General features: G+C 42.6%; 5 protein-coding genes and 2 pseudogenes across 5 annotated transcripts; 6 read left to right on the forward strand and 1 right to left on the reverse strand.

Moving 5' to 3' along the window:
• The first annotated feature begins 4692 nt into the window (after positions 1–4692).
• Positions 4693–8191, forward strand: LOC148039616 (uncharacterized). The gene is made up of 5 exons (XM_087692183.1): positions 4693–5815; positions 5894–5961; positions 6045–6539; positions 6638–7028; positions 7113–8191. Exons 1-5 carry the CDS (start codon positions 4747–4749, stop codon positions 8165–8167), a joined length of 3078 nt encoding a protein of 1025 aa, XP_087548309.1. The 5' UTR covers positions 4693–4746; the 3' UTR covers positions 8168–8191.
• Positions 8192–9296: 1105 nt separating this feature from the next.
• On the reverse strand, positions 9297–12128 carry LOC148039617 (uncharacterized). Its single transcript, XM_087661802.1, has 7 exons — positions 11772–12128; positions 11479–11646; positions 10385–10572; positions 10157–10288; positions 9748–9924; positions 9522–9659; positions 9297–9438 (listed from the first exon to the last, which is right to left on the reverse strand). Exons 1-7 carry the CDS (start codon positions 12126–12128, stop codon positions 9297–9299), a joined length of 1302 nt encoding a protein of 433 aa, XP_087517928.1.
• Positions 12129–14936: 2808 nt separating this feature from the next.
• On the forward strand, positions 14937–15759 carry LOC148039618 (cysteine-rich repeat secretory protein 55-like). Its single transcript, XM_087661815.1, has one exon. The coding sequence runs from the start codon at positions 14937–14939 to the stop codon at positions 15564–15566; it is 630 nt and encodes a 209-aa protein (XP_087517941.1). The 3' UTR covers positions 15567–15759.
• A 14476-nt stretch (positions 15760–30235) lies between these two features.
• Positions 30236–30721, forward strand: LOC148039619 (pentatricopeptide repeat-containing protein At2g34400-like). The gene has a single exon (XM_087661826.1). The coding sequence runs from the start codon at positions 30236–30238 to the stop codon at positions 30719–30721; it is 486 nt and encodes a 161-aa protein (XP_087517952.1).
• Positions 30722–31396: 675 nt separating this feature from the next.
• LOC148039620 (large ribosomal subunit protein eL32z pseudogene) lies at positions 31397–31813 on the forward strand (annotated as a pseudogene).
• A 13278-nt stretch (positions 31814–45091) lies between these two features.
• On the forward strand, positions 45092–45936 carry LOC148039621 (pentatricopeptide repeat-containing protein At2g33680-like). The gene is made up of 2 exons (XM_087661848.1): positions 45092–45469; positions 45571–45936. Exons 1-2 carry the CDS (start codon positions 45092–45094, stop codon positions 45934–45936), a joined length of 744 nt encoding a protein of 247 aa, XP_087517974.1.
• Positions 45937–46799: 863 nt separating this feature from the next.
• LOC148039622 (large ribosomal subunit protein eL32z pseudogene) lies at positions 46800–47213 on the forward strand (annotated as a pseudogene).
• Positions 47214–71361: the final 24148 nt, after the last annotated feature.

Raw genomic sequence — 71361 nt, forward strand, 5'->3', positions numbered from 1 at the left:
TTGATCCAAAATTTGGTCAATAAATGGTAACGGATAGTAATCCTTAACCGTCTACTTATTTAGATCTCTAAAATCTACACATAATCGAATCTGGTTGTTTTTCTTCTTCCTGCTGATAACAGCTGGTGAACACCATTCCGTGTGTTGTACAGGGAAGATTAACCCAGCTTTCCTTAACTTCTGTAATTCCTCAAACAGCCCGGCCCTCAATTCAAAAGGCATACATCTTACCTTCTGACACACAGGACGACTGCCTTCTTTTACAGGAATAGTATGAACAACCGGGTTGGGAGGAATGCCTCTCAGCTCATCATAACTCGAAGAAAAAATGTCGCGGAATTCTTGAATCAAGGACACATAGTCCTTCCTTTCTATTGAACTGAGCATGGAACCTAATTTAATTGACTGCAAATCATTCCGCGTGCCAAGGTCTAACTCAATCACATCCGCGTCTCTTATCCTATCTTGCGGCTCTATCGGCTCATTTAGAGTTATCTGATAAATATCCTCTCTAGTGGACCCCTCTTTGGATTCGTCATTGTATGATGTCTCACTAGTAGATGGATCATCTGCTGTCTCTGATTCAGTAGAGGATAAATGAGCTCTCTCACTCTGAGGAGACTCAGGGTAAGCATCGACTATTACTCGATTAGCACCTCTACCTAGAACCACTCGACTGGCAGGTATATCGACTTGGCAGTCTATTTGTAAGATCCAAGGCCTACCTAGCAAGACTCGATAGTTAGGACGTCCTGCAAATCTTATCACCCTAAAGTCCAAGAAGCATTCTAGACTTGCAACGGTAACATGGACTCTAGTAACGCAACCTTCTGGTTGTCTTAGACTATCATCAGCCATTCTAAGAAGGGTGGAGCTATCTTTTTGGATGCCTAGACCCAACCTCTCCATCAACTCTGAACTCATGATATTGACGGAGGATCCAATGTCTACGATAGCATGCTCCACTAATATTCCATCCACATAAGTTGGAACCCTAGGGCAATTTTTTTAGCATGCTCAAACCAATCTTCCCCTACTCGTGCTATGCCCAAAGGTTCTACAATATACCCAATACACAGGATCTTCTTGAAGTCCTTGCGTACTCCTAGAGATAATTTAATCAACTGTAAAAGGTTTACATCTGGTTTGACTTCGCAAAGAGAACTTGCTAAATCAAAATCATGATAGGTAGTCAAAGCTCTCTTTTCTCGCCAAACCATCCTTTCTTTTGGTCTCAGGACCGGTTTTGGTGTTTCTTTTTAGCTCTTGCATTCTTTCTTGGCACTTTCTCATCCTTCTTAGGATCGACTTTTTTGTCAACAGGCCTTAGAGGTCCACCTTCCATACAAAGATTCATAACTTCCGTCCCCTTATCCCCTTGCTTAGGGTTTCCCTCAACTGGCTTTACATTATCTTTGTCAACCTCTTTAGCCTTTTGGCCTCTTGTCACGGCTCTTAGGCTAGAGGTTTCAGCGTCATTGACTCGTATAGCCTCAATAAGGCTGACTCCATTGCCTTGTGGCAACTCTTCTATAGTGGTCTTTCCCCTTTGCAGTATTTATCTTGGTCCATCATTTTGCTGGAGGTTATTACCTTGCGCTCTATGATTAACTGGACCTGGCTGTTTACTCCCTTGTTGAAGGGAACTAATCTTACTCCAACAGGTAGCGGCTAAATAGCCCGACTTCCCACAAATATCACATTTAACATTTGGAGAGTTTCTAGGGAAATGTTGTCCGCCACACCACTTACAGCTAAATCTTGAGGGCCCAACTTCTTCAGGGCATTGACTCCCTATCAAATTCTGCTGCTTCTTCAGGAAATTGACGTCAATAGCTATTTGCCGATATTACTCAGAAATCATGTCGGTATAATGCTTCATCATATCCTTAACTTTTCCAAGGACATTAGATGCACTCGACTCATAGCCTCGATCGTGTATCCGTCGTTTCATCGGCCTAAAAATTTGATTGGGCATTGGTTGTTGACTCACAGGAACAACATTAGAATTTGAAACTTGGCCTCCAACATTTGGTGGAGCCAACTAACTAGCGATAGGCATAGTCACACTGGGAGGAGTTGGCAACAAAGGTACATTATGAACCATGCTTTTTCTCCCATTAGGGTTATTCATAAGCATTTGGCTAACCACTGGTGTTGCGACTTGCACCGTGGATAGTTTCTAGAAGGAATTTATCATAGTAGATAAGCTTGAGATTTAGCATGCACAAATTCAGTGGCATATTAAAAGATTGAGTAAGAAAGCAAACAAAATGATAGAGACCTTACATAAAGCCAATTACATGGTTATACTTTTAAGTGAGAAAGTCATTAAGAAACCCATTTTTTTAGTAATGTTAGTACTACTTGTGTAATTGAGTAACAAGAGTGGCTCTAAAAGTCCGCAATGTGGTTTTGATCATAGTAGAGTTTAGTTTATTAAATACTTGTTATTCTCAAAAGCCCCAAATGTGGCATAAATTTCTATCGAGATGCATTGCTTGAAGGGAGGAAATAGATGTTAGTCTTTTGATTAATGATGTCACATTTGTATGGATAAGCTTTGCCAAGAAGGTTTTTAAGAATGCCATGGTAAGAAAACTTAAGTAGGGTAGCTTTTTTTCGTGGATTCATTCTTAATTGTGACTCTTGAAATTTGACATTCCTAGTAGTTTTTGCTTATATATATTTCTTTTCCAAATAGAAAACTCCTTTAAAAGCCATGCAAGGGGCCTTATTTCTAAAAAACTTATCATGTGTATCCATGTGCTTGTATGTGTGTGTGTGTGTGTGTGTGTGTGTGTGCACATGCCACCATGGTAGTGTGAGTTTATATGGAGTGAGCCCATTATGTTAATGTTATACAATTAGGATGCATTACTTTCTATAGTTATTCTCTTAAAGAAGCCAAATCAATGTACTAGATGATAATAGTTGCACCACAAACACCTAATAACTTTTTGGTCTTTTAAGAAGTGATTGTACTTGCACTGTAGTTAGTCGTTCGAAAGCATATGGATTGCTATAGTTAGGGTGGATTAAGATGCACAAACGTTTTTTATATGCCCACCACAAAATGTATTAGAAGTGGTGCCACAAACAGGGTGAAAGCTAGGCCCATGTGGAAAGATTTGCCATGGGGCAACAATTCACATAAGCAATATGTTGCAATATTTCCAATGAATAGACATTATTGGACTCGCAACACTTCCATTCTTACATACATGTCTCATTTTCTCAAAATTGAAGGACATATCACATTGTAGACTTTGGAAGCTTAAACTTTTGGCAAATTGTGAAGACAACCGCTTAAGGCTTAATTTGTGAAAGCCAGCAGTGGTTAGGCGAAACCGAGGTGCTATGTGAGGAACATTTCAAATGGTAGACCTTACGCTGAAAATTAGGCAAATTTCAAATTTCAAATTTAAAATCGTTAAAATTACAGAAATAGGTTTTTTAATAAAGTGTCTTTTGTCATAACATCGGAGAAAGTCGCAAGTTTCGTCTGCCAACGCAAGTTTCAACGAACCATTGACAGAGTCGGGCTTGCTGAGATGGATTCAGCGGCCAGCCTGAGATGGATTGTATGAATCGCTCGTCGCCGGGTCCTTATATAAATTGTGGTGCAGGTCCGCAGTAACGTATGACCTCCTTTTGAACCACAGACACGGAGAGAGAGAGAGAGAGAGAGAGAGCGGGCCTTCCAATAGAATCTAGGTAGTAAACAGTCTGCATCATGGATATGCGCATGACCACGATTCCAGCCATCGTTGTAATTGGCCTCTTTACACTCGTCCAGCTGCTCGGAATAGGCTGTGCGACATTCGACCCCTCCACGGAGGTCTACATCCTGTGCAACACTCAGAAGTATCCCGACGGCAGCGCCTTCGGCAAAGGCTTGAGCGCACTGCTGACGGCGTTAAAGCGCGAGTCGGCCTCCTCTGCGAGCTGGCACCGTAGCAGCAGTGCCTCAGCACTATCTCCCACGGGGTCTTTATGACCTCGGGGAGTTGGGATCAACGGCTCCTCTTCACCCCGAAAAAAGGCTCGCATCAGAGCCGCTACTTTATGCAGAAGTAAACCCATCCAGATTAACAAAACCCAACCCGCAAATAGAAACCCAACCAGCCGGAAACTGGGATCTGACGGAGCAACGGCGTCTCGAAATTCGGGGATGTTCGCAGCCACATGCAAAAGTAAACCCATCCAGGACTATAAATGCACCGCCAGTCGTTAAAATTGATGGCATGGGCTGGCAGTAAGAGATAGTAGATTCAGCGGGGCCCACTATCTCTGATACGTATTTTTGAATCGTGGACTACAAGTAAACCCAGCCATTAAAGTAAACCCAGCCATTAAAGTAAACTGTGTTGACCTGGTACCGAAAGCCGAAAAGCTCTCGGTATTACCCACAGGAAAATCCTGCACGCAGGGCGCATTCGTGTGCTGTTGTGAACCGAGGTTGGATGCCCATATTCCAAGCGCATACAAGCTCACGCGATCATTGGAACAAAGGTTTGAGGTTCATATTACGATTTCTTGGTCATGACTTCCACTACAAGGTGCATATCTCTCTCTCTTTCTTCCTCTCATATTTGCATTGGATGCATTGTGGCATTGGAATGATGTTTTGGTGATATATACGTATGTAGTCAACACGCATGGATTATGGAAAGCGACATTGAGATCGATGATCTCGACACGGATGAAGAGACATTAGATGGATCATCAAGCGACGAGGTTGAGATGCTTGATTTCTTAAGTGGAGACAATGATTCGGCACCACAAGAAATCACTAACAATGCACCAAGCCCAACTACCTATACCTCATCGAAGTACTTCTCTTTTAATAGAGATACTTACAGCTTGATGGTCAGTGATTTGAGCGGGCAGAAGGCCATCACATTGGAGGTGCTCAAGCAACTCCACAGGAGGGAGTTGCTCGACTTGAAGAAGTGGAGAAGAATCAGAGAAGGTCTTTGCATTGGTAGAAATGGCGATGGATACATTACATTGGCCTTGAAATCGGAGCCATCATTGCGCATTGCATGTATAGAGGAGTGGGAGAGCATATTCCTTGAAAATCACATAAACAAGGTTACAGGTGCTCACGAGGGTATCAATGTCACAATTGATTCCATCAAATCCACGTGGTGTACTGACTTGAGAAGGCATGGCATTCCTCTTGCGTATGTGAGAGATCTCATCAGTGGGTGTACTTGCAAGGTGTTCACAAGGCCCCATGGTTATAAAGGCCCATTGTTCGTTCATGGGAAGGTTCAAGAAAGAAGAGCGCCCATCTTGGAGTTTACTGTAGATAGATCTCTTGTTGAGCGGAGGCTTCAAGAAATCATGCTTGAACACAGTGTTAGGTTGGGCAAGGTTCGCTCAACCAAAAAGCATGGTTTAGGGAAGACAATAGTGGAATATGCATGTCATCGCAGTGGTAGAGCAACTCGAAAGGGATCCCAAATCCGCAGGTTGCGAACGTCGAAGAAATGTGGTTGCCCTTTCAAGGTGCAAATAGAGTACAAAGACGATCTCTATGATGTCACTATACGAGTCCATGGACCACACGAGGGTCATGTACCTGGATCTCGTGCCGACTTGTATCACTTGCCCGTGCATCCAACTGTGATTGATTGTTGCAAGGATGACCTGTTTGACGTTGGGACATGTCGGCACGTTGCGAAGATGAGCCTTAGCAAGGAGCGGTTTCATTTGAAAAATGCCTCTCCATTGGATCGTGTCATTTACAGGTTCTTCATGATACCAAGGGAGGTACAGACACTATCATATCAAATTCGAACTGAAGGTATGCTACCTTCTAAGCCTTTGTCTATGGTTCTAGGTTGCTTTGAGCGTCAATGTTCTATGTGTCATCCTGTTGCAGGCAAACTTTCGAAGGATGATTGGATGGCAATGTATTTGGAGGCTCTCCGTCTACGAGATCAAAACAAGGTATTTGACATATTCTCATAAACGTTTATAAGCTGTGAAAATTAGTATATCTATTTGATACTATCATCTACATGGTCTTTTAGGTACTCTATTGCCAACCATACAATCCTCATGCCATAGAGGACAAGGACAAACCATTCGTACTGATAGTCCAGGACGAATGGATGTTGCAAATGAGTAAGAGGTTCTCAAATAACAATGCTTGGGCAATCGACAGCACATTCAAGACCAATGTGTTTGGTCTTCCGCTTTATGCGGCGGTTTTACCAAACCAACATGGGGTGGGTATCCCTATTTGGTTTATGCTATGCACTAGCGACAATGGGTCAAACCAAGAGATTATGGCTTTGCAAATCACCATGAGACTAGTCCTCTCTAGGATGGGAGATATTCGCCCTGCTGCCCTGGTGATTGATAAGTCCCAGCCAGAGCTGGAGGCGCTCTCGAAGGTTGTTCTGGAAGACCCTCATTGTTGGACCACCGACTACCTTGGTGGCAACAAGCGTCAACGAGCATGCCATATTATTCTATGCTGGTTCCACACAAAGAAAGCATGGGTTGAAAATCTCTTGCCACAGGTACACCTTTTCAATACCATTTTACTTTTAAGCATTGCCTTTTTGTGAGTTCCATGAGCTTGACAGTGAGTACTTTACATGTTCTTGCGTGAACCAAGGTCCCTACAGATGAGCGCGATCATGTGTATGCCTCTTTGTCCAATCTTATGCATTGCCCTACAGAGTCGCAGTTTGATGATATGTTTGAGCAATTGCTTCATCGTTATTCCGCTCATCCGAATGTGGTCCGATACGTTACCAATGGATGGTGTGGGAAAGATTGTATTTGGCGTGCAAGATGGCCCAAGTTTGGTCGCATGTTTCCACATGGCAATGTCGACACAACAAACCTCATCGAGAGACTTTGGCAATATATCAAGTACACTCTACTTGATGCTAGGATCAACAGGTCCATTTTGGATCTGCTGCACGCCCTTGTTGGTGACTCATCGTCGGGTTCTAGAATGGGTGGATCGGCTTTGGAGTTTTTCAAGCAAAAGCAAGAGATAGGTAATGTGGTCAATTTCCTTTCTATTTGCACTTTTGACCTTTCCTTAAAATGCATTGTTGTCTTATACATGTTTTTTATGCCAGCTGATTTTGAGCGCTTCAAAGTCTATGGGTCAAGCAAGAGTCATACGGCTAGATTGGCAGCAGGGGAGAAGATTCTTCAGCGGTATGAGCAAGATCCATCCTCTCTTCAAGTCATTAACGAGGGGACCATGTTGTTTAAAATAGCAAGCACCACCCAACATGCAAAATGGTATCATGTAAGTGTACAATCAAACTACTGTGATTGCCCTGATTGGTCGACTGACTGTAAACATCTTCATGGTTTGAGGCTCATCTTGAAGAGCTATTTTCCTCACCTTCATGAGGTTCTCCCCATCATCGATAGTGCGCATGTCTTTGATGACATAAAGGAAAGACCAGGTGGCGATAAAATCACAGGATTGGAGGGATCATCTTCCGATGGTGGCGTGCAGAAAGGGGAACTCGTGTCCTCCATCGCAGACTTTAGAGACCTCCTTCAAAGGATCGAGGATGGGATTCCATCCTACACAGCGGCACAGATGGATGCTTGTATGCGCCAACTGGAAAGTGCTAAAGAGTCTCTTGTTCACATGTTCACACCACAGGAGATTGACATGCCTAAAAAGGGTGGGATCTATCAGATCCAGGAAAATGTGACACAGACGCGCCTAGGGCATGGCAAGGATCATCGTCATCGTCCAAATGAGAGGGGGGAGTCCTCATCACAACCCAAGCGTCCATCTATTACAGGCGTGTTAAGGCGCAAGCATCAACGAGGGAGGGGTCGTGTAAGGTTTAGCCCAAAACCGCGGATATATTGTCCTCATTGCTGCACCAAAACATTTTTGGTGGACCCTCTCGCAGTGTATTCATGCAATACTTGCCATGCACTACTCCCTCTATCCCTGCGGTATGCTCCTCATCCAGCGGATTCTATCTTGATCGGCAAGGCGGTGCGATTGTATGGTGAGTCTTACATTGGCACTTGTCGTATTTTGTATTGCACCTACAACAGTGAGAATGAGGAGCGTCAGTTTTCTCTCTCGTTCCCTGATGGGTCCACGATCACAGAAGTCTTGGCATCTAGGTTCAAAATGTTTGTACTGTACACATGATTCTCCATCTAATGGATAACGTTCTCCTGGATTTTATCTTGCTCTATTTGCTGGAATTAGCTAGTTTTTATGGTGGTGTTTTGGATTTTATGGTAGTGTCGTATTGGATAATTATATGATTTTACTAGTTAGAAATTAGTGTGTATATTTGGCAACACATCCAACAGGTTATTTCTTATCACTACATGTTCATGTAATCCAGATGTGACATGCTCTCATATTTAAAGAGTTGCGCAAATATTGATAGCTTAAGTTAGTAATGATGGGTGCATTGTTGGGAAGCATAGTTGACACATGTGATAAAGCAAGTTGAACCACACATCCCATGGAATAATGTAACCGCAATACTATGGTGCAATGAAATCATGAGATTAGTAGCATTAAATCGTGAGATTAGTAACATTGAATCATTGGTGACTACACAACCAAATAAGCAAATGTTTATGAGTTCAATTCATGATACTATGGTCAATTTGAGAGAGAGAGAGAGAGAGATAAGATCAATTAATGATTTCTAAACAAAGAATCCTATGGAATAATGTAATGAAGTGCTATGGTGCAATGAAATCGTTAGATTGGTAACATTAAATCGTGAGATTAGTAACATTGAGATAAGATCAATTAATGATTTCTATACCACACAAAGAATCAGAAAAAGTCCAAAAAGATGCATGATTTCAAAAAGAACCATGAATTCAAATCTTAGTACATGTCTGCCACAAACCAAGTTCATGACCATAAGTGAGACCATAAGTCCATGACTGCCACAATCTAGCTAAATGTCACAAATTGACTAAAACCACACAAGATCACCGCTCCAACACTCCAAGCGCCCACTGGTAAAGGTCCTCCTTCAAAGTGGTAATGTAGGTGGCATTGAACCATTTTCTAGTTAACTGCAATACAAAAAGTTGATTATGGATTGACGTATGCACACAAGACCATTCAAAGTCGCATAGCAAAAGCACTTATACCAGTATAGGCTTACCCAGTTTTTGGTTGGTTTCCCAACCACACCACCCTCGATGAGTAGTCTTATGAAAGCCATCACATAAAATCCGCAATCGACCGCATTTGTCTGTTGAGGGGCCTGCGAAAAGGGATTATAGTCATCTTTATGTTAACTTCTCTATGTTACATCTCTAAGTGTCAGTAGTACTGCCACATTCTTAGTACATACCTTAATGTGGATGAGCTTCATTTTCTCCACGTCTGATAAAAACCTTGCGCATACTGGGTCAGTACAAAGCCTTGATAGTGCAAACACGGCCCTGAAACATAGACACAAAAGAGATAAACATAATACATATGTGACACAACGTAAAGCATAGGTGCATATAGAATGTTACGATACCTGTGCACATAAGGTAGACATGCCGTGCAATCAGTGTACTCCAAGGAGTCAAGGCATAGGATGGCTCCATGATCTTGAGGTAATTTTTCAACCCTTCTTAGCAAAGGGTTGAAGACCACAAAAAGAGACCAATGTGACCTGCACATCAAAGAATGCTATTAAAACTAGCGCATCAAAGGGCTATGATAAAGCATTTACAATAAGTATGCATAAAGGGACTACTAACCTCTCAAGCACAGGCAGAAAGATAAAGGTGGACATCGTGGGATCACAACTATCAAAGTAATTCCTCAACGAAACACTATCGTCTTGTGGCTCAACCATATTGATGTATGGAAACCACAGACTATCCACAAAGCATACATCATGGACGTGCTCTCTCGGCATCAAATACTCCATCCAACTATGAAATAACCATAACCATAAAATACACATAACAATAACCATAACCATAAAATAACAAGAACCATAATCATAAAATAACAATAACCATAACCATAAAATAACCATAACCATAACAATAACAATAACCAACTATGAATAAAAGCACAAATTAGTTCAGTAGAACAACAAAACCCCTAGTCCTAATCATCAGGCAACAACCAATAGAGCTATAACTAGTTTAACAAACTTACATGGCGAACAAATTCATGGTACGGGTGGATGCCTCCTCCACGCACCGCAATGCATCCAACAAAGCCCGGTCGACATCCACACGGAGCTTTGAGCATAGAGACACGAACTCGATATTTGCGGAAGTCTCTAACCTAAAATAATACCAAAAAACAACCACACACAATGCAACCAATCACAAGTACAAGAAATACAACACAATGAAAGCATTGGATTTAAAAAAAACGCACCTTGAGGTGGCACTTTTTTGCCCCTTCATCTTGGCAGGAGAGCAATTCACCTTGGTGTCAACCGAATTGCATCCAATGGTGAATATGCAATGCGAAGCGTCACTTGGATACTCAAGAGGGGAGGAGATGGTGATAGGGGTGGGTCGAGGTGATAGGAGGAGCGACGTGAAGGGCTTACTCCCCTCGCCCTACAATGCCATAACAATAACCATAAACAATGCCATAAACATAATATACATAACAATAACCATAAACATAAAATACACATAAACAATAACCATAACCATAAAATACACATAACAATAACCCTAAACCCTAAACAATGCCATAACCATAAGCATAAACATAACCATAAACATAGCCATAAACACAACAAACATGCCCATAAACATAACCATAACCCTAAACATAGCCATAAACACAACAAACATGCCCATAAACATAACCATAACCCTAAACATAGCCATAAACACAACGAACATGCCCTTAAACATAACCATAACCATAAACAATGCCATAACCATAAGCATGAACATAACCATAAACATAGCCATAAACATGTCCATAACCATAAACATAACCCTAAACCCTAAAAAATGCCATAACCATAAGCATAAACAAAACCATAAACATAGCCATAAACACAACAAACATGCCCATAAACATAACCATAACCCTAAACATAGCCATAAACATAACCATAAGCATAACCATAAGCATAACCATAAACATAACCATAAGCATAAACATAACCATAAACATGCCCATAAACATAACCATAAGCATAAACAAAACCATAAGCATAAACATAACCATAATGCCCATAGCCATAAACAATGCCCATAGCCATAAACATAAACAATGCCATAACCATAACCTTAAACAATAACCATAATAAGCTACACAACCAACAATGCCATGACCAGAACCATAAGCATAAACGATTACCATAACCATAACCTAACTACACAATGCCCATGAACTATACAATGCCCATAAACAATAACCATGAACGTAATTCTAACCACACAATGCTCATAAACTAACCTGAACCATAACCATAACCAAAAGCCACAAAATTGTGAAAAACTAACCTGGGAGTCCATAACATCGCCGGTGGATGGAGGACCAGCCTGCAATAAGCTATCCAAGTCCATCTGGGAGTTTCGCTCCACTATTTGCAACTCCGCATGGTGGTCTAGGACCTGACCCTCATCATCAATATGGGGCACATCCTCCTCATCTCGTGTGCGAGGTCGTTTCTAAAAAAAGCAACGTGTGAGTGTATTTACATATTTAAAAAATGATAAACTTAAGGCCAAGGTAATTAAATTGCATTTGCATATGACACTACAGAAGAACAAACAATATTAGGTTAGAGACTTACATGTTTTTGGTACCCATCCGCTATTCGACTCTGCGTTCTCCGCACACGCTCATCTCGTTTGGAGTCATATTTGCTCATTTGTCTATTCACAAATGCCTCCACATACTCCTGCCTGTCCATGGTATGCTCAGCATCTTCGAGTAAGTCCCATAATGAGCTCGCTCTAGCATGCTGAGTCTTCTCATACTTACTTCGGGCCAAACTCAGCTTTCGTTCAAGGTTAGAGAAACGAGACTCTGCCTGGCGGTGCCAAGCACCAACAGGATGACTAGCATGTTGTGCGCCTATGGGATGGCCAGTCTTTCGACATGGAATATCGTAATGGATACCATGCTCATCCTTCAGATGCTGTATCATCCTTGCCCGTCTCTTAATGTTGACATGTCTTTTCGGACAAAGAATGTCAACACGGCATTGACGGGCAAGAGACCCATCCGCTAGTGTGATCTCAATGTATGGTGGGTTTTCCTATGCAAAGTGACATTCTATTTATAAGTATCACATCTTAGGAGTATGCTTACTAACAACGGAAAGTAGGATAAACACTTACCTGGGAGTAGCTCGGCACTTCTCTTTCAAAGGATGTCTGAGACGCGCCTGTGGCCCGAGCCCCTCTACGAGTACGTCGAGGAGATGATGCAACCTAAAAAAAAAGAAACGGAGGTACACAATATGTGAGAAATAAAAAATGAACGTTAAGAAAACCCTAAACAAATATTAAAAAGGGCATCTTACTCTGGTATTTTTTCGTGAATGGACATCCGACGAAGAATGGCTGCGAGTGCGTGGAGCCATTTGCCAGAGGTGAAAGCGTGCGCACCTACTCGTAACCATTGGATAATCCATGTAACAAAACAACAAAAAGTGAGAAGTTGATAACCATTGGATGATCCATAAAAAAATATAGAATATGCTCGATGAAAAAATATAGAAGTTGATAACCTACTAAACTTTTGTGGACATGCTTGATGAAAGACCAAATATAGAATATGTCATGATTTATAACCAATGGTGGATGCCACATCCAATCTAACGATTAGATGTGTGTTCAATTTAGTAACAATAAAAAAGCTCTATTCAAAAAATTGGTAGAGTATCAACAATTCTTCACCAAGCTATCACGTCACTACAACACTTCCAAGTACTAGTGCCTTGCCTTATTATTCCTAGTGCAAATATATATTTTGACATTGTAACATGGTTATTGGGCTTCTTATAGGATTCCAATCAATAATTTTTGCGAAGGATTGAGACTCAACACATTCATACCATTCCCAATACTCGCCAAATTTGACCTATATAGAGTGCTTTGCAAATGTATAATTGCCAAATTTGACCATTTAGTAGATTTTGGGGCATGGAAAAAGCTAAAAGTGATGATCGGTGGGCTTGCAACTACATCAAGGATAGTCTCATTAATGTAGCTGGAACCAAGATTGAGGTTCTACAACCACATGTAATTGGCAAGGGTATTATCTCTTGCCCAAACTTTAGAGAAGTAGAGCTAATTTATTGTGGTGTACCAATAGCTACTTAAATCTAAGACCATTAATTTTCTTAGAAAAACAAAAAGGAAAGCAGTGCTTGAATAATTAAATTATGAAAACATGTAGTTGTGACCTCTTCAAAGCTTGAGCCCAAAACCACTTTCACAATTTGCACATGCATCATAGTTTATCTTAGAAACTTGAATTTGATTTAGCTTTCCTTTTTGGTTATCTTAAATTCTTAGTGCAACCCATTCTCCACAAAGTGGCATGGTTCAAAAGAGGTTGAATGCTAAGTGATGATTGTAAGCTTAGTGACATAAATAGAGTTGTAACTCCCTTTGTTATTCTCACATTCATTTATTGGGTTCATATTTATGTTAGCCACAGTAAACATTATACATCAATCGAATATACAAGCTTAAAGGAAATGCATGCATGATTATCACACTTAGGCGCGGACACGTATCAGACAGAGCACATATGGTTATTGCAAAATGATTGCGACAGAGCACATATGGTTATTGCAAAATGATTGCGACGTTAGCAACCTAGATAATAATCAACAAAATCTTCCAACAGGAGTTATGCATCCAAAGAGCATTATTTAGAGATTGTTGTGAAATATTACAAAAGGATTGAGCCTGAGACGGGAGATAGTGCCTCCCACACACGCGTCACGCTGATGAAGACGATTGGGCCGTGGGAGATGTTGCAACCTCTTGAGTCACGGTCACACTGCAGCCTCCTGAGTCAGGGTCTCACCGACTGTGGGAGGAATGAAGGCGGAGGTGCATACAAGACGGAGGCGCATAAAAGACGGTGGATAAAGACCAGCACGCATCCGAATGGGCATGGGATGCGCACTCTGGGAGACACAATCGTGGACTTGGGAGTTGCTGACGTGGATGAAGACCAACCGCCGAGTTGCTGACGTGGGTGGGTCTCGAAACACCCGAACCAACCGCCGAGTTGGTATGAAGCCACCGAGCTGGGAGGCAACCAGCCGCAGAGAGCCGAGGGATGAAGTCGTCGGCTGGGAGCTCACGACCCCATTCGTGTGCTGATGGATGTGCGCAGGGTGGTGGGAGCTCGCTGGGCGGGAGCCGCAGGGTGCTGGGAGCTTGCTGGGCGAGAGGGATGAACCCCGTGGTGGTTGAGCCGCAGGGTGGTGGGAGCTCGCTGGGCGGGAGCTCGCTGGGCGAGGGCCGTCGTGTGCTGGGAGTGAACCGCAGGGCGGGAGGCAGAGCCGCAGGGAGCCGGAGGGCGGGAGGGAGAGCCGCAGGGAGCCAATGGGTACGAGAGAGAGGGAGAGCCGCAGGGTACGAGATAACCGCCTCTCGGGAGGGAGAGCCGCAGGGAGCCGCAGGGCACGAGAGAGAGAGAGCCGCAGGGAGCCGCAGGGTATGAGCCGCAGGGATGAGCCGCAGGGTGGGATAAGCGCAGGGCGGGAGGTGATCTGGCACTTCGCATGTTCCCAGGGGTTGATAACACCCTGATCAACGGCGGCGGCACATTCTGCGGGGCCCTCCAATAATGAGGAGTTAAGGCGCTCCAGTTCGCATGCCGGACACGTAGGAGACTGCCAATCAACGGCGCACTTTTCCGGGGAGGTCTGGTTTATGATCTCGGGCGGGACGACCAATTGAGGATGGGTTTAATCCTCGTGGGATCAACGATGGCGCATGGTCGTGAGGAGGGGGATCAACGTGAGCCGTTGATCCCAACTCCCCGAGGTCATTATGACCCCGTGGGAGTTAGTGTTGAGGGCAGCAGTGCCTATGGCGGCAGCGACAAGGTGTACGGGGCATACCAATGCAGGGGGGACGTGCCACCAGACGTCTGCTCGCAGTGCGTCGGGGATGCCGCCCAGGCAGCCCTTGACAGCTGCCCGAATGCCATCGGCTCCAGGGTCCAGCTGGACGGCTGCTTCCTCAGGTACGAGAACTCCCCTTTCTTCAAAGAAGACTCCAGCATAGTCGTGGAGCTGTGCAACACGCAGAAGGACAACAGCACCGCCTTCCAGTCCCAGGTCGAGCAGCTGCTCACAACAGTCACAGCTTCCGCCCCCAACCGCCGGGGCTTGTATGCCAGCGCCAGCGCCCCCTACCCCGACGTACCTGGTGGTCGCCTCTACGCCCTCGCCCAGTGCCTGGCCTACCTCTCCAAGGCCGACTGTTCCGACTGCCTTTCCTCGCATGCTGACTCCTGGCAAGACTGCGATCACGGCGTAGGGGCCCAGATCCACACCGCCAGTTGCTACTACCGCTTCGAGATCTACCCGTTCTACAACGTCGAGATGAGCTAGCTAGACGTGATCACACTTCTACAGCTCCTGCTTAGCTGCAGCGTTCGAAGTCCAGCTCCACGCGGTATATATATATATATTACTCAATAAAAATGTACTTTGACACAAAAATTCCCTTTTTAGTGACAACAAAAATCATCCGAAATGAGTTTCAATCTAGAAATGAAATTGAGAATTTAACCTTGGCACGAAATTGGGAATTTGTATGAGTGCAATTACAAATGATTCCTCGACTGCTACCTCCATTTAAATCAATATCTAAAAATGAACCTTCTCAAACCAAAAACGAACTAAGAATAGGTTGATTGAATCAATGCAATCGTCCTATCAATGATGAGCCACTTTCTTTTCGAATTCAACTACGTAGACACAAAGTTTACCATGAAAGCCATGTGAGAGTCTCTAGCAATGATGGTTGAACATTGGTGTGTTTGAAAACTTGCGTGGGTAGAATAGATGGGATCAAATTCTAGACAAGATTGTGTTTGTCTTATCTCATTTTTCATCAAAATCGTCGATACATAAGTCACTCCAAACTCTTCTTAATCTAATGGCATCACTTTTTCATGGTACACCTTTTACTCTTATAGTAGCTTTTATAGAGATTTTCTTCTCTTTCATTAGGGTTTTCAAATATGCTTCTAGAACTCTACTCCAACCTACCTCACATGGTTGTGTATCCAAATATCAATTCAAAAAATATGAAAACAACCAAAACTCTTAAATTGAAGAAATAATTAAAAAAACAAGGAGTTCATGAGTGCAACTATGCTAGCTTTTGCCTCGTGATGCCACAACTTCTCGAATAGAATAGAAAGGCCACATTTCATACATATTTTATCTCCAAATCCATTAGATTCTTCTTGATATATGTGCCAAAAAGCTCAATTAGAAAAAAATATTTTTTATTACTAATCCTTGACAATCAATAAAGGAGTGCCATACATTAGATACCAAGTGCAAGTTACTTACAAAGTAGGCCATTGAAGGTACACCACTTGTCACTCCCCAAGTGCAAGATTGATCATGCTTCCATTCATGTTCATGCCTCCTCCTCTTGCATCCACTCCTATTCAAAAAATTTATAATCAAAATAATAATAACAAAGGAGATATAAAATAAAATTTAGTTATGAAATAAGTGTTGATAGACACCCAATTGGCACTTCCAACTATGACATCAATCACAATCATACTCACTCTTGAACCACCTCTTAATGCTTTTACTTGTATAACTCCTCCATGTTCCCCTTGAGTAGCCTCCACTCGGGTGTGTTCTTGGAGCCCATGTTTTATGGCTCTTCTTAAGATCTCAAACTTTCTCTTTAGCCCTTCCATGGATTCATCATCTTCAACTTGAGTTACGTGAAGCACTATGTTTAGGAAGGCATGTTACTAGACTTCTAGCCCTTGCCTTTGTAATGATTCTCCTGCTTTCTACTATAGCAAGGCGTTCAACCATATCCTTGACTCTTCTAAGGCTCCTCTCTTCCCAGGCCTCGGCCTCGGCCTTTATCAAATTGGGCTAATGTAACTGACGTACAGCATATGTTGGTAAAGAGAGAGCGGATGAAATTAAGATGGGGTATAAGCACTACACCTGCTAGTGCTCAGAAGTGGGCTGAAATTGCAGCCAAGGCACCTGTGGCTATGGCAAAACAACTAGCTACACTTGTTGGTCCAGCTCTTAAAGGTGATCATGCAGTGGATGAATTAATCAGGGGCATGCGTGATTAGGCTGAATTTGATTGAAATTAATGTAAATGTTGAGAAATTAGATGTCAATGTAGAAGACAAGGGTCGGGCAACAGTCCAAAGTCCATATAAAGAAGGATACAAGAGGAGATGCATTTGGTGTGATAGTTTACAGCATGAAAAGCAAGACTGTACAGCCTACTGTGAAGCCAAAGCAAAAATTTTAGTCTTTTGGAAAGATGGCAAAATACATGCAACAAAAACTAGTTTTCTATAGAGCCAAATTTTGAAAATGGTGGTATGTAGAAGAGGTTTGAAGAGATGGCATCAAGGACATCATTTGTCACCATAGATGCAACCACATATGGTTTGAGAATTGAAAGGGATGATGAAGCTCATAAAGGATACATGAGTGAAGCAAAATCTTGAGTTTGGATGCAAGAATTAGAGTGCATGGAAAAGGGTAAAGTAGCAAAGGTTGAATTGGCTAATGCAAGGCAAAGTATACGAGGGAAAACAGGATGGAGTATACCAGATGGATTCAATTTCAACCTATGCTAATTTGACTGAGCTCCATAATCAAGAAGCTCTTGTGAAAAAAAAGAGAAGAAGAGATGAGGACACTACTAGTCCTTTCTCTTCAGGCCCATCTAAATGCATAACATAAAGTAAAATGGAGCAGTAGAAAGAGGCTAAACCAGCCATACTTGAGCATGTTATGAAGGATGCATCTCAAGAGAAGAAACAAGAAGGGAAGAAAAGGGGCAAGCAACCCAGTTACAAGCTACAATTGGATCTTGAGACTGCCACAAACCTAAAAAAAAGTTTTGGAAGAATGCATACTTAGTATTAGAGTGAAATTCGCACTTAGTGAAGTTCTTCGAATAGGGAAGTGTGAATTTCATGATGTAATCATTGATATGCTAAAACGAGAAAGATAGTTTGATAGTGAAGTTTTGCAAGCATTGATGTAGGTTGATAAAGACATAGAGAAACAACTTTAGAGGAAGTATGATGATGCATGCAATGCTGTTTTGGAATAGGGTATTCTCCAACCGCATGAGTAGTGAATTTGATTAGAAAGATTCTACATAGTATAACACTTAAAGATAGAAGGTTAGAAGATGTTACATTTACTTAAAGTTGATGTCCAATTGATGACCAACAAGGAGGGTTTATTGTCATACCTTGAAAACTTAAGAACCCAATTCCAAGGACTTAGTCGTTTCTTTTCCAACAAAAGGGTTGTCCATCAAAGGCTCTATGGTTGTGAAACTCAATGAGCTAGACAGATTGTCAAGTAAGTTGCAACTGTCGAGGGCCGCGCAAGACAAAAGGATCTAGAAGGAACATGTAAAATCGACCCTGCAAAGACCTAACCCAAGGGGGAGAGCGAACTTTAGGGTAGCTAATTCATGCTAAGCATGTTGCTCGAAACTGTTGAAATGGTTTTAATGAAGGTTGGTCTTATTAAAGATGGATTGTTGACTCAGCAGGCAGATGGCTACCAACATGAAATCTATTGAGCCATTTAAACCTTAGCAGTGAAGCTCCTGAAGTTGCACTAATGGAGTCATGTCACTCATGGAAAAATTCCTTGTCATTGGAAGATGTAGTGGATGATCTTCTTCAGCCAAGCAGTCAGTTCTTGAAACACGAACATAACTTGCAAGAAAAGTTGTGCACTTCCTAGGGGATGTGTCTGTCTCACTGTGTAGTGCATGGTGCCCGTGCCAGTGGAACTGGGAGATGGGTCTACTAACCTTGGGCAAGCCCTTGGTAATGTCCCACACTTGAGGACCCAGTTCGTGCATCGTTGGAGGTGCGGTGCAAAACTTAGGGTGACGGGTCTGAAAGTCCTGCCCTTGATGTGTCCTAAGTGTGAAGTGGGGAAGAGGCTAGGGAGAACCCTAGATGCAGTGAGTGTGGTGCACAATAACAATGAAGGGAGACTGCAAGCACATGTGAAGTGTTCTCCTTGTTAACTTGCTTAGTAGTAGATTCATCTTTCAGCTTTGCTATTTTTTTGCTCTTGTCTTTCTCTCCAGTCACCTTGTCTTTGTTTCCTTGTGGCTTTTTCTCTCTTTGCTTTTTTTTTTTTTTTTGAGAATGAGAGAGGGAGTACAATTGTCAAGGCATATCACACCCATTTAATCACGGGGCGGTCGCAGGCATTGAGATAAGAATGCGCGACTTTGTAGGTATTCCTTAATATCGGCCTTAGCTCTCAGAGAAGTGGTTGACAAGAAAGGGTGATTACACCTTGTGAAGCGGGTGCCACTTATATTTTCTAGGAGCTTTAGATAGAAGGAAGGAAGGAGAGTAGCCCGCATCATTAACCTAGTCATAGCTCTACTATCTATTCCTAGGTTGATATCAAAGAAGAGTGGGGGGAGATGGGCTTCCTCTGCTATGGGTTTTTGGAGTAGCAGGAATTTGATAAGTCGAAGGTAATTAGAAGTGGTCAAAAACGCTGGATCTGGGCAAGAAGAGAAGTCTGCAAGGAAACGATTTATAGAAGGTAGTATATCTTCTAACCTAAACACTAAGCATTCCTCAGGGCTCCTGGCATTTACATTATATATTTTTGGGAAGTCCTAATCCCCAAGCAAGTCTCTATCATAGTCCACTCCATGCCTACGAGGGTAGGGCATGTAGATAGGATCATTGCGCTCTTCGGGGAGTGAACTGCAAAAGGCAGTCCATGCATCAAAATTGGTGTCCCAAATCCTCCTCCACCATTTCGGTTGTGCCTCGTAGCCTTGGATGGTTTTGGGAACCAGATTGACCTTATCTTCCCAGTAATCCTGTGGCTCTTGTCGCCACCTAGTCATTATCATGCTCCTCTCTTCTATCCACCTGTTTGCAAGTTCATTAGCCAGATCCTTGATCTTGGCTAAGACTCCTAGAGGCAGGGCCTGGTCTAGAGAGTGTGGGAAAGCAAATGAGAGCTCAAACAGCCTTTTATGGAACTCTCAGTGGCATGGGCTCTTCAGGAAGTTGTCTTGGAATTGTGCGTGCTTGGCATTGGGCCTCCTCAACTAATTCTTGTCTTCTCCTCCTTGCTACAACTACACGCTCAGGCAGATGGGCATGTGCAGGTTCTTCCTATGGGAGATTGGGTTGAGATGGACTCGGCATTCTTTGTTGCTCTTCTTCATCACCTTGCTCGAAATCCGAACCCTCTTCGACATGTCGCTCAACCACAGATGGGATGAATGGTAGTGGTGGTGGTGGCTGCTCATGCTCCTCAAAACCTAGCTCCTTGAGCTTAGCAGTGGAAAGGCCCGTACAACATAAGTAGTGGAATTGTTGCTCCTTAGTGATCCCTATACTCGTTGGGAGCTCCCGCTCTTGAAGACCATATCTTAGAGCTCGGGTGGTTAGCTCCAACTTTCTTTTCACCTTTTCCCCAGATCATCACCCTCAGCTTGTGTGACATGGAGTACCGTGTTGAGGAAGGCCTGCCACTGTGTTTTAGTAGTTATTTTGGCAGCTTCAACCCTGGCTTCTACAAGCATTGTTTCCCATTCTACCACTGCCAAGCGTTCGGTCAAGTCCCTCACCCTGTCAAAATTATTCATTTCCCAATTCATAGCTCTTTCCTCCATCCTTTTTCTCTCTTCCTCCAGTTGGCTCACCAGGGTGGTTACTACCTATTGCTGCTCATTTGTTAAAAACCACAATTGGTTCCTTTCTCTTAACTTCTGAGCCAACTGCTCTTCAGCAATCCCTTTGGCTTGATCTACAATGCTGAGCCTTTGGTGCACCTCGACTAGTACTTCTGATTTTTCTTGCACCAGCTACTCTTGGCTTTGGATCTCAACAAAGCAATAGCCTTTTTTGATTGAAAGCCATGGCCATGAGGGCCTCTACATCTTCCTGGGAGGTCTCCAGCGCATCTTGTAATCTTTGCACTTCATCTTGTAGCCATTTTGCTTCTACTACTAAGACTCCTGGCCCTTCACTCTTCAGAAACTCGATTTCACTTATTAATCTGTTTTGTTCTTCTAGCTCCTACCACAAACGGAGCTCCATGGTATGTTCTTGTGGCATACTGGCTTCGCCTTCCTATACCTCTTATCTTAGCATTTCCACTTGAGTGATCTTTTGCTGTAGATCATTGTATAGCTTTAGACTCCTTTGCTCTACCACCAGGTTCTGCTCTTTATCTTTCAGCCTTTGTCTAAGGCGGCTTTCGTTGTCCTGGGCTTCTTTTGTTTTTGCTACTAGCTGGTCCTGCAGGGCCTTCATTTCTCTTCGTCGGTCGACTCCCTACCTTGAGACTTTTAGCCTAAGAGCAGCTGACATTTCTTTTTCTTTTTCTAGATCCATCAAGGCCACTTTCTTCTCTTCCTTTGCCTTGTCTAGTTGTGCCAGTAGCTCAGCCACATATGCGTCATAATCAGTGTCGGCAGGCATGGGAGTATGGGGTGTGGTGGTTGATGTCTCTAGCCTTTGTCTTTTAGGGTCTTGCCGTGACTATGCATCTACGGCAATGGGCCTTTTCAATCTGGTTTTTGGCACGATCTCAGCCACTTTGCTCACTAGCATTTGCACCATGTTTATTAGCTGTGCCGTGTCGAGGGGAGATGTGGGTTGTGTGGTTGTTGCAGTCGTGGTTTGAGTCATTGCAGGCACAAAAGAGGAAGGAAGTGGATGTAGTAGGGACTTGCCCTTGCCTACAGCCAATGGAGCTGCTTCCACACTTGAACTAGCTTCGGCTTTATGACGGGGGCTCACAAGTTAGAGCTCTCCATCCCTGTGGGTCTCTTTCACAGATCTTCGTGTAGCATCTGCCAACTCGGCGAGCTCCTTCAGTCTCTACTCTTCAGCTTCTTCTTCCGCCCTTCTTTTCCTATCCTCTTTTGCCTTCTTTGATTCTTCTCTTATCTTTGCAAGCTCTTCCTTCTCTTTGTTGAGATATCGAGCTCCACTCGTGATACGCCAGGGTGACCGTTGTGTATTTATGTCACCGATTTGTTAGTCAGATGCGGTTGGTACACCGCCCATGAATAATAGCTAGATGACAGCTATCCTTATCTACTCTAGTTCATGGCTCAGTTAGTATGCCACCTTAGTTAGTTGAGTTTGGTTTGAGACCCATATATAGGATTCTTCTATTTCTGTGTACGTGAGTTCTTTTTGGCTTACACAACTAAGAAGAGAAAAACTATTTTTAGCCTCCACCTTGTGTGTATTCCTCCATTGTGCAAGCAAGAGAGCTACAAGTGAGATTCCTTCCTTCTCTCCCACAATCTTGACATGGTATCAGAGCCTTGTTTGTGGTAAGGAGCTCAAGAAAGCAAGCCAAGCTCGCGGTGTTCTGGTAAGAGGAGTAGTGTTGCTTTCATTTTCTGTTTTGGGAGCAGATCTCTGCAGGTAGCATAGCCGGAAATTGCAAGAGTGCATTGTCTCAGGTTGAGACGCTCTTCGCGGTGACCCTATTTTTTTGATTTGAGGCCATTTCGGGGCATGTTTTGGAGGCGAAAGTTTTCTGCACGCACTCAGGAAAAGGCCCAGTTTTATGCTGTGCGACATCTGTTCTACAAGTCGGTGAAAAGTTATTGTAGAAATTGCATCGTATGCTTGTGTGTAGAGACATTGGGAGTTACAGAATCATCCTTGGTTCCTATTTATGCAAAATCATCACTAGGAAGTGACAGTGTGGTCAAATACCACTTTCACCAGTTTTGCAGATTTTCCCTTGTGAGGGTGAAGCTATGTTTTTTGCAGTGACAGAATTTTTTGCAGTGTTCTGTAATGGCGTCTAATTCTCTTTCACAGATTGTCACTGAAAAGCTTGACAAGAATAACTTCCAAGCATGGAAGTTTAGAATGACGAATTTCCTTATGGGAAAAGGATATTGGGAATTTGTTGCAAGAAATGAAGAAGAACCAGTTCTTCCTAATGTTCCCAATCAACAGCAAATGCAGGCATTTAAAGCATGGCATGACAGAGCCAGGAAAGTTATGTATTGGCTGTCTATTAGCATTTCAGACTCTATGATTGTGCATATTCAAGATGCAAGTACGCCAAAGGAGGCATGGGATACTTTGTAAAAAATGTATAGCACAAATACGCAAGCCAGGAAAATGCAGCTCAAGCAAGAGTTGCACAATGTGCAAAGAGAAAATATGAGCATCAACGACTACCACATGAAGGTGAAGAAGATTGTAGATGCACTTGCTTCCATTGGGTCGCCAGTGGAAGATGATGATTTAGTTTCTGTGACCTTGAATGGTCTAGGAAAGGATTATGCACAGTTTCGAACATCCATTTCCGTCCGTGAAAGATTTCCTGATTTTGAGGAGTTGATTGCTCTTCTAATTTCTGAGGAGCAGAGAAATGGTGGTGCATCTTCTTCAGGAGGAACTTCAAAAGAAACTGTCTTCTACTCAAATGCTGGAAGAGGTAGAGGCAGAGGTAGAGGAGGCCGATTTGGAGGCTGTGGTAGAAATCAGAATATGCAACAAACTCAAGAAAACCAGTCCTATGGAGGAGGACGTGGTAACCCTAGAGGCGGGGGGAGGTAGAGAGGTCGTGGTGGATGGCAAAGAGGCCAAAATGCAAACAGTAATGTTGAATACTACTACTGTGGTAAAATGGGTCATATGGCTAAAGACTGCTATAAAAAGCAGAATGACATCATGAATGGGAAATTGCAACAAGGGAATTATGCATCTTCTAGTAGACAGGGTGATGATGACAGAAATGAGCATTTGTTTATGGTGCAGCACATGAACAATTCTGTGACAAGTGCAGAAGAAAGCAACGATGTATGGTATGTTGACTCAGGTGCATCAAACCACATGACAGGTCATGCAGAATGGATGGAGGATGCAAGGAAAATGGAAAAACCAGGATTTGTGGAGAGTGGTGATGATACTGCACATCCTATTGTGCAGATTGGAAAAATTCCTTTGTCTATGCAGGATGGGAAAAAGAAATACCTGTCCGATGTATTTCATGTCCTGAATATCACCAAGAATCTGGTTTCTGTTGGTCAAATGGTTGAGCAGGGCTTGCAGGTCAGATTTAATCCTCATGGATACTTTGTTGAGGATATGAAAAATAAAGGTCGCTTGATAGCAAAAGGAAAGAAGAAGGGCAGAATGTTTACGTCGGATACAGACATGTCTGAATTGAGTGTAGCAATGTTTGCACATGGGACCGGTGTAGTTGCAGATATTGATATCTGGCATAAACGCATTGGTCATGTTAATGTACAGCGACTTAAATCAATGCAGGCCCAAGATATTGTTGCAAGATTGCCTAAATTCAAGGTTGCAGAAATGCATAAGGTATGTGAAGCCTGTCAATTTGGAAAACAGGCAAGGAAACCATTTCCTAGACATGTTCAAGAGAGTAAGAAGCCATTGGAATTAATCCACTCTGATGTGTGGACTACTAAAGCTGCATCTCTTCGAGGCTGTCATTATTTTGTCACTTTTATTGATGACTATAGCAGAAAAGTTTGGGTGTATTTTATGAAAAAGAAAAGTGAAGTTTTTGGGCATTTCAAAACTCTTAAAGCTATGGCTGAAAAAGAAATAGGTCTGCAAATAAAATGCCTAAGGTCAGATGGAGGGGGAGAGTACCTCTCAAATGAGTTTGCAAGGTTCCTGCAGGAGCATGGCATAAAGCAGCAATATTCATGCAGTCATACCCCACAACAAAATGGAATTGCAGAAAGGAAAAACAGGCATATTGGAGAGGTATCTCGTGCCATGCTCAATGAAAAAGACCTGCCAGATTTTTATTGGGCTGAAGCAGTTGCTACAGCAGTCTATATAATGAACAGGACTTCCACTGTAGTAATACATGGGATGACTCCAGAGGAGAGGTATACTGGTAGGAAACTAGATATTTCTCATTTGAAAATTTTTGGTTGCATTGCCTATGTATATGTGCCAGATGAGTCGAGATCCAAGTTGGATCCAAAAGCTAAGAAGTGCATCTTTATTGGTTACTCTCTGCAGCAAAAAGGGTATAGATGCTATAACACTTCTACTTGTAAGTTTACAGTGAGTAGAGATGTTGTTTTTTATGAGATGAGTAGCTGGTATAAACCAGTAAATGTGATTGATGATGTAGATGCAAAAAATGGTAATGCTGCAAAGAATTCACAGTAGCAGTCACAAAATATTAGTGGACTTGGAGCGTCCTCTAGCAGTGGTTCACATTCTTCGCCATGGACAGGCAGATTGAGATCAGGAGAATCTTCTCAAAGCAATGCAGATAGTGGTATGCAAGTATCACGAAAAGGAAAAGAGAAGGTTGATCAGCCCATGTTTGATGTGAATGCAGGTCACTCTTATGTGGATGGTGAATCCAATGGCTCAGAACAGAGCATTGATGATGAGTTGGGTATTCCTTCTATTGTTACACCTAGATTAAGGAAGACCAGGGATGTTTTGAGAGCCCCTGGGAGTGAACCTATTTTGCGCAGGTCTATGAGAGCTAGGTATCCTATGGATAGGCTGAAATATGATGGATTTACAACCATTCACTATGCATATATGGTCAAAGTGATACATGAACCAGAACCCACTTCTTTTGAGCAAGCCATGGGAAAAGAAAAATGGGAGAAAGCCATGGATGAAGAAATGGATGCCTTGGAAGAAAATGCTACATGGGAATTAGTACCTTTGCCTAAAGGTAAGAATGCAATTAGCTGTAAGTGGGTTTATAAGGTGAAGCACAATGTAGATGGTTCTGTGAACAGATACAAGGCAAGATTAGTAGTCAAGGGGTATGCACAAACATATGGCATTGACTATGAAGAAACATTCAGTCCGGTTGCAAGGATGGCAACTGTAAGAGCAGTCATTGCTATGGCTGCATCAAAGGGATGGTCTTTACATCAGATGGATGTAAAGAATGCCTTCTTGCATGGTGATTTGCAAGAAGAGGTCTATATGGAGTAGCCACCAGGTTATGTGCATGCTATTCATCCTGAGTTTGTTTGCAGGTTGAAGAAAGCCTTGTATGGCTTGAAGCAAGCACCTAGAGCATGGTCTGACAAGATAGGACAGTATCTTGTCACTATTGGCTTTCAGATTTCCAAGGCAGATTTCTCACTTTATGTGAGAAAAACAGAGAAAGGTATTATGCTACTTGTCATTTATGTTGATGATTTAATTATGACAGGTGACAATGATGAAGATATCCTTCATGTGAAAATGCTATTGAAGCAGAAGTTTGAGATGAAGGATTTGGGAGAGCTGCATTATTTCTTGGGCATTGAGGTGATTAGATCACCAAGTGGGATACAGCTCTTGCAGAGGCAGTATGGATTGGACATGCTGTCCAAATATGGGATGACATGCTGTAAGCCTATTTCAGTTTCTTTGGAGCAGAATGTGAAGCTGAGCACAGATACAGGTGAGCTTCTGGAAGACCCTACTATGTACAGACGCATAGTAGGAAGCTTGATTTATATGACTATTACCAGGCCAGATTTGAGCTATACTGTTGGACTGGTAAGTCAGTTTATGCAGGCTCCAAGGAAACCACATTTGGATGCGGCTAGATGCATACTCAGGTATGTGAAGTCCACATTGCAGTATGGACTATTTTATGAGACGGGGGTTCAGATACAGTTGCATGGATACACTGATGCTGATTGGGCTAGTAGCATTTTCTGATAGACGATCTACCAGTGGATATGTGTTCTCTTTTGGGAGTGCTACATTCACTTGGAGCAGCAAGAAACAACCTACAGTTGCCTTGTCGAGCACAGAGGCTGAGTACTGGGGTGCAGCAACGGCTGCATGTGAGGTAGCTTGGTTGCATAAGCTACTTTATGATATGCATCAATCTACAGGTGGGCCAGTTGTCATTTATTGTGACAACCTGAGTAGTATACACTTGGCAAATAACCCAGTCTATCATGCAAGAACAAAGCACATTGAGGTGCATTATCACTATGTGCGGGAGAGGGTTTTACTAGGTCTTATTGATCTAGTTTATGTCAGCACAGAGGATCAGATAGCTGACATATTTACGAAGGCATTGGGTGCAGAAAGGCTGCGCAAGTTCAGAGACCTGCTTGGTGTGCAGGAATTGCGATTGAGCTTGAGGAGGAGTGTTGAGATATCGAGCTCCACTCGTGATACGCCAGGGTGACTGTTGTGTATTTATGTCACCGACTTGTCAGTCAGATGCGGTTGGTGCATCGCCCATGAATAATAGCTAGATGATAGCTATCCTTATCTACTCTAGTTCGTGGCTCAGTTAGTATGCCACCTTAGTTAGTTGAGTTTGGTTTGAGACCCATATATAGGGTTCTTCTATTTCTATGTATGTGAGTTCTTTTTGGCTTACACAACTAAGAAGAGAAAAACTGTTTTCAGCCTCCACCTCTGTGTGTATTCCTCCATTGTGCAAGCAAGAGAGCTACAAGTGAGACTCCTTCCTTCTCTCCCACAATCTTGACACTCTTTCCTCCTTCTTTCTTCCTCAGTCCTCCTAGACTCTCTTCGAGTCCTCTTGATTTTAGCTCATTCTTCTTTGCTTAATTCCTCTTTCCTTTCCTTCTGTCTCCTATCCCCTTTCTTTTGTCCTTCTGGTTTGCTTGCTTGTGTAGGCGGCACTTCCTGTTCTCCCTTGTCACTTATCGTTCTTTCACTTGATTCTTCTTCTTTGTGGTGAGGTGGGCTTTGATGTTGTGGGCTTTGATGCACAGCTTGCTCTTCCCTGACTCTAGCATCCTTCATTGCTTCATCTATGATAGCTGTCAAAACACCACCATATCTAATTGTGGCCGCCTTTGAGGTAGGTTTCTTCCTCGTGGAGCATGCCGTTGAGGCAAGGGATTCTCCTCTTGCTGGTGCTTCCACTAGAGTGAGAAGGGCATCTGAGCTTTGAATGGTTTTCTGCATGAACCCATTCCAGTCTACCTCCTCAGGGACTCCTGCTGCGATGCTTTCTAACAATGGGACCCTGATCCTGTTCATCAATGCATTGTACCTTTTGGCCCAAGAAGAGTGTGTGGATCATCTTCGCTTGCAATTTCACTACTGGTTCTAGGATGTCAGCCAATCTGATTCCATCCACGGTGTGCACCTCTTCTTTCTTTACCCCCAGCATGGCGTAAACATCCCTTCTTGGCCGCCTCTCTTTCTTGGGTACCAGCCCCAAGGCCTTCTCTATGATTGCCGCATTGAGGGGCACTTCAAATCTTCTTTCCTGCTCCCCTTTCCTCACTGTGACAGTGCCACAGTTCCTGCCCTTGTCAAAGTTCCTCAGAAATTCAGTACACATGCCGTAATCCACGGTCTACCCCACCTTTTCCACATACTTATGGAGGTGGCATCTCTCCACCAATTCTTTGACTGCAGGTTCCTCCAAGATGGTCTCATCCAGGTTCAACGTGTGCTTGAAGGTGAATTGACTGAATCCTTGTGTCTCAACACTGATGCCGAACTTGGTCATCTCTTCTTCAGAAAATGGGAGTTTGCCCCCTTTGTCTTGTCCTACCATGGTGGTTACGTGTCAACACACCATGCCAACATTAGTGCTTAAAAATTGGCTTATTTCTAACAAAACTCAATTTTGAGAGAAGAATGTACATGTCAAAAATTGGTATACTTGCTTAGAGGCTTGAATTTTAGAGACAGGATCACAACAGCAATCGCTATTGTTTTCCCTTTGCAGTATCTTCCATTGAGACTTAATTAATCATAACATTCTGTTAGATAGTATGACTCTCATTTTGCTGAATCTCATTTTGCTCTGCTCTTGCTCACATTCCCCCCCCCCCCCCCCCCCCCCCGTCTTGGATCTTTCAAGGAATCCTTCCTAGGATTAGCATAGGAAGTACGAGGCAAATGCTATTTTTCGTGGATTTACTTACTTAGCCAATAACCAATCATAGAAGCTTGGATTGTATTCAAGTTGGGCATGACAATCAAGAGCAGATGGTTGGATGGAGACTTGGGAGATGAAGGTCAAGACATCGTGAAAGAGATCTCCAGTATTAAGACGGCTTGCAACATGTAATTCCTCTTCCGTAAGGAATTGGTCAATGTAAGGTGAGCGAGCACATGGTCGTCTTAATGCTGGTTGCGGGTGATGGCCAAAACCCTAAACGAGATAGGTGCCACATAAGAAGGGTCATATTTGATGGTTTTAATTACCCTACATTGCTCAACATTGGTCATTATCGGGAAACCTTTTTTCTCCCATTGGATTCTCAAAGCAAACCACTACTGCAAGAATGTGGAAGGCGAGCTTGCCATCTGCGTGAGCTCTTGCAACTCGTGCTCAGGAACAGAATGAGGAGGCTTACGATATGAAGTGATTAGTCTTCTGAGGGCAGCTTGCTCCTTCGATATTTTGTCGTTTGCTATCAATTCACCAGCAATTTTGGGGAATTTCCAGGTCATAAGTTCGTATTCTTTCCAAGTGCATGGTAATGCATGAACATCCGAAGCAAGTGTTTTGTCAAGAAGACCTAGGTCTAGCATCTCATAACTTCTGGCGAATGTAGTGAAAGTTTTGTCCAAGATCTTGATGCAGGTTAATAAGTCATCCCCAGAAGTCGTTGTCATACTGCTGCGCATCCGAGGTGTGGAATCCACCAAAAAGTTGTGTGTGTGACATTTGTTATTTTGTACATACTTAGTTGTTGTGTTTGCATTTTTGTTCTGCATGGGTAGTATAGTAGAGAGAGGGGTCTTTTGCTGCCTTTCCTTTCAACTAGGGTTGCACCAAATAGGTCCTCCTTCAATAATGGTGGGCATGATGGGATGCTTTTATCCTATGTTAAGCAGGGTCAAGGCGAGAATACATTATTATTATACAAACAGATGCAAGAGGACAATAGTGATCGCACTCCAAGCATGCGCAATCCAAAAAGAGAAGGGCCGAATAACTCAAAGTCTCTGGAAATTGGATAAGCGTTACATGTTGATGTCCTTCAGAAAGGATTCACATCAGACATTTATGTTTGTAGTACCCTGGTGTCTATGTATAGCAAATGTGAGAGCATTGTAGAAGCAGAGAATGTGTTTGATGGGTTGTCTGAGCACACTGTTGTGTTATGGAATGCTTTGCTTTCTGCCTATCTAGAGGTCAGTCAAGTAGATAAAGCTTTGCAAGTGTACTTCAAAATGAAAGCTGAAGATGTGATTTTGAATGATATCACAATTTTATCTGCAGTAGCAGCTTGCAGGACCACTGGAAGTGTGGAGATGTGCAGACAGCTTCATTTTGATATAGTTTTTGCAGGTTATGATCTGCTTCCTGTGTTTGGAACGGCACTTATCTGCACATATGGTGATTGTTCATGTATGGTTGATGCTCAAGCCCTCTTCAATGGAATGCGAAAGAAAGATGTTGTAGAATGGACTGCATGTATTGATAGCTATGTGCAGGAAGGAAATAGTCTAGCAAGCCTACAAATGTTTGATGAAATGCAGCTAACTGGTATAATTCCTAATGGATTCACATAGCTTTCACTCCTTTTTGCTTGCAGTCATTCCAGTTTTGTTGACAAAGGCATTGAGTAAAGGATTATGTCTAGACTTGAAGCATTATGTGGCTATGATAGACCTCCTTGCACGGGTAGGAATACTGCGGACGGAGTGCTTGATTGGGAGAAGGCCGCTTTTCTCGTTAAAAATGGGGCCATTTTTCTAATAAAAAAGGGGAGATATTGTGGAAGGAACAGAGGATGGTGAAGAAAAGCATCGGGGATAAGATTTTTAGGGAAAAAAAGGAAGCTCAAATGGGCAAGAAAGAACAAGGAGGTGACTGATGCTCGGCACAAGGTCGCTGCTGCTTATAACTTCAAGATTGTTGAGGGTGTTTTGAGTCATCAAATGAAAGACTACTATTTCAGAAAATGACATAGCCAAAATTGACCTTGGGTGCCACATTGATGGTTTCATAGTTGTTCTTGCTCATACGCATGTTATTCAAGAAGGGCCTATTACGGGAAGAGTAGTAGATATTTTGGCTGCCACAAGCACAGCGGAAGAAGTTGCTCTAAGGCTGATCAGGCCTAGAAAGAAGAATAGGGATTCCTATCCTAGAGTAGACAATCCGAAAAACATTTCTTTGGGCACTCTGGATCAGAGAGAAGGACAGGCAACGGGCTTTCAGGAGATCGATCGAGCTCTTCTCGAATGCTTATAAACCTTGTGAAGTAGAAGATCGTGAAGAAGCACATCAAGAAGTACAAGCGACCTCAGAGCGATCGCAAGATCTCCGTCAAGCCAAACTGGCGTAGGATGAAGGGTATTGATTCTCGTGTCAGGCAAAAGTTCAAAGGATGCATATTAATGCCCAATATTGGTTATGGAACGAACAAGAAGACTCGACATGTCCTTCCCAATGGATTTAAGAAGTTCTTGGTGCACAACTCTCCTGAGCTAGATCTTCCGATGATGCATAACAGGAAGTTCTGTGTTGAGATTGCCCATAATGTCTCAACTCTCAAGCGGAAGTCAATTGTTGAGCGGGCTGCACAACTCAACATAGCTGTGATGAATGGTTCTGCCAGATTGCAGCTGTTACCTCCAACCACCACGAACGTGAATTAAGGCACAATTGGAATCAAAGGAGTTGCTCACATTCTGCATTAAACAACTGAAGAATCTGAACAAAGTAAGGCTTGTTGACGTTGGGTTTAAATGCACAGAGCCGCACTCTAAGAGGCTGAAAGTCAAGTTAAAGATTCAAAAAGAAGTGATGAATGATGCTATATTGGAACAAGGGTATGTTGTTGAGTATGTTGTGGAAGATCATATGTGTGATAGTTGCTCTAGATCTGCAGCAAATCCAGAGCAGTGAGTTGCTACAGTGCAAGTGAGGTAGAAGGTTGACCACAATAAAACATTCTTCTACCTTGAGCAGGTTATTCTGAAGCACAACTGAGCAGCTCTGTGCCGCAAGTGCACTGGATGGCATTGTCAATTTGTGGCAGATTCAAGGAAAAGGGATTGACCTCTCGTTGCTGAGCTTAATTGATTGCCTTTCCTTGGGACAGTGCATATATTCAAAGCTTATACATGACTGAACAGTGTAACCATGTTCTTGAAGACTTGGATATTGGCCTTAGACAAGGACTACTTCTAAAGTGAATCCTTCTTTTTCCCTCTTCTAAGTTTGTGTAGTAAAATTCTAGATGTGAGATCTGTTAGGCATGAACACATTTTATCAATAAGCAGTGGCAACCCTTGCTAGAAATCTTATATGTATCTTATGGTGCTAGAGAGCTTGCTAGAGACAAACCTAGCCTTTTGCAGAGTCATAGAACCCAACAATAAAGCATTGCCATAGAGTATGTTATACTCGCACAGGGTCAAATAAATGCTGATCAGAAACTGGCCTTTGATTACTGGAACCGGTGGTGCTTGGATTCAATAGCTCTTTAGGCTGTGAACAACAAGTTTATTGAACAGATGCATGTTAAATCAACAATCTTTGCATTCAATATGAAGAGTCTGGAGTTTACTGTTGCATAGCCTGATCTCACTTGATTAATCTTCTATCTTGGAATTTTTCAAGAACCTCTGTGGTCGCGACTTTGCTTTCGAAAACCCTTCAATATCTTTGGTGAACTCGACGTGAAAGCGTCGCATAAATTTCACGATGGGAGATACTTCAGCATCCATTTCAACCTCTTCTACAATTCCTTCTTTGTCCTTTACTTCAACTCCATCATTGACTGCTGCTTCAAGTACTTCAACGGATTATTTAAAGCAGATTTTGCAGAATATGTCTATGTATATGCAGCTTCAAAATCAGCAGACACAATTGTATATGCAACAACAGCATTAGTTGCATCAACAACAGTTGTCTCAGCAAAGGCAACTGTATTCGGAGCAAGAGAATGCAATCAATGCGACTAAGGCAATTGAAGTAGTTGAGAATGGGAAGAAGCTATTTGATGGCCATAATGTTTCGGCTTATTTGAAGACATATGAGATCAAGATGGGATTTTTTGGAGTACTAGTAGGTTTTATGAGTAAGTATTTCCTTCGTCTAGTCACACCCACCTTGAGGGAAAAAGTGACTGATCTTTTCCTTCAAAATTTGCATTGGCAAGATTTTAAGAAGGCCCTGAAAGAAGAGTATTTCCTTGAGGACTTTGGGATGGCTACCCGGCGGTCATTCCGAGAGTGGGTCTACATGCCAAACAAAGGTCTAGCTGCTTCAGAGTTGATATGAGAATTTGAAGAGAGGTATAGTCAGCTTGATGCCATTGAACAAAGAGCATTGGATGTTGAGAAAGTTGAGCTTTTCTTGCAAGCTGCAGATCCTGCTCTTCAGGAAGAATTAGGAGAGCTTCTTGAAGATCGCACGAAGTCTATGGGTCTTAAAATGGATTGGCAAGATGCCTAGGATGCAGTTTCGACTTTGACCAAGAGGATGATATGGAAGACTCGCCTACAGAATGGATCTATGACACCAACGCCGTCTTCTACTTCTATGCCTGCTTTTATCCCTATTATTTCTTCTCTTCCTCAGCCAGTTTCTTGGCCTATGCCAGTGCCTATTGTTTCTACTCCTGTTCCTCCTGTTCCAAGACCAATGTTGGCTCCTTCTGCTCCAAAACCATCCACTCCGTCGGTGCCTTCCTCTCTTGATGACATAATCAAAGGCATAACGGATTTGACACTGGAGTCAGTTAAAGCAGAATTGGTGGGAAAATTGAAAGAGCAGTTTTCTTCGAGTGCGCCTACTATTTCTTCTAGTGCTCCTGCTGCACCTAGGAGTGCTCCTAGTGTACCTAGGAGAGATCGAAGATGTATTTAGTGTGATAGTACGGACCATCAACATTGCAGGGATTGTGAATCTTTTCAAGATGCAAGGAGGAAGAATTTGGTATTTTGGGGACAAGATGGTAAGATCTGGTTGACTGAAACAGGAGCTCCGCTTGCTACCAATTTTGGGAAAGGTAGAATGAAGAAATTAGTAGATGACATGGGTGCGTGTACTTCTTATGTGGCAGTTAGAGGAGATGCTTCTGCATATGGAGTCCATATTGAGAAAGGATCAGAGAATCAGTCAGCATTATGGACTTATGCTATGGAGACGGCAAACAAGGGAAAAAGTCAGCAGACTGTTTTGACTAATGCAGGTTCTAGCATCAGATCTGAGACAGGTTGGGATTCGCCTGTTGACAGATATACTATTTATGCCTACTTGGCTATGTCTCAAGGAGCAGATGTACTTGTTGAGGAGAAGCGTAAGAGGGATGAAGAGAATCCAAATGCAGCTAAAAAGACAAGAGGGGGTGAGTTTGTTACTCCACCTACTGCAAGACCGTCTTTGAGGCTAGGGCCAAAACGACAGATGGAAGATGCTCAAAAGAAAGAAAAGAGGCAAGAGCCTAGAGAGAGAAAGCAGCCAGGGTTTAGATTGATGTATGATATTGAGACATCTACGGACATGAAGAAAATCTTTAGTGACAAGATACTTGGCAGTGAGGTGACTTTTACTATTTCTGAGGTTTTGGGCATCTCGAAAAGAGAGTTTCAAAATCAGTTCGAAGAAGTCTTGAAGAGGAAAATACATGCATTGCCTACTACTGATACACAGGGAGTTTTGATTGGGGAGTTGGATGAGGATGAGGATGAGGTTATGGTTGAGAATGCTTCTGTTTTTCCATAGATAGAGAAGAGGGTTCAGCCTATGCATTATGCTGAAACTGATGAGCCTGTCTTGATACCGCGTAGTCACTTTTTGCGGAGTCATTGGGCTAGGGCAACTACAAGATGGTAAAAATTGGAGAGAAACAGGTGCCTTATGTTGCTTTGGTGGATCATGGTTCAGAGATTAATCTCATAGTTCGGGGAGTTTATGAAAGTAATAGATGGCCTATGGATGTAGAGCATGGGTGGCGTATGAGAGTTGCCAACAACACTGCAAGTGATTTGCATGCTGCATGTCCTAGTGTCAGGGTTTCTATTGGAGATGTAGAGGAGGATTTCCATTTCTTTATGTAGGATTCATGCTCTTATTCCATAATTATTGGACAACCATTCATCACAGAGATGTGCATGGAAACAAAAGTAATGGATGATGGATCTGCTTATGCATGGATTCGCAGTAAAGATGGTATGAGAGCAGTTTAGTTTATGACTGTGTGTGTGAACCATGTGAGCAACAGGGATACTCTTAGAGATGCACCTTTGCCCACTGTGAGTGATTTGGGTTTTCATTAGGTATTGCTATTTTGCGAGACGACGGTGGTACAGAGTAGAGAAGATTGGAGTTCTCGCCTCCTGGCAGTAGTGTTTTCTCCTCCAGTTTTGTTGGAGTTTCAGCAAACAATTCGATGAGTTATCAGAAGACTTCTAAGTTGCCTAGAGCTGCCACGCAGTACATATGCAAGAAGGAGAAAATTTTGAAAAATACAGGTATTTTAGAGGATGATGGGCATATAGATGGGATGTATGATAGTATGGTTTGTGAAGATACGAGACAGAGATGGAAAATATGCTGAAAAATGATATGCAAAGTTGTCACAGTAATGTATTAGTACAATCCCTGGACATGTTTCATGAAATTGCAGATTTTGTGTTACAGATAGAGTCAGAGGCTGAGGTGACTCAGCAAAAAGTGTTGAGTGCTGAAGATATTCAACAAACAGAGTTTCTGGCTGATTATGATTGGCCTACAGAGACACAGAGGGCTGAAAACTTTCAGCCAACAGAGTTTACTCTACTGAAATATTTCAGCATCCAGAGTTTAGGGCTGTTCCTATGCAGTCTATAGAGCAGAGGGTTGAGGATATTCAGCCACTAGAGTGCAGAATTGCTAATTTACAACAAGATTTGAGTAATGGAGAGGATCGTAATGAAGCCAGGCTTGACACGAAATACAAGATTGTGGATAAGAAGGTGAAGCCGGTAGCTGTACTGCTTCCACCTGACAGTGACAGCAAATAGAGAGGGCTGCCAAACAACCAATTTTGAGGAATCCAGAGCATATAGGCCATAAATTTTCAGTAGAGACTCTTGCTGAATTAAAAATTGGAAATGGTGATTTCTTGCTACCCATAGAGAAGCAATGCTTTTAGGAGATGCTTGAGCGACATGGAAGGGGGTTTGCTTTTTTTTCGCATGAGATTGGATGTGTGAATCTAGATATTTTTGCTCCTATGGTGATCTTTACTATTCCTCATATTCCATGGAACCTCCGACCTATTCCAGTGCCTAAGGCACACCTGCCAAAGCTAATTGACTTGTTGAATGAGAAAATCAGGATGGGAATCCTAGAGCCTTCATTTGCACCATACTCAAATAGGTGGTTTATAGTTCCAAAGAAGAATGGTACTCTTCGATTTATACAGGACATGCAGCCAGTAAACAGAGTTACTATTAGGAATGTTGGTATAGGTCTAGTTGTGGATGAATTTGCAGAAACATTTGCTGGACGTGCCATCTATTCTTTAGGTGATTTGTATTCACGATATGATCAGTTTCAGCTGGCTTTGGAAAGCAGGGACATAACCACTATGAGAACTCCTATTGGGCTTGTCAGGATGTGTACTTTGGCTCAAGGTGCCACTAATTTTGTTATGCATATGATGAATGCCATGCATAAGGTCCTTCGTGATTACATACCTCAGTTTACCATGCCTTTTTTGGATGATGTTCCCATTAAGGGGTGTGCAGAAGAAGAGAAGAATGAGAGTCTAAATGAGCAAGGATGTAGATATTTTGTGGTTGATCATATTTCAGCTTGTGAAAAGATTTTGGCCAGGTTAGAAGAAGTGAACTTGACACTATCAGGGCAACAAATCTATTTTTGGAGTAAATGAGGTTGTCATTGTTGGACATATATGTGTGTATTATGGCAGGAAACCCTCACGTGAGAAGGTGGATGCTATAGGCAAGATTACAGAGTATTGTTCTACCACTTCAAAGGTATGGAGATTCATTGGAGCTTGTGTGTTTTAAATGATTTGGATACCTCATTTTGCACACATAGCAGATTGTTTATATCAGCTGCTTCGAAAGTGGCAGAAATTTTATTGGGATGAGAGCCACACTAGAGCCATGTGAAAATTGAAGAAGTTATTACAGATTGCTCCTACTCTCAGGAAAGCGGATTATAATTGCGGAAGGCCTATTGTATTGACAGTTGACACTAGTCCAATTGGCATAGGTTGGGCTGTGGGTCAAGATGATGCAGATGGAAACATGTATGCTATTCGGTTTGGGGCGAAAGTCCTAAACGAGAGACAGAGGAGGTATCCACAAATCAAGAGGGAATTACTGGGAATTGTTAGGGCTCTCAAATGTGACAAGGAGTACTTTATTGGAGCCTCAGTTGTGGTAGAGACAGATTGCTTGCCATTGATAGGTATGATTACGAGTTGCTCTACTCTGGATATAGCTATGCTGAGATGGATTGCATACATCAAGTCATTAAATCCAGAATTTAAACACATAGTAGGGAAGGATAATCTAGTGGCAGATATGCTATCTAGAGCCAGATATGATGATGAGGAGACACTACTTGCAGAAGAGGATGATGCAGAAATTTCAGCCACTATGGTTGATTATGTTTGCCATGTCTATGATATTGTGGCTTTCATAGAAGAACTCTATGTTGGAGATTGGTTGCAGATTGGCAAGTACCTTAGTACATTAAGCAAAAGAGATGAATGGACAGATGAAGAGTTCAAGAAGATCAGAAGAAAAGCCTATGGTTATTTTCTCAAGGACGGATTTCTTTGAAAGCACCCAAAGAAAAGAGGTTGTTTGCGATAAAGAGACACAGTTACATATGATGAGGGAGTTTCATGAGAGTCCTTGGGTTGGTTATAGAGGAGTGTGGGCTACTTATGAGAAAATCAAGGAGAAATATTGGTGGAAAGGCATGTATAGAGATGTTTCTCACTTTGTAGAGACTTGCAGAGACTGCCAGATGTATTTGATAGTGCATCATCGAGATGAGCTTCATCCGACCTATCCGGTATGCATTCATTATAAGTGGGTAGTTGACTTGGTTACTATGGCTATGGGTCTATGGCAAATGAGATATATTGTTTTGGCTAGAGAGGATCTTACCAATCATGTTGAGGGCAGACCTTTGAGAACGAAGACCACTAGTGCAGTGTGTAAGTTCTTATTGGAAGAAATTTTCTGCAGGTATGGCTTGTTGAGATATCGAGCTCGACTCGTGATATGCCAGGGTGACCGTTGTGTATTTATGTCACCGACTTGTCAGTTGCAGACGCGGTTGGTACACCGCTCATGAATAATAGCTAGATGACAGCTATCCTTATCTACTCTAGTTCGTGGCTCAGTTAGTATGCCACCTTAGTTAGTTGAGTTTGGTTTGAGACCCATATATAGGGTTCTTCTATTTCTTTGTACTTGAGTTCTTTTGGCTTACACAACTAAGAAGAGGAAAACTGTTTTCAGCCTCCACCCTTGTGTGTCTTCCCCCATTATGCAAGCAAGAAAGCTTCAAGCGAGACTCCTTCCTTCTCTCCCACAATCTTGACATGGTATCAGAGCCTTGTTCGTGGTAAGGAGCTCAAGAAAGCAAGCCAAGCTCGCGGTGTTCTGGTAAGAGGAGCAGTGTTGCTTTCATTTTCTGTTTTGGGAGCAGATCTCTGTAGGTAGCACAGCCGAAAATTGCAGGAGTGCATTGTCTCAGGTTGAGACGCCCTTCGCGGTGAAGCAAGAGGACAGTATATGCTGCGGAGGCCATTTTGGGGCCTGTTTTGGAGGCGGAAGTTTTCTGCACGCACTCAGGAAAAGGCTCAGTTTTATGCTGTGCAGCCACTGTTCTACAGGTCGGTGAATAGTTACTGTAAAAATTGCAATGTATGCTTGTGTGCAGAGACATTGGGAATTACAGAATCATCCCTGTTGCCTGTTGATGCAAAATCGTCACTAGGAAGTGACTGTGTGGTCAAATACCACTTTCGCCAGTTTTGCAGATTTTCCCTTGTGAGGGTGAAGCTGTGGTTTTTGCAGTGACAAAATTTTTTGCAGTCTTCTGTAATGGCAACTGATTCTCTTTCACAGATTGTCACTGAAAAGCTTGACAAGAACAACTTCCAAGCATGGAAGTTTGGAATGACGAATTTCCTTATGGGAAAAGGATATTGGGAATTTGTTGCAGGAAATGAAGAAGAACCAGTTCTTCCTCATGTTCCCAATCAACAGCAAATGCAGGCATTTAAAGCATGGCATGAGAGAGCCAGGAAAGTTATGTATTGGCTGTCTATCAGCATTTCAGACTCTATGATTGTGCATATTCAGGATGCAAGTACGCCAAAGGAGGCATGGGATACTTTGTCAAAAATGTATAGCACAAATACGCAAGCCAGGAAAATGCAGCTCAAGCAACAGTTGCACAATGTGCAAAGAGAAAATATGAGCATCAACGACTACCACATGAAGGTGAAGAAGATTGCAGATGCACTTGCTTCGGCCATTGGGTCACTAGTGGAAGATGATGATTTAGTTTCTGTGACCTTGAATGGTCTAGGAAAGGATTATGCACAGTTTCGAACATCCATTTCAGTTCGTGAAAGATTTCCTGATTTTGAGGAGCTGATTGCTCTTCTAATTTCTGAGGAGCAAAGAAATGGTGGTGCATCTTCTTCAGGAGGAACTTCAAAAGAAGCTGTCTTCTACTCAAATGCTAGAAGAGGTAGAGGCAGAGGTAGAGGAGGCCGATATGGAGGCCGTGGTAGAAATCAGAATATGCAGCAAACTCAAGAAAACTAGTCCTATGGAGGAGGACGTGGTAACTCTAGAGGCAGGGGGAGCCAAAGAGGTCGTGGTGGATGGCAAAGAGGCCAAAATGCAAACAGTAATGTTGAATGCTACTATTGTGGTAAAATGGGTCATATGGCTAAAGACTGCTATAAAAAGCAGAATGACATCATGAATGGAAAACTGCAACAAGGAAATTATGCATCCTCTAGTAGACAGGGTGATGACAGAAATGAGCATCTGTTTATGGTGCAGCACATGAACAATTCTGTGACAAGTGCAGAAGAAAGCAACGATGTATGGTATGTTGACTCAGGTGCATCAAACCACATGACAGGTCATGCAGAATGGATGGAGGATGCAAGGAAAATGGAAAAACCAGGATTTGTGGAGACTGGTGATGATACTGCACATCCTATTGTGCAGATTGGAAAAATTCCCTTGTCTATGCAGGATGGGAAAAAGAAATACCTGTCCGATGTATTTCATGTCCCGAATATCACCAAGAATCTGGTTTCTGTTGGTCAAATGGTTGAACAGGGCTTGCAGGTCAGATTTAATCCTCATGGATGCTTTGTTGAGGATATGAAAAATAAAGGTCGCTTGATAGCAAAAGGAAAGAAGAAGGGCAGAATGTTTACGTTGGATGCAGACATGTCTGAATTGAGTGCAGCAATGTTTGCACATGGGACCGGTGTAGTTGCAGATATTGATATATGGCATAAACGCATTGGTCATGTTAATGTACAGTGACTTAAATCAATGCAGGCCCAAAATGTTGTTGCAGGATTGCCAAAATTCAAGGTTGCAGAAATGCATAAGGTATGTGAAGCCTGTTAGTTTGGAAAACAGGCAAGGAAACCATTTCCTAGACATGTTCAAGAGAGTGAGAAGCCATTGGAGTTAATCCACTCTAATGTGTGGACTACTAAAGCTGCATCTCTTGGAGGCTGTCATTATTTTGTCACTTTTATTGATGACTATAGCAGAAAAGTTTGGGTGTATTTTATGAAAAAGAAAAGTGAAGTTTTTGGGCATTTCCAAACCCTTAAAGCTATGGCTGAAAAAGAAACAGGTCTGCAAATAAAATGCCTAAGGTCAGATGGAGGGGGAGAGTACCTCTCAAATGAGTTTGCAAAGTTCTTACAGGAGCATGGCATAAAGCAGCAATATTCATGCAGTTATACCCCACAACAAAATGGAATTGCAGAAAGGAAAAACAGGCATATTGGAGAGGTATCTCGTGCCATTCTCAATGAAAAAGACTTGCCAGATTTTTATTGGGCTGAAGCAGTTGCTACAGCAGTCTACATAATGAACAGGACTCCCACTGCAGCAATACATGGAATGACTCCAAAGGAGAGGTATACTGGTAGGAAACCAGATATTTCTCATTTGAAAATTTTTGGTTGCATTGCCTATGTACATGTGCCAGATGAGTTGAGATCCAAGTTGGATCCAAAAGCTGAAAAGTGCATCTTTATTGGTTACTCTCTGCAGCAAAAAGGGTATAGATGCTATAACCCTTCTACTCGTAAGTTTACAGTGAGCAGAGATGTTGTTTTTGATGAGATGAGTAGCTGGTATAAACCAGTAAATGTGATTGATGATGTAGATGCACAAAATGGTAATGCTGCACAGAATTCACAGCAGCAGTCACAAAATATTAGTGGACCTGGAGCGTCCTCTAGTAGTGGTTCACATTCTTCGCCATGGACAGGGAGATTGAGATTAGGAGAATCTTCTCAAAGCAATGCAGATAGTGGTATGCAGGTATCACGAAAAGGAAAAGAGAAGGTTGATCAGCCCATGGTTGATGTGAATGCAGGTCACTCTTATGTGGATGGTGAATCCAGTGGCTCAGAACAGAGCATTGATGATGAGTTGGGTATCCCTTCTATCGTTACACCTGGAGTAAGGAAGACCAGGGATGTTTTGAGAGCACCTGGGAGTGAACCCACTTTGCGCAGGTCTACAGAGTTAGGTATCCTGTGGATAGGCTGAAATATGATGGATTTACAGCCATTCACTATGCATATATGGTCAAAGTGATACAGGAACCAGAACCCACTTCTTTTGAGCAAGCCATGCGAAAAGAAAAATGGGAGAAAGCCATGGATGAAGAAATGGATGCCTTGGAAGCAAATACTACATGGGAATTGGTACCTTTGCCTAAAGGTAAAAATGCAATTGGTTGTAAGTGGGTTTATAAGGTGAAGCACAATGCAGATGGTTCTGTGAACAGATACAAGGCAAGATTAGTAGTCAAGGGGTATGCACAAACATATGGCATTGACTATGAAGAAACATTCAGTCCGGTTGCAAGAATGGCAACCGTAAGAGCAGTCATTGCTATGGCTGCATCAAAGGGATGGTCTTTACATCAGATGGACGTAAAGAATGCCTTCTTGCATGGTGATTTGCAAGAAGAGGTCTATATGGAGCAGCCACCAGGTTATGTGCATGCTGTTCATCCTGAGTTTGTTTGCAGGTTGAAGAAAGCCTTGTATGGCTTGAAGCAAGTACCTAGAGCATGGTCTGACAAGATAGGACAGTATCTTGTCACTATTGGCTTTCAGATTTCCAAGGCAGATTTCTCACTTTATGTGAGAAAAACAGAGAAAGGTATTATGCTACTTGTCATTTATGTTGATGATTTGATCATGACAGGTGACAGTGATGAAGATATCCTTCATGTGAAAATGCTATTGAAGCAGAAGTTTGAGATGAAGGATTTGGGAGAGCTGCGTTATTTCTTGGGCATTGAGGTGATTAGATTACCAAGTGGGATACAGCTCTTGTAGAGGCAGTATGGATTGGACATGCTGTCCAAATATGGGATGACAGGCTGTAAGCCTATTTCAATTCCTTTGGAGCAGAATGTGAAGCTGAGCACAGATGCAGGTGAGCTTCTAGAAGACCCTACTATGTACAGACGCATAGTAGGAAGTTTGATTTATATGACTATTACCAGGCCAGATTTGAACTATGCTGTTGGATTGGTAAGTCAGTTTATGCAGGCTCCAGGGAAACCACATTTGGATGCGGCTAGACGCATACTCAGGTATGTGAATTCCACATTGCAGTATGGACTATTTTATGAGACTGGGGTTCAGATACAGTTGCATGGATATACTGATGCTGATTGGGCTGGTAGTATTTCTGATAGACGATCTACCAGTGGATATGTGTTCTCTTTTGGGAGTGCTGCAGTCACTTGGAGCAGCAAGAAACAGCCTACAGTTGCCTTGTCGAGCACAGAGGCTGAGTACAGGGGTGCAGCAATGGCTGCATGTGAGGTAGCTTGGTTGCTTAAGCTACTTTATGATATGCATCAGTCTACAGATGGGCCAGTTGTCATTTATTGTGACAACATGAGTAGTATACACTTGGCAAATAACCTAGTCTATCATGCTAGAACAAAGCACATTGAGGTGCATTATCACTATGTGCGAGAGAGGGTTTTACTAGGTCTTATTGATCTAGTTTATGTCAGCACAGAGGATCAAGTAGCTGACATATTCACAAAGGCATTGGGCGCAAAGAAGCTGCGCAAGTTCAGAGACCTGCTTGGTGTGCAAGAATTGGGATTGAGCTTGAGGGGGAGTGTTGAGATATCGATCTCCACTCGTGATACGCCAGGGTGACCGTTGTGTATTTATGTCACCGACTTGTCAGTTGCAGACGCGGTTGGTACACCGCTCATGAATAATAGCTAGATGACAGCTATCCTTATCTACTCTAGTTCGTGGCTCAGTTAGTATGCCACCTTAGTTAGTTGAGTTTGGTTTGAGACCCATATATAGGGTTCTTCTATTTCTTTGTACTTGAGTTCTTTTGGCTTACACAACTAAGAAGAGGAAAACTGTTTTCAGCCTCCACCCTTGTGTGTCTTCCCCCATTGTGCAAGCAAGAAAGCTTCAAGCGAGACTCCTTCCTTCTCTCCCACAATCTTGACATGGCTGTGTGGGTAAGATCACAACAGATTACGGTGAACTGGATGCAGATGAAGCTAGCGAGTTTTTCTCTCAACTAGGAATCAAGTTGGCTCTAACCACAACATATAATCCAGAGGGAAATGGGAAGAGTGAAAGGGGCATCCATCGATAGTGAAAGCATTAGCCAAAGCATGCAGAGGATGGATTGGAGAATGGCTGAGACTTCTACAATTTGCTTTGTGGGCTGATCATACAACTCACAGTGTTACCACAGGATATATGCCCGCAGAGTTGATGTATGGTCAGAAACTGATTATGCGGACTGAGACTTGTGCTTTGACTTGGTCAGTTTTACCTTGGTAGGAGGATTTGACGAGAGAGGAGCTCTTAGCTCTTCGGATTCGGCAGTTGGAGAGAAGACCAGAGGATATTCAGCTAGCTATTGATATGTTGAAGGTTGCTAGACTAAGAAATAAGGAAAGGTTTGACAGCAGGCATCGCTTGCGGCCTAGAGCAATAGAAGAGGGAGACTGGGTATTAGTCTTTGATAGCAACCTTGAAAATCAGCATACTGCACTTCAGAAGATGGTGAAAAGATGGTTTGGGCCGTACATAGTCAGACATGTCTTTGATAATGCAACATATGAGCTGACAGAATTGGATGGGACAGTGCTTAGAGGGCCTATTGTAGGAAAAAGAATCAAGATTTTCAAGAAAAGAGATGATGAGGATTATGCATTGGAAGAATTTGCAAAAGAAGAGCAACGAGAAGAAACTCCAATAGAAGAGACAGATGATATGACAGATAATCTTGTTGATATACCGGAAATACACAATGAAGAGATTGATTTATTCGTGGATCTTGATGATAATGATCATGGGTAGTTGGCCCGTCTGGAGGATGCGTAGGATCAGAGGGGGTGGATGTCATACTGCTGCGCATCCGAGGTGTGGAATCCACCAAAAAGTTGTGTGTGTGACATTTGTTACTTTGTACATACTTAGTTGTTGTGTTTGCATTTTTGTTATGCATGGGTAGTATAGTAGAGAGAGGGGTCTTTTGCTGCCTTTCCTTTCAGATGGGGTTGCACTTGATAGGTCCTCCTTCAATAATGGTGGGCATGATAGGATGCTTTCAGCCTATGTTGAGCAGGGTCAAGGCGAGAAGACATTATAATTATACAAACAGATGCAAGAGGAGGGCATTTTCTCAAATCAACAGATCACATTTCATGCATGTGGTACCCTCATTGAGAAGAAAGATGTTATGAGCATGGATGGGAAACCAAGAAAAGTTTCTTGGGAAATTTACCGAGCATTACATGCAGATTCTCACAAGAAGGGTTTCTTTTCAGATAGTTTTGTTGGCAACACCATTGTTAGTATGTATGGCAAGTACAGAAGCATTCTGGAAGACGAACATGTGTTTAATAGGTTATCCAAGTGTGACATAGTGACATGGAATGTGATGATATCAGGTTATGCAGAGGAAGGACAAGGAGAGAAGGCTTTACAACTTTATGGGCACATGCAGGTTGAAGGTGTCAACCCAGTGGAGCAGACAATAGTGATCGCACTCCAAGAATGCGCAATCCAAGAAGAAAAGGGCCGAATAACTCAAAAAAGTCTCTGGAAATTGGACAAGCATTACATGTTGATGCCCTTCAGAAAGGATTCACATCAGACATTTATGTTTGTAGTATCCTGGTGTCTATGTATAGCAAATGTGAGAGCATTGTAGAAGCAGAGAATGTGTTTGATGGGTTGTCTGAGCACACTGTTGTGTTATGGAATGCTTTGCTTTCTGCCTATCTAGAGGCCAGTCAAGTAGATAAAGCTTTGCAAGTGTACTTCAAAATGAAAGATGAAGATGTGATTTTGAATGATATCACAATTTTATCTGCAATAGCAGCTTGCATGACCACTGGAAGTGTGGAGATGTGCAGACAACTTCATTTTGATATAGTTTTTGCACGTTATGATTTGCTTCCTGAGTTTGGAATGGCACTTATCTGCACATATGGTGATTGTTAATGTATGGTTGATGCTCAAGCCCTCTTCAATGGAATGTAGAAGAAAGATGTTGTAGCATGGACTGCATGTATTGATAGCTATGTGCAGGAAGGAAATAGTCTAGCAAGCCTACAAATGTTTGATGAAATGCAGCCAGCTGGTATAATTCTTAATGGATTCACATTTCTTTCACTCCGAAATGCTTGCAGTCATTCCAGTTTTGTTGACAAAGGCATTGAATATCTCAATGGTATTCATACATATTCAAGATTATGTCTAGACCTGAAGCATTATGTGGCTATGATAGACCTCCTTGCACAAGTAGGAATACTGCGGACGGAGTGCTTGATTGGGAGAAGGCCGTTTTTTTGGTTAAAAAGGCGGCCGTTTTTCTAGTAAAAAAGGGGAGCTATTGTGGAAGGAACAGAGGATGGTGAAGAAAAGCATCGGGGATAAGATTTTTAGGGAAAAAAAGGAAGCTCGAATGGGCAAGAAAGAACAAGGAGGTGACTGATGCTCGGCACAAGGTCGCTGCTGCTTATAACTGTAAGATTGTTGAGGGTGTTTTGAGTCATCAAATGAAAGACTACTGTTTCAGAAAATGACATAGTCAAAATTGACCTTGGGTGCCACATTGATGGTTTCATAGTTGTTGTTGCTCATATGCATATTATTCAAGAAGGGCCTGTTACGGGAAGAGCAGCAGATATTCTGGCTGCCACAAGCACATCAGAAGAAGTTGGTCTGAGGCTGATCAGGCCTAGAAAGAAGAATAGGGATTCCTGTCCTGGAGTAGACAATCTGAAAAACATTTCTTTGGGCACTTTGGATCAGAGAGAAGGACAGGCAACGGGCTTTCAGGAGATCGATCGAGCTCTTCTCGAATGCTTATAAACCTTGTGAAGTAGAATATCGTGAAGAAGCACATCAAGTACAAGTGACCTTAGAGCGACCGCAAGATCTCCGTCAAGCCAAACTGGCGTAGGCCGAAGGGTATTGATTCTCGTGTCAGGAAAAAGTTTAAAGGATGCATATTAATGCCCAATATTGGTTATGGAATGAACAAGAAGACTCGACATCTCCTTCCCAATGGATTTAAGAAGTTCTTGGTGCACAACTCTCCTGAGCTAGATCTTCCGATGATGCCTAACAGGAAGTTCTGTGCTGAGATTGCCCATAATGTCTCAACTCTCAAGCGGAAGTCAATTGTTGAGCGGGCTGTAGAACTCAACATAGCTGTGACGAATGGTTCTGCCAGATTGCAGTTGTTACCTCCAACCACCACGAACGTGAATTAAGGCACAATTGGAATCAAAGGAGTTGCTCACATTCTGCATTAAACAACTGAAGAATCTGAACAAAGTAAGGCTTGTTGACGCTAGGTTTAAATGCACAGAGCCGCACTCTAAGAGACTAAAAGTCAAGTTAAAGATTCAAAAAGAAGTGATGAATGATGCTATATTGGAACAAGGGTATGTTGTTGAGTATATTGTGGAAGATCATATGTGTGATAGCTGCTCTAGATCTACAGCAAATCAAGAGCAGTGAGTTGCTACAGTGCAAGTGAGGTAGAAGGTTGACCACAAGAAAACATTCTTCTACCTTGAGCAGGTTATTCTGAAGCACAACTGAGCAGCTCTGTGCCGCAAGTGCACTGGATGGCATTGTCAATTTGTGGCAGATTCAAGGAAAAGGGATTGACCTCTCGTTTTGCTGAGCTTAATTGATTGCCTTTCCTTGGGACAGTGCATATATTCAAAGCTTATACACGACTGAATAGTGTAACCATGTTCTTGAAGACTTGGATATTGGCCTTAGACAAGAACTACTTCTAAGTGAATCCTTCTTTTTCCCTCTTCTAAGTTTGTGTAGTAAAATTCTAGATGTGAGATCTGTCAGGCATGAACACATTTTATCAATAAGCAGTGGCAACCCTTGCTAGAAATCTTATATGTATCTTATGGTGCTAGAGAGCTTGCTAGAGACAAACCTAGCCTTCTGTAGAGCCATAGAACCCAGCAATAAAGCATTGCCATAGAGTATGTTATACTCGCGCAGGGTCGAATAACTATTGATCAGAAACTAGCCTTTGATTATTGGAACCGGTGGTGCTTGGATTCAATAGCTCTTTAGGCTGTGAACAACAAGTTTATTGAACATATGCATGTTAAATCAACAATCTTTGCATTCAATATTAAGAGTCTGGAGTTTATTGTTGCATAGCCCGATCTCACTTGATTAATCTTCTATCTTAGAATTTCTCAAGAACCTCTGTGATCGAGATTTTGCTTTCGAAAACCCTTCGACATCGCGGCGAGGTCTTTAGCTAAGGAAAGGAAAGGTCATACCACATTGTCGTCACGTTAAGAGTTGAAGGTCTACCACCGGGGCTTTTAGTGTAGAAGAAGAGTTTAGGATTCAAGATTCGAGAAGGGAAAATGGTTTGGGGTTTAATAAGATCTGGGATTTAGAAATGATTTAGGTACGGAAGAAGAGTTCAAGCCTTTTCACTATGTACTTAGCATACATGAACAGAAGGAATAAGTCTATCTTGATTACATCAAATGCGTCTGGATACATACATCATATCATAAAGGATATTTTTAGATTCTCAATTCATTTATGAATGTCAAATACAAGCTCTAATGGCATTTATTTCATGTACATAGATAGATTTCAACCCTTTGGTTCAAGTATATTGTTGATAGATTCAAATGCATCCAAGATTTGGGCCAAAGATACATGAAATGAATTGAAAAAGTATAATTTTAGCTTCAACCCTGTTTTAAAATAGAAAATTCCAGCCCATAATCAAGTTCAAAATGAGTGCATAAACTCAAGAGGAAGCACTTCTAATCATTCATGAACAATGTCTTGAAGAAAAGAGGTCATTTCCATCCATTATAATCATAAAAATCCCATTTTTGCTCATAATGGACCATAACAATGGGCTGCTCTATTTATGATTGGTTATTACAGCCCATAACGGTCCATAAGTCTTCAATATCCTCACCCTTTTCTTGCCCCAAAGTCACTCAAGTACTTGGGTACAAGTCGGGCTTCATTGGACCAAGAGTAAGGGAAACAAGATGAGAGAAGTCGTGCATAAGAGCAGACTCAATCCTCTTCTCTCAGATTTTCCTCTTTTATAGACTATTTCAACATGCATTTTTGTTAGACCAAAGAGGCAGAGAAGTGGAGCTCTCACCATATTTACATCTTCAGTAGTTGGGCCTGTTGATCTTCATCTTGCATACTCCATTTCATGCACCATAGCTCCAGCTCTCTCTAGTTTGCCTTAGACAGTGCAGCCCGCATTTCGCACCGAAAAATGCAGGCTGCTCAGTCCTTGGTTACTTTTTGACCACCCTAGGTCACTTGCTGGTCACTTAAGTGCGTTACTCCAGGTCCCATGTGGACCTAGTGGACTTTTGGCAGTTTTTGGCATCTTTCTTGGGTTTTGACCATATTTTTGTACCTGAATTTATGTGATTTATCCTGCAGACTGACAATTTCTTCCAGATGTCCAAGTTGTAGGTTCCCATAGACTTATTTTTCATAAGTATACATGGCATAACTGAAAATTATATGCTAAATACAAAAGAACTTATATAACTAAGGTGGTTATTGGATAACAGTGTCTGAATTTTGTATGCAAATTTCTCATATAACTTCCAGTGAAGCTCTTCTGTGTTCATAAGAATCCCATGATTTATATTATGAACAGTAAACTCTTTGATATTCACCCCCCCTAACCTGCACATCCTCTGGCATGTGCCATTTCATAAGTTTACAGGTCAAGGAGGATCTTCTTCATCATCTTCATTCTCTAAGTCTTTTTCTTCCTGCATGTCTTCAAGTAGAGGGCTTATATTTAAGTCATCAAGTTCATAAGTTGAAGATTCTCTTCATTTGAAGAGTTTGATTCGTTTCCCAGCTATTGGAATCTTTATCGTGGTCCCATCCATTTCAGTCAAAGAGTAAGTAGCATTATTATGAACTACTTTTACAACATATGGTCCAAACCATCACTTGGCTAACTTCCTATGAGCACTATATTGATTGTCCAGGCTGCTATCATAGACAAGAACCCAATCATTCTCTTGAATAGCTCTTGGATGGAGTTGATGATGCTTGTCAAACCTCTTCTTATTCTTTAGTCTTGCTGTTTTTAGCCTTTAAATGGTTGTTTTGACATCTTCTGGCCTTTTTTCAAGTTGCCTTATTCGTAAAGATAGCAATTCTTCTCTATTCATGCCTTCATCCCAAGGCAAGATACTCCATGTGACAATGGATTCCTCAATAGGCATAGTGGGTGGCTGTCCATACATAAGTTCAGCTGGCATATATCCTGTCACTGCACTATGGGTAGTTCTATCAGCCCATAATGCGAATGGTAGCATTTTAGGCCATTCCCTCAACTTCCCTTTGCATGATTTTGCTAAAGCTTTAAGAATTGGTTGATGGCCTCTTTCACTCTTACCATTGCCTTCAGGATTGTAGGCTGAAGTAAGAGATAGCTTAATTCCCAATTGAGCAAAGAAATGGTGAGCCTCATCGGCATCCAATTCCCCTCTATCAACAGTTACTTTAGCAACACATCCATACCTGCAAAATACTTCTTCAAGTAGAAATCTACAAACAGCATGAGTGGACTTTGTTGTCAAGGCCTTTCCTTCCACTTGATTTGTGAGATCTTCTCTAGCAAGTACTAGATATCTCATGTTCCAAATTCTTGTAGGCATGGTTACTAAATCAATAACCCATCCATAGTGAATGGATAAAGGATAGGTAGGCTAAAGCCCGTCTCTATGTTTTACCATAGAATACATTTGACAAGCATGGCAAGACTCAACAAAATGCTCAATGTCTTTATACATGTTTTGCCACCAAAATTTTTCTTTTATTTTGGCAAAAGTGCCCCGTATGCCTCTATGTCTAGCTAATAGGCTTTCATGGAATTCTTGCATGACCTGTCTTTGTGTCTTTTTATCTCCTAAGACACGAATAGGCACCCTTCCTTTCTTTTTCGCATGCCTCCAAAGGTAACCATCTTTAAGAAAAAAACCATAGGCGTTTCTCTTAATTCTCTTAAACTCTTCATTAGTCCAACCTTCCTTCTTTGTCATAGTGCTAAAAAATTGGCCAATTTTTAGCCAATCATTTGCATAATATTCTTCTTTAAAGTGTGAACAAACCATAACAAAACATGGAATATATTGTTTACTAGCTATCCATTGTCCTTCTTTGGTTGATTCATCCTTCCTTGCTGATGTAAACGTTGTTTAAACAGCTGAACTTGTTGTTCTTGCTGTAATTTTTGTTGTACGTGCATTAACATCATCATTTATAAACTCTGATTCTTCTTCATCCATCATTTCTTCTTCATCAATATATCTGGCACGTGAAAGCATGTCAGCAACTGGATTATCTCTACCTGCAATATGTTTCAAATCAGGATTTAAGGATTTAATATAGGCTATCCATCTTAGCATGGCTATGTCAGGAGTGGAATAGTTGGCGATTATGCCCAGGAGTGGAAGGCAATCTGTCTCAACTATAACATGTATACCCATGAAGTAGTCCCTGTCACATTTTAATGCAGTTACTACTGCCCAAAGCTCTCTTTTAATTTGAGCATACCTTCTTTGTCGTTCATTAAGAACCTTCGCTCCAAAGGGGATTACATATCTGTTGCCTTCAAGGTCGTCTTGTCCAACTTCCCATCCTATTCCAATAGGACTTGTGTCCATTGTGAGTATAATGCACTGTCTATTAGAGTAGTTAGCCCTCTTTAAAGTGGGGGATGAAATCAGCATTTTCTTGAGTTTCCGAATAGCCTGAGTGTGTTCTTTTGTCCATAGAAACCTTTGGCCCTTTCTTAGAAGCCGATAAAGACTTTCAGCAACATGGGCAAAATGTGGAATCCAAATAAGGTAGAAGACACATGCACCAAGAAATCTTCTCACCTCTAAAACATATGTACATTCTTCTTGCTTTTTGCCGATAGCATCTATTTTGGATGGAGAAGGCTTTCGGCCATATGGACCACACATATGTCTGACCACAAGGACTTCTTTGACTCCAAAAACAGATTTAGCTCTTGAAAGAGTAAGATGGACTTCTTCCAATTTAGACAAGATTTGAACACAATCATTAATATGATTAGAGACAAACTTTCGACATCCAAGTTCATTGAGTTCTTCATTTTTCTCATGAACTTCACATCCTTTGATTGGAACATCGTCAAGAAAAGGAAAAGTCAATTGAAGAATAAAATCCCTCAGTACTTTATGCATAGCATTCATCATGTGAGCTACTGAATTTGTAGCCCCTTGAGGTAGAGTACACATGTGGACTAGGCCAAGAGGCATCTTCATTGTGGTGATGTCACGGCTTTCCAAAGTAAGCTGAAATTGGTCATAGCCTGAATATAAGTCTCCCATAGAATAGATTGCCCTGCTTGCAAAAGCTTCAGCAAACTCATCCACAATTGGTCCTGATCCAACATTTCTAATAGTGACTTTATTGACGGGTTGTAAATCTTGAATGAATCGTGAAGATCCATTCTTTTTAGGTACGGTAAACCAACGGTTGGAATATGGAGCTGAAGATGGCTCCAATATTTGCATTTTAATCTTTTCATTTAAAAGTTCCAATAACTTAGGCAAATGAGCCCTTGGAACCGGAATTGGTTTAAGATTCCAAGGCACATGTGGGACCGTAAAAATTACCATTGGTGCCACAATGCTTGGATCCACACAGCCAATTTCATGTGGCTGAAATGAAAAAGCTTTACCATGGTTCTTTAACATCTGCATGAATATTTTCTTTTCAGCCGGCAAGAGAAAAGAGTCTTCACCAATTTTCAGCTTTTGTAGACTTTCTACTGTAAATTGGTGACCAATATCTTTAGGATCACGAAGGCTTGGTTGTTTGGATACCCTTTCTGCCAGTCCTTTGCTTTCAGGTGGTAGAGGAGTAGCTACCGGCTTGACCTTCTTATCAACTGTTTTATACTTTGTTTCTACTCTTGCTTCATCCTTGTTTGGCTGTCCAAAAGCTTCATAATTTGCAAATTCTTGAATTATGTCATACATATCCAATGTACATACCTATATGGACTGATTTTCAGCTTGATTTCTGTATGAATGGCTATATAAATTTCAGCCATTGTATCATTATAATTCAGTCCATAAAATAGTCCTGAAATTTCTTCATCTTTAAGTAAAACATCAATTTGCTTCAGCTCTTGCTCCATATGACTCAAATACTTTCTTTCACCCCTATTCATGGCTGAAAACTATTTATAACAGCCCACACTATTGGCTGAAAAAACCTGCAAATCAGCTTTTGGCCTTGCCTCCTTCATATGTGGAGGCAATTTTTTGTGACATGTTGCACTGCCATAGCCTCCACTTATAGCAGGGCTACCGGAAAACCCTTAAATTCTCGGGCATTAGGAGGAGCAGGATGATCTCTTAATCGATCCCTATTCTGATGGTGATTAACACAGACAGTTAGGAATTGAACAGCTTTATCATTATCCTTGCTTCTTATTCGAGCATATGATGAACCATCATCAAGAGCCTTTGTCTCTCAATGAGACTCGAAAATAAATGGTTGTCCAAGAATGATAGGATAACTATAGGAATCTTGAACAAAGAAATGAAATTCATATTTTACATTACCAATAGTAACTTGTACATAAGGACATGTTGTATAAAGATCACCAGAAGAGTTATTGGTTGCCTTCATGCGCCATCCTAGGTCCACATCAATGGGCCATCCACCATTCTCATAGAGACTTCTTGACATAACATTAATTTTCAAACCATGGTCTATAAGGGAAATGCATGGAGTTTCTTTCTCACCGATTTTAACAACAGTTTCAGTAGTCGCCCTTGCCCAATGGGTACGGGAATAGTGACTACTAGGAATAAAGTGAGTTTCACTTTCTTCTTGCATATTGTGAAGAAGAGTCTCTTTCTTATGCATGGGATGCACTTTAGATTGAGAAGTTCTCACCATTATGGCTTCTTCAGCTTCTACTTCATAAATGTCTTCATATTTGGCTTCTATGGCTGCAATCAATTCTTTGATTGCCTCCAATCGAATCCCTTGAGTTTTCAGCTTCTCTTCATCCTGCAAATACACATGAAATACTTGCAAAAAAGCATGTACAAATTCTTCAGTTTCCTCACCAACATATTGTCTTTTTCATTTAATTACATCAATTATTACATCATGAAATCCTCGTTTTGCAATACTGATAATTTCTCCTAATGTAAATTCAATTCTACTTCTAAGAATCCTTTCTTCTAGGATCCGTTTAAGATTCGTTGCGGTTTCTATGTCATACTGCAACTTGTAACTGGGATGTTTGCTTTTTCTTTTTCCTTTTGTCTTCTTTTCTTGAGGGGCATCTCCCATGTCAAATTATGGTGGCGGCGGATTTTCAGCAGCCTTTTGTTGATCTGGTTTACTTCTTGTTATGCGTTTAGTCGGTCCTGAAGAAGAAGGACCGGCAACATCTTCATCTCTTCTTCTCTTTTCCTCTATCGCAGCTTCTTGATTATTAATTTCAGCTAACTGGGCAAAAGCTAAAAATGAATCCACAGGCTTGGACCATCCGGTTCTCCCTCGAATACATTGACTAGCAGTGGTTAAATCATCCTTAGTTGCCTTGCCTTGCTCCATGCGTTCCAAGGCCTGCGTCCACACTTTAGATTTTGCATTAGTTTTACATGCTTTAACAATTTCATTAGTTGGCTCAATTTGCAACCCATAAGTTGCAGTATCAACAGCTGCATAGGCCGTTCTTGTTGCCAAATCCTCCAATCTTTTCTTCATGCCACCAGTGCCGAAGTTTGGCTCAAGAGGAAGCCTGGTTTCGGTTGCATGAATTTTATCATCCTTCCAAAAGACTAATTTTTGTGCTTCAGCTTCACGGAATGCACCGCACTCCCTCTTGTCATGCTGAAGGCTATCACACCAAATGTAGCATCTTTTGAAGCCTTCTTGTGCAGGCCTTTAGGCAGTTGACCGACCCCTTTCTTCTACTTTTACATCAATCCTTTCTACTTTAGAATTAATTTCTGTTAGATTAAGATGGAGATCCCGCATGCTTTTAATTAGCTCGTCCATGACATCCTTCTTTGGAGAAGGAACAACAGAATTTCTTGATTGCTCGGCCTTTGAGACAGGAAGTAGAGAAACTGGAACAGGCTCCTTCATAGATTCAGTTGTTGCAAGGGTTGATCCCCATCTTAGGTGCAATCGCTCTCTTCGAGCAATCATATTAACTGCTTCAGTGACATCACTCCAAGCAGTCTTCAATCCCGACTCAGAGTCAGAAATTCAAGTCGGTCAGTCAATTTTCTTCAAGTCGGTCAGTCAATTTCTCCTGAAGAGAAGAATCTGCAGCCTTTAAAAAAAATTCAATCTTTTGACTTTCCATACCTTGTTGGTCATGAGGTTCTAGTTGGGAAAATTTGCTTTCAAATTCTCGATGAAGAGCAGTAGCGGTTAGACCCTTATTGGGCCTTTTGACCCATTTGATGAAAACTTTCTTTGTCATAAGGCCAGAATCTTCAAGGAAAAATTCTTCTTGAAGAGCCTTCTTGAACATAGTCCATCTAGCATCTTTTTGGAAAAGACCATGAATTCGGTCCTAGAGACCATGCACAGCTAGGCAGACAAAGTAATGGCTCTAGGCATGTTGAGGAACTCCGAATAAGACCATCTTATCAGTGTAGAGGCGGATAAAAGAGGACACATTTTTCCCATTAAATTGCTTGAGCTCATGCCCAACTGCTTCTAAGGTCTTAATGGCAGTAGCATCAATCCGCTCTTCTTCTTGTCTCCGTTGTTGTTGTATTTGCAATTGTTGCTGAAATTGCAGTTGTTGTTGTTGGCTCTCTTGCATTAGATGAACCAATTGTTGCAAAGCATCTCCTCCCGAACTTGATGATTCTCCCATTGGACTTCTTCTTCCGTAGCGGACCTTCATGTCGGGTTCACCACTATCGTCGCATTAAGAGTTGAAGGTCTACCACCGGGGCTTTTAGTGCAGAAGAAGAGTTTAGGATTCAAGATTCGGGAAGGGAAAATGGTTTGGGGTTTAATAAGATTCAGGATTTAGAAATGATTTAGGTATGAAAGAAGAGTTCAAGCCTTTTCACTATGTACTTAGCATACATGAACAAAAGGAATAAGTCTATCTTGATTACATCAAATGCCTTTGGATACATACATCATATCATAAAGGATATTTTCAGATTCTCAATTCATTTATGAATGTCAAATGCAAGCTCTAATGGCATTTATTTCAAGTACATAGATGGATTGCAACCCTTTGGTTCAAGTATATTGATGATAGATTCAAATGCATCCAAGATTTGGGCCAAAGATACATGAAATGAATTGAAAAAGTATAATTTTAGCTTCAGCCCTGTTTTTTTAAAAAAAATTCCAGCCCATAATCAAGTTCAAAATGAGTGCATAAACTCAAGAGGAAGCACTTCTAATCATTCATGAACAATGTCCTGAAGAAAAGAGGTCATTTCCATCCATTATAACCATAAAAATCCCATTTTTGCTCATAAAAATGGACCATAACAGTGGGTTTCCCTATTTATGACTGGTTATTTTAGCCCATAATAGCCCATAAGTCTTCAATATCCTCACCCTTTGCTTGCCCCAAAGTTACTCAAGTACTTGGGTACAAGTCGGGCTTCATTGGACCAAGAATAAGGTAAACAAGATGAGAGAAGTCATGCATAAGAGCAAGCTCAATCCTCTTCTCTCAGATTTCCCTCTTTTATAGACTGTTTCAACATGCATTTTTGTCAGACCAAAGAGGCAGAGCAGTGGAGCTCTCACCATATTTACATCTTCAGTAGTTGGGCCTGTTGATCTTCAGTTTGCATGCTCCATTTCATGCACCATAGCTCCAATTCTCTCCAGTTTGCCTCAGACACTGCAGCCTACATTTTGCGCCAAAAAACGCGGGTTCTGAGTGAGCAGTCATGGGGGTATTTAAGTTCTCTGGATTAGGTAAGTCTAAGGATTGTGGCGTTTTCTTTGGTCGATAGATGAGCTGGGGCTTACTAGCCACAGCGGCGGGCAATGGTTTGCTGACTATTCCCTGAGCACCATGTGTGCAAGCCTCCCTCACTGGGGTGAGATTGCTTGTAGATGAGCTTTGAAACTTGCTATTTTTAGGCACCAAAATCCAAGGGTTGCCCTCGTAGTATCCTTGTGCTCGCAAAATATCTTTGGGGATCCATCACGGCGTGGTTGTGTGTCTCAGTCGATAGCGTCTAGATTGCCTCTCAGGCCGTGATGGTTAATTATTTTGGCATTTAGAATCACGTTTGGGTGGTCTACCCGGATGTGGTGTTTTCCGTTTTGGCACCCATATAAGCTTGGACTCCTTGGCCTTCTGAGCACTCTTGGTGGGTTTGGGTCTAGGGTTGAGAGTCTGGCATGAGGCCTTAGTTTTCTTCTGTTTAGACTTGGGCTGAAGCGTGGTCGTAGGGGTTTCTACCAATGGCTTCGTAATGGTGGAGGAGTGAGGACAGCCCTTGCTGAAAGTTGTCACTATACGCACATTTCCTATAGCAAGATGAATGTGGTTTAGGTTGTAATCCACATTACAGTTTGTTTTCTTCTTGAAAGTACGACCTAATAGTGACATATTACCGGCTCCTTTAGTGTCAGGCAACACATGGAAGAAAGCTGGTAAACTTTCAAACTCGATAGAAACGACTATCTTGCACTTCCCTAAGAGTGAATAAGCATTACCCCCAAACGGGGTGAGTTTGGCATTAGTGGGCTGTAGTTTCGGTTGACCAATGCGTGTCCAATGGTCATGCGTCAAGATGTTGTAGTCGGCACCTTCATCAATCAAGGCATCGAAAGAATACATCGCTCCCGCTGTGACTGTGATTCATAGATACGCCAGTGCCACTGCTTCTTCATCCTGATCTGTAAGGTCGGTTATAGTAGCCATGCAGACATTCATTGGGGGTTCTAGCATGGGCGACTCATGTAATGGATGGGAAGGAGGAGAGTACTTCTTTATGCGGCTGCCATTAAAAAAACCTATTTCTTCACCTTCAAGCGTCTCTAACTCAACATTCCCTGTTCTACCAATCATGCATACTCTGAAAGGCCCTAGCCCCCGAAACTTCATCTTTTGTTTATGTCCTTTTACAGAGTATAGCAGAACAAGGTCCCCTTGTTCAAAGTCTCGATGCTTGACATGCTTGTCAAACCACATCTTTCATTGAGCCTTCTCACAAATCAGAGAGCGAGTGGCGAGGAGTCGGGTCTCCGTTAGGCGCTCCAACTCCACTAAGCGATTGGTCCAAGCCTCTCTTCCCTCCCGACACTCCTGGACTACTATCCTTAAGCTAGGGATGAAGAATTCCAAGGGTAAAATGGCTTCAGTTCCGTACGTCAGCCTGAAAGGCGTCTGTCCTACAGCCGTTTAATAAGCTGTGCGATAGGCCCACAAGGCCGCCATTAGCTTGTTGTCCAAGCCACTTCTTGAAGTAGACACTACCTTTGTAAGCATGTTGACTAAGATTTTATTTGTCGATTCGGCTTGGCCATTAGCTCGAGGGTAATAGGGAGAGGACTTCCGATGAATTATTAGGAAGGTAGAGAGCAGGTGGGAAATCACCTCATTAATGAAGTGCGTTCCTTGGTCGCTTACAAGTTTGATTGGACAGCCAAACCGTGAAATGACCTGCTCCCACAAGAACTTTGCGGTGGTTCTAGCATCATTCTTCCTCGTGGCCCTTGCCTCTGCCCACTTCGTTAGATAATTGGTTGCCACTATAATGTAGCGAGCTTGGGAATATTGTGCCGCATGACTGATAGGTCCAATAAAATTGATGCCCAATTTTTCAAAGGGTTGTCGAGCTATGACAGGGGTCAACTCCATCTTGTCTTTTCACACAGGCACTTTGGTCCTTTGGCACTCATCGCAGTGCTTTACGAATCTAGCTGCATCGCGGAAAAGGGTGGGCTACCATAGTTGGGATTGTAGCACCGTTCGAGCTGTTGTGTCCCCGCTAAAGTGTCCTCCAGCGATTCTGCCATGTGCTTCTTTCAATGCATCGTGCATCTCGTACTCACATACGCATCTGCGCAATAAACTGTCTTGTCCCAACCTGTAGAGTTGGTTGGCTATCAATTGGTATGGCTGAATTTTCAGGATAAGTCTTCTCAGCCTGGCCTTCTCAATGGGTCTCTCAGGTAGTCCACTCTCTAGCACTTGCACTATGTCATCGACCCAATACTGCGTTTGATCATCTTTAAACAATTCTCTCTCGCTAGACAGGTTAAAGAGATGAGCATCCGGTAAATCGTCAGGTATGCCTTGTCCAGCAGCTTCTCCTGTGGGTATGCGGGACATGTGGTCAGCCATGTAATGCTGCTTTCCTTTGTGTACAACCATAGAGAAGTCAAACTCCAGTAGAAGGAGTAACCATCTAGCTATGCGTCCCGTAGCGCAAGGCTTGTTCACAAGATATAGGAAGGCTTGATGGTCAACAAAGAAGACAAAGGGAGTGGCCAACAGGTAATGCCTAAATTTTTTTACCACAAATATCATGGCCAACCCCTCCCTTTCTGTCGTGGAATAGTTCATCTCGGTCTCTGTGAGCTACATGCTAGCAAAACTCACCGGGTAATCTAAGTTATGTTCACCAGGCTGGCATAGCATGGCTCCAATAGCGAACTTAGACGCGTTCCAGTCTGGGGCTTGTAAGATTGGTGCAGTAGTAAGAGCATTTTGCAACTCCTCATATGCATGCTGGCATTCCTTAGTCCACTCGAACACTATCAACAGCTTGTACAATGGTCTAGCAATTAGTGCATAATTTAGTACAAAGCGTCGATAATATCCAGTGTGTCCTATGAAGCACTGAACTCCCTTGTAGTTATCGAGTGGCGGTAAGTCAACAATGACTCTGACTTTAGACAAGTCAGTGGCAATGCCATTCCTTCACACTACGTGCCCTAAGATGCATTCGTGTTTCACCCAGAACTGGCACTTCAAGGGGTTCAAGGAGAGGTGGTACAACCTACACCTTTAAAAGACAACTCTCAATTTCTCTAAGTGTTCGGCCCAACTAGAGTGTATGCATAAGTCGTCTACAAACACTTCCAGTTTGTGCCTAAGCATGTTCTTAAAGATAGTGCACATTAGGCATTGAAAAGTCGCAGGTGTGTTCATCAGCCCAAAAGGCATGACAATGTAGGCGAATACACCCCATTGCGTGGCAAAGGCAGTCTTGTGCCTGTCATTGGGGTGCACTTGCACTTGATTATAGCCCGAGAAACCATCCAAAAAATTGTAGGCTTCTTTACATGCTACCCTCTCAAGCATGTGCTCAGTGTAAAGTAAAGGATAGTCATCCCTCTTTGTAGCGGCATTCACTTTTTTGTAGTTCACGCACACTCAGATTTTTCCATTTTTCTTCATGAAAATCACGATAGGTGATACCTAGTCTGTGTGCTCTATCTCATATATGAATCCTGTCCTCATGAGTTTATCAATCTCCTCTTTTACTGCATGGGCATGTTTGGGATTCATGGGGTAAGGTCATTGTTTCATTGGCACTACATCAGGGACCATTGGGATATTATGTGTCACAACCCTAGGGTCGACTCCCTTAAGTTCATCCAATGTCCAGGTAAATACGTCAATGTACTCTTGCAAGAGTGCAACAAGTTTGGTCTCCTCATCCTCCGTCAAGTCATCTGCAATGAATACAGGCCTTGGCTTTTCACCTTCCCCAGCCAAGTTAACTTCCTTGACTTTGGCGGGTCCCTCGATCGGTTCACTAGTTTGGCCTTGTCTTTTTGCACCTAGCAAAATCACCACTATGTCACCCTTTTTAAATTTTGTAAACCATTTGGGTAGATCCTGCGGTTTCTTTTGCCTTTCTGCTTCTGAGTCCTTTTCTTGCTTCATGGCCTCCTCCTTTAGCCTCCTACGCCTTAGGTGGACTGGCAAGTCTCCCTTGGTGTGTTTGACTTTAGAAGGTTGTGGTATCTCGGGATCACTCTCAGTGCTGACTTCTGACTCTGAGTCACTTGAGGAAGGTGTTTCCCCGGGGGGTCGTAGTCCAGTAGGTGCATCCGTCTTGAGCACTAGGATTACCCATGGTCATGCCACTCCAGCCTGCTCGTAATCCACGGCTCCTATGTGTTCTAGCCAGGATCTGTCACACTCCATTCGCATGACTCCTTTTTCGTTCTGACTGGTCCTTCCTCTCCTAGGCCTCGAGTCTGCCATGATTTATTCTATCGCTTTTCCTTCCGTGTCGTGCTCTATTGTATCTGTCTCTTCTTTACTCTCCTCTCTCGTAGAGCGACAGTCCTCATACTCCTCATCATCAGAGTCCTGTCCTTCTGACTGCTCATCATCACCTAAGCTTTCCTCTCCAGGCTCCTTGTCGTCAGTAACTAAAGCCCAATTATATAACAAATTCAGGTCGTGGACCTTGGTCCATTTCCATTCTGGCTTAGCTAATAGATCACGTAGAGGTTTTAAGTTAGCAGCCAAGTTGCCTTCCAGTTTATTGGTCAAATACTCTACGATTTCCTGAAGCTCTAGTTTGTTGTTGGGGATATGGAACAAGGCTGGTTTGCTTGGGTTGAGTGAGCTTCTTGCCATCATGCAGAGTGGCACAATTGGCTCCTCAATTGGCATGGTTGCGGCTTTAGCAACCTGCCGATATAGTTCTTCCTCATCCGAGAATGGTAGGTCAATGGTTGCCAAAACGTGCATCCAATCCCTCTCATCCTCAGGGCAAGGAATATGTTTAGTCAGTGATCCATAGGGTTTTGTAGTTTCAGTATCACCTTTCAGCATAGCTGAGACGGCATCTAGGTCAACAGGGGTCGTCTTCCAAGTGTCCATCTCCACCCTTACTACACTAGTTCTGTTCCCTAGGAAAATCAAACCATTGCCCCAGTCCTCAATGACACGCGCATTCCTCATCCAAGGTCGGCCTAATAGTATATCGTAATCCACTCCCTTCATGACAATGAAGTTTACGGAAAACTGCACACTGGCAATCTTTACTGGCCAATTCTTTAAGACCCCGAATGGTCTTACCTTCATTCCATTTGCTAACGTGACGTTAAACGTGGCGGTCTCTATAGGAGGGTTTTCCCACACCTCTAAGACTGCATGGATTAGTACACTAACACCTGTGCCTGTGTCTACAATTCCTTTTTGCGTCATATCTCCTAAGGCTAGGACGAGTAAAATTGCATGCATTTCAGTGCCTTCCCAAAAAGCATTGATGTGCAAAGACTTAGGAATTGAGTGTAGAGTTAGACTTGGGATATGTGTAACCGCATTATGATCTTGCGGATCAGCACCCGCAAGTCCTGTGTGTCCCTCCATCAAGTCTTTTAACTCCTACCATAAGGAATGATTCTGCCTAAGTAGGTCTTCCAAGCTTAGAGTTACTAGAGTAGACAACAAGGTTGTGAGGAGGCTACTGGGCTCTTGTCTTTCCCTGAGGCTAGCATTTCTAGGCCATGCATTCTGTTTGCCCTCGCAAGTTTCCCCTTGGCCTTGCTGTGCTAAGTTTCCCCCAGTGGTGCAAGTATGCTCGCAGCTTGTGGTTTTGAAGGTGAGACTGGTGTACTCACAATGGAGAAATTGTCAATAGAATCTTCTAATATGGGTTCAGCATCCTTGAGGTGCTTTTGGGCGTCCTTGACCCACTCCTTGACCTTAGCTATAGCCTCGAGCTAGCGTTTGGGATGGGGATATTCCCCTACCTTGGCACTCCCTAGCTCGGCTGTCTTAGGAGCTGAGGTCTCCACCTCTGTGTCTGTGACCCTCTTTCCCGTTATTAACATAGTTGCTCCCTTGGTTTTAAGAGTTATCTTTGGATCGGTTCTCTTTTTCCGTCTCCTCTGGCTTTTATTTCCTATTGAGGTTGCATCAAGGTTACTTGGCCCTGGCAAAGAGATGCATGCCTGTTTTGTTTGAGCTCATGTCATAACATGTACTGGGATGGGTGTATCCTCACTGTCAAAAGTTTCCACTCCAAAAAGCCCCAAAGGCACCGATGGCATGTTGGCAAAGCTGGTTGATGGCTTCCGCCTAGGATAGTCACGAAACAGATGTGTGATTCCACACTTTGTGCATCAGAGATCCGCTTTGTCCTTATTAGCTTGTTCTCATTCTGGGCAGCGTGATGAAATGTGGCTTGGGTGGCCGCAAGTCCAGCATGTGACTGGTTCTTGGCTTGGACCTCCAAAGCCTCTGCCTCTTGCTCTTCCTAAAGCCATCACCGGTACCGGCCGATAGTCTATCAAGACTGGGTTGCCCTCCTCGTCATAGGATATGTATGGGTTGACATATGTTTCTTCCTCATTAGGCTCCTCCACAAAGTGAATAGGAGCATCGCTAGATGGGTGGGTTAAAAAAGGCCGTGGTGGTCTGGGTATACCAGTTGGGTTCATCTCGGTTCATCTCCAGCCTAGGTATGGCAGGTCTTGAGTCAGTCGGTGCTGGTAGAGCTAACTGGGCTCCCCTCCCAAAGAAATTGGGTGGCCTATTACCTAAGTATGGAGGGTTGTACTACTGTGCATATGGGAATCTCCTCGGCATTCTACACTGCACTGCATCATGCCCGAATCTACCGCAGTTTGAGCACGACCGAGATCTAGGATCTTGGCACTCAACTGGAAGGTGATTGCCGCCGCAGTATATACATTGTACATGCAATCTCACAGGCTTCCTTATTAGCTCTTGCAACCGTGCAACCTCCATTCTCATTTCTGCCATCTCCTGGTCGTGGTCTACACTCTTTTCCTTATCCTGCACACTAGCAGTTGCTTTTTTCCCCGAAGTAGTTGATCTCTCAGGGTCCCTGTGGCTTGCACTTTCTCAGTTGGTAGTCCTCATGTTGCGTTCCCTGAGTTGATCATCTACGCGTATTGACTCCTTGAAAACTCTAGCTAGCACATCTCGTTGCAAGGTGGAGTTACTGGCCAAAGCCTTGTAGAGCTCCTCAGTCTGAATCCCATTCATGAACACTATAGACACTGCCCTCTTGGTAGGTCGCTCATTGGCAGGGATTCTCTTGTAGAGGCTATGCACCTGAGTAACGTAATCCCTAACGTCTTCCTTCTCCCTTTGACTAATATTCATCAACCTAACGATGAGGTTATCCGAATACCCTGCCTCCAAAAACCTCTTGATGAAGAGGCCCTTAAGGCGAAAAAAGTTCGTACGTTCTGTGTCATCTAGACTAGAATACCAGGTCCTCCCCTTATCGCCTAAGCACAAGCCGAGAGCTTGAGCTCACTGCGCAGGGTCAGTAAGACTGTTTGCCTCACATACTTGCTTGAACTGCTCCTTGAAGCTGTACGGGTCACTGCTAGGTTCGTATCTAGCTAGTTGTTTTGCTACGATGGGGATTCTAGCCTGCCCTTTAGCCCCTTGCGTGGCTCCCAATCCTGATAGTAGCGTGGTGGCTAGGGCAGTAGCGCTCTATTTAACAGACGTATTGTCCAAGAGTTGCTTTGCTACCAATTTGCTCAGTGTCATGTCAGCCTCTGCTGCCCATTCCCTCTCTACATTCGGTCCAGATTTGGCCGCTCCAGCTAGGTCTAGCACTCGTCTAGCCTCCTACATATCTACGTCTTGCTGTAGCCTTCTAGCCCTTTGCTCATGGTTGTAGGCAATTATGCCTTCTAGCGCTCTCTTGATTGCTCTTCTCTCTTCGTCCAGGTTTGCTACCACTTCCTCTACACGTCTGCCTTGGATCACGGTCCTAGTGAGTAGATCGTAGTTGTGGACCAGTTTTTGGACAGAGATTGGAAATTCTCCTAAGTCTAATTGGTCCTCTCCTCGTTTGCCTCTTGATCTCGACATTGTTTCTACTTCTAGCTCCACGAGGTTGTCAATAAATCCAAGCAGCTCCGGCAGCATCCAATCCTCTATATTGTTGCTTTTTGTGTCTTCGTGTCTTCTCGAGGTCCTACTAGTAGGGCACTCAGGCACCTTTCTAAGTCTTGGGGTCTTCTCCTACTAGTGGGTTCCTTAATGTTATTAGATATCTTGATGTGTCCCTTGTTATTTGGAAGCAGCTGCAATCCTTATTCACACGTTATGCTTAGTGCTTTCGTGGTGCTTGGTGCGAAAACAGGCTTTTCTCTTTTCTTGCAGTGCAAACTTAGTGGAACACAAGAGTGAAGTGCTGATGCAAAAAGCATTTAATGTGAAATCCACTGTTTCTCTGCACATTCTTAGCTTGATTTGAGTTCTAAGCTCGGTTCTCGGCTATTCTATGTTCTTTCTGAAGGTCTGTGCTATGTTTTCTATTCGGCTCTAAGTTCGATTGGTCTCTGAGGTTCTAATGGTCCAACTAGGTCTTGGGGGTGTTTAGGGTTGTGTCCTGGGGGTCAGGTCTGTGGCAGGGTTAACTAAAGATCCTTATTTTTCCTTTTGGTAGGATGGTCTGATTCCCAGAATCGGACTGGTGTCCGATTCTGAGAATAGAATAGGGCTGGTCCGACTCTAGTAGTCAGACGGTCCGATTCTTGTAGTCGGACAGCGTGGTCCGAGTCCAGCAGTCGGACAGCGTGGTCCAAATGCCATGTGGCACATCCGATCGGACTGTCTGATTCTGACAATCGGACAGGGATGGTCCGACTCTAGTAGTCGGACGGTCCGACTCCGGGACTAGGGTGATCCAATTCTAGGAATCGGGCCACTGAGACCTGGTACAACTGCATCTGGTGACATGCGCGATTCTGATGTGTTTCGATCCCACTTGACACCTGCTACACACAATCACAAGAGACTTTCCAAAATCTGATTAGGGCACTACTAAGAAGCACCAGACTAACCTGGAGCAACACAAATCGATGGCACCCAGAATCGTGATAGCGCTCCCTCTTCCTGGTAACCAGAAGCTCTCTCTCTCTCTCTCTCACAAAGCTAACCAGTGAAATGAGGTTTGTCCTAGTCTCCCAAGCCTCTTAAGGTCCTTTCCTAGCACTGCAAACCCTTAAAGCTAGTCCCCTTTTTCCTATTTTACCCAGAAATTTGAATCTGGTCCCCTGTTTCCCTGTTTCCAGCAGCAGCCAAAACCTTTGTTTTCTCTTTTCTTAACGTAATCTAACCTTAATCTAGTGCAGCCAAAATGCAAAACAGAGATGCAGAATGGTAGTCCTACACTAATGCTTCCAACAAACCAAAACACTTACTTTTTTCTCGAATTAAAACCTCCTAAATCTCCTAGCTATCTCGAGCACCGGTTCGGGCTGCAAATCCTACTTCTATGCTCGATTTGATGCACGCATCGCTCAAGGCTCGATTTTGTCTGTCCCGACAATGGAACCAAAATGAAGGGGAGCTACAAGCTCTACCCCGAGACCTACGGATCACTTATTTCTCAAGTGTTTCGAACCGAGCGGTCATGGCTACCTCTCACATAGCCGACACATAATGCCTACCTTACGGGTGTAGTGAGCTTACCTTGATGCTCGATCGAGTACCCTTCTCTTTCTTGCACACCGATAGCTCCACGATCCTTGAGGCAAGCTCAAGCAGCATCAATCCCTCTCCCATGAGCTTCATCCTCCATAGCCACGTGTGAGACAAGAGAAGAGAAGAGAAGAGGGGAAGATGAAGAGAGAAGATGGAGAGCTTCTTCTCCAAGATCCCTCACTCTCACACGATCACTCCCTCACACTCTCTCAATCCCTCTCTCAAGCATAAGCAAGAAGGCAAGAAACAAGAGAAGAAGAAGAAGAAGCTTTGGCCACACACAAGAATGATCTTCTCATTCACTTTTTGAACTTTATATACATGCCCTACTTTTCATGGGTGGTCATCCCCTTTTTTTACATGGCCGGCCATTAGCCCCAGGCCCATTTCTCATTTCCCACCGTTCTAATCTATCCTATCCCCAAATAAAGCATACAATTTGCATAGGAGTGAGCCTGGCGCTCTTTTACAAGGATTCCGGAGCACTTTCACACTTAATGGTGTGCTTTTTACTCTTTTACTTTCCTTGGGTGACTCTAAGACTTCCTGAGGATTGTGCCCGTGCTTTTAATTTTTTCAGGGTCTGGTTATCGGTTAAGGCGCCTTTTTCTTCCTTTTGTCTTATGTCTTTTGCTATTTCCTTTATTTCCCATTCCTCTGTGCTACAGTAAAAAAGGTTGGATCTGAGAAGTTTAAAGGACTTCAACTGTCATGTCCATACAATACTTGAAAAGGGGTCATCTGAATGCTTTGTTGGTAGGAAGCATTGTAGGCAAACTCAACCACTGGCAAGTATTGAATCCACCTTTTTGGTTCACGGGAGTAGTGTGCCCTTAGCATATCCTCAATGACTTGGTTGACTCGCTCCATTTGACCATCGGTTTGGGGATGGTAAGCTGTACTAAAATAGAGTTGAGTCCCAATGGCTTCAAAGATAGCTCTCTTGAAGTGTGATGTGAAGAGAGAATCACGATCACTAATGATTCCTCTGGCCAACCTATGTAGCTTGAATATCTTCTTGATAAATAACCTTGCAATGTCAAAGGCTTTATAGTTTTTCTTAATAGGAATAAGATGTGCAACCTTGGTGAGCATATCCACCACAACCATAATGGAGTTGTATCCCCCTTGAATTTGGGGTAGGCCAACAACAAAGTCCATACTGATGAATTCCCATTTCATTTGGGGAATGTCAAGTGATTGCAACTTTCCTGGCATTTTGACATGTTCGGCCTTAATACGTTGACAAGACAAACACTTAATGACATATTTGAGAATGTAACCTTTAAGCCTCTCCCAATAGTAGCTCTTTCTGACTGCATTGAGGGTCTTGGCATAGCTAGGATGTCCTAAGAAAGGGGAATCATGAGGTTCCCAAAGTATCTTCTTCTTGAGTGAGTGGCTTGCTGGTATACATAATCTCATTCTATAGTAGACAAGTCCACTATTGATAGAGAATTCTTGATACTTAGCCTATAGCTTCGGGTCTTGATCCTTGATAGGGATCTCCCTTAGTATCTTCTGATAGGTTGGATCATGGCACACTTCTTCTCTAGCTAGCTCAAGTATTGGGTTGTTTGGCATGGATACCTTTGTGGCTAGAGATCTAGATATTGATGGATTTTGCAAGATTAGAGAATTAAGAAATGCCTTGCGACTAAGTGCATTGGCAACTACATTCTCCTTTCCAGGCCGGTATTTGATTTCAAAATCATACTCCTCGAGCACTTCAATCCATCGACGTTGCCTCATGTTGAGTTTGTTCTGGGTAAAGATCCATTTGAGACTTTTATGATCCGTCACTAGTGTAAACTTGTTACCTAGCAAGTAGTGTCTCCAAAGCTTGAGAGCATGGATGATAGGTAACAGCTCTAGATCATGGGTAGCATAATTCTTCTCATGGCTTTTCAGTTTTCTTGAAGAGTATGCTACAGGATGACCCTCTTGCATAAGCATGTTCAAAGAGTAGAGAGAGAGAAAGGGAAAGACTCCATATCCATGAGTCTTCAGGCTCTCAAGCTCATTCCTTCATTTCCACACACTAAACTGAAAAACACACACACACTACAAGATAAAGTGACCTAGTGTAAATGTAGACTAGACTGACTAACTCTAGTCAGGTCATTGACTAACTACTAACCCGACTTATTTAATGTAGTCACATGTAGACAGCTGTACACACTAGCTGTCATAGATGTCGGTCATAGATGAAGACACACTGACGGTGAGCTTGATTTCTAACACTCCCCCTCAAGCTCAAAAACAAAACTCAAATCATCTGCATCACTCCAAGTAGCTGTCTAAAGTGAATGAGCTTATCTTTACCAAGTGATTTGGTAAAGATGTCTGCTACCTGGTCTTCAATCTTCACATGCTCCAAGTCAATCTGATCTACTAAAACCATTTCCTTGATGAAATGGTAGTGAGCCTCAATGTGTTTTGATCTTGCATGATAAATAGGATTGCTTGCTAACATAACACTACTCAAATTGTCACAGTACAGCTTGACTTTTTTGTCCAAGTGTACTCCCAAGTCATTCAGCAACTTCTGTAACCACTTAGCTTCACATGCCGCTAAGGCCGCACCACGATACTCTACTTCTGTACTGGACAATGCAACTATAGGCTGTTTCTTACTCTGCCAACTGATCATGCTACTACCCAATCCAAATGCATAGCCACTAGTTGACCTCCTGTCATATGTGCAACCAGCCCAGTCAGCATTAGTGTATCCCATCAAGTCAAGGGTTTTCCCATATGCATAAAACAACCCATGATCTGTGGTACCCTTTACATATCTCAGAATTCTTCTGACTGCATCCAAGTGTGGTTTGCGAGGCTTCTGCATGAACTAACTGATCAGCCCCACAGCATAACTCAAGTCAGGTCTAGTGATTGTGAGATAGATCAAGCTGCCTACCATGTGTCTGTACATAGTAACATTCTCAATCTCTGTCCCAACATCAATCTGCAACTTGACATTCTGCTCCAAAGGCGTATCCATAGGCTTGCAATCAGCCATACCATATTTATGTAACATGTCATGAGCATACTGCTTCTGTAGCAGCCATATGCCTTGAGGTGTAGAGACAACCTCAATCCCCAAAAAGTATTTCAACTCTCCAAGGTCCTTGACCTTAAATTCAGTCTGTAAACATGTCTTTATTTCAGCAATCCCATTTTCATCATCTCCTGTAATGATTAAGTCATCGACATAGACAACTAGGAAAACATAGCCATTATCTGTCTTTTTCACAAACAGACTATGATCAACATCTCCCAATCGGAAACCATGTTGCTATAAATAACTGCTGATGCGAGCATTCCATGCTCTGGGTGCCTGTTTCAACCCATATAATGCCTTTTTCAGCCGACATACATGTGCTGGAAATTCTAGATGTACATAGACTTCAGGCTATTCCATGTAAACCTCTTCCTGTAATTCTCCATTGAGAAATGCATTCTTTACATCCATCTGCCATAGTTTCCAGCCTCTAGCTGCTGCCAAAGCAATCACAGTTCTAACTGTAGCCATCTTTGCTACAGGGCTCAAAGTCTCCTCATAATCAAGACCATATTGCTGCACATACCCTTTTGCAACCAGCCTCGCCTTATATCTTTCCAATGATCCATCTGATTTACATTTTACCTTATACACCCACTTGCATCCAATAGGTGTTTTGCCCTCAGGCAACTGTACCAAATCCCATGTACAATTTTCAGCCAAAGCTGAATATTCCTCATCCATAGCAGCACGCCAATTTTCATCTGAAACTGCCTCATCAAACTTACTTGGTTCTCTAAAACCTGTTACTTTCGTCATATAAGCATAATGACGAGGTGAATATCTAGTGTAAGTATACCTGTCAACAGGCCGTCTGACCCTCTCTAATCTCCTGAGCTGTGGCTCATTGTGAGCTTGCCTCTCATGAGGCGACACATAATGGCTCTATCTAGCACCTGGCGTCATAATAGATGGAATCCCCAATTCACTATCTAAGCTATCACTGCTAGATGAATCATAACCTGTAGTGAGTGGACCTGTTACATCTTCAAAAACCTTTTCTTTTCCCTTATCTGTTCTCCCCCTCACTGACATATCCATGTCAGTGGATGCAGTAGTGCGACTCCGTAATCGTCCTATCCAAGGACTCATTGTAGATGATACATCACCTGTCTGACCAATCATGGAAGTACTCTCTGCAGGAGTATTTTCAGCATGACTCATATTGGGTGAGCCATCAGTAGGCACTGCAACAGGATTCCCATACCAAGATGCTAACTCATCAAATACCACATCTCTGCTTATGAGTGTCTCATGTGTAGAAGGTACATAACACTTATAAGCTTTCCATTCCTGTGCATATCCAATAAACACACTTTTCACTACCTTAGGATCCAATTTCTTCCTCTTCTCATCGGGTATATGCACATATGCAATGCTGCCAAATACCTTCAAGTGGGAAATATCAGGTTTATGACCATACAGCCATTCATATGGAGTGACATCATGAATCCCTGCTGTAGGGGTTCGATTCAGCACATATACAACAGTCACCACTGCTTCAGCCCAATAACCATTTGGCAGACATTTTTTATTCAGCATAGCTCTAGCTGACTCCATCAAAACCCTGTTTTTCCTCTCTGCAACACCGTTTTGCTGCGGTGTATAACTGCATGTGAGCTGTCTTCTGATCCCATGTTTAGCAAGATACTTGTCAAAGTAGTTTGAGACATATTCACCTCCTCCATCTGATCTCAAACATGATATGTAACAGCCCAATTCATTTTCAACATGTTTCTTGAAGTCTTTGAATGCATCAAATACATCATCCTTATGTTTTAAGATATAAAGCCAAGTGTACCTGCTGAAATCATCAATAAATGAGACATAATATCGT

This window comes from Lygodium microphyllum, chromosome 2, assembly GCF_053477565.2.
Source record: "Lygodium microphyllum isolate KBCC chromosome 2, Lygodium_microphyllum_v1.1.10, whole genome shotgun sequence".
NCBI classification, from domain to species: Eukaryota; Viridiplantae; Streptophyta; class Polypodiopsida; order Schizaeales; family Lygodiaceae; genus Lygodium; species Lygodium microphyllum.

What these genes read in the sequence shown, in the direction of transcription:
- LOC148039616 (XM_087692183.1), top strand. Translation starts at nt 4,747, where the DNA reads ATGCTTGATTTCTTAAGTGGAGACAATGATTCGGCACCACAAGAAATC. An exon ending in ATATCAAATTCGAACTGAAG is followed by an intron (nt 5,816 to 5,893) that starts GTATGCTACCTT and finishes ATCCTGTTGCAG; the next exon opens with GCAAACTTTCGAAGGATGAT. An exon ending in CAAGCAAAAGCAAGAGATAG is followed by an intron (nt 7,029 to 7,112) that starts GTAATGTGGTCA and finishes TTTTTATGCCAG; the next exon opens with CTGATTTTGAGCGCTTCAAA.
- LOC148039617 (XM_087661802.1), bottom strand. Translation starts at nt 12,128, where the DNA reads ATGATACAGCATCTGAAGGATGAGCATGGTATCCATTACGATATTCCA. An exon ending in GCGATGTTATGGACTCCCAG is followed by an intron (nt 10,573 to 11,478) that starts GTTAGTTTTTCA and finishes ATGGCATTGTAG; the next exon opens with GGCGAGGGGAGTAAGCCCTT. An exon ending in TGTCTACCTTATGTGCACAG is followed by an intron (nt 9,439 to 9,521) that starts GTATCGTAACAT and finishes TCTATGTTTCAG; the next exon opens with GGCCGTGTTTGCACTATCAA.
- LOC148039618 (XM_087661815.1), top strand. Translation starts at nt 14,937, where the DNA reads ATGGCGCATGGTCGTGAGGAGGGGGATCAACGTGAGCCGTTGATCCCA.
- LOC148039619 (XM_087661826.1), top strand. Translation starts at nt 30,236, where the DNA reads ATGTATAGCAAATGTGAGAGCATTGTAGAAGCAGAGAATGTGTTTGAT.
- LOC148039621 (XM_087661848.1), top strand. Translation starts at nt 45,092, where the DNA reads ATGCAAGAGGAGGGCATTTTCTCAAATCAACAGATCACATTTCATGCA. An exon ending in ACCCAGTGGAGCAGACAATA is followed by an intron (nt 45,470 to 45,570) that starts GTGATCGCACTC and finishes GATGCCCTTCAG; the next exon opens with AAAGGATTCACATCAGACAT.